At 39.2% G+C, this 56916-nt stretch overlaps 2 protein-coding genes across 2 annotated transcripts in view; both read right to left on the bottom strand.

Annotated features, from left to right (window-relative positions):
• Positions 1-2974: 2974 nt before the first annotated feature.
• On the bottom strand, positions 2975-36740 carry LOC120528675 (CD209 antigen-like protein C). Its single transcript, XM_039752837.1, has 6 exons — positions 36638-36740; positions 28949-29056; positions 28097-28300; positions 7186-7337; positions 4399-4523; positions 2975-3736 (listed from the first exon to the last, which is right to left on the bottom strand). Exons 1-6 carry the CDS (start codon positions 36738-36740, stop codon positions 3568-3570), a joined length of 861 nt encoding a protein of 286 aa, XP_039608771.1. The 3' UTR covers positions 2975-3567.
• Positions 36741-52280: 15540 nt separating this feature from the next.
• Positions 52281-56916, bottom strand: part of LOC120528674 (C-type lectin domain family 4 member E-like) — a 22034-nt gene continuing 17398 nt past the window's right edge. The window contains exons 5-6 of the mRNA XM_039752836.1: positions 54033-54157; positions 52281-53373 (exon numbers count right to left, since the gene is read on the bottom strand). Of these exons, the coding sequence (XP_039608770.1) occupies positions 53205-53373; positions 54033-54157 (294 nt within the window). The 3' untranslated portion in view covers positions 52281-53204. The remainder of the gene's footprint in view (positions 53374-54032; positions 54158-56916) is intronic.

Raw genomic sequence — 56916 nt, 5'->3', positions numbered from 1 at the left:
TCACATATATTTGTTGCTTTCTTTTTTTATGAACATCTCATGAGTAGGGCCAAGCCTCAAAACAATTGATTTCCAGCTTGTGCAGTAATACACATGAAAATTAAAAACAGAAGTTCTTGTTTGTTTAAGGTTAGTGAAATGAATGAAAAGAACTTCTTTAGCTTGATGGATTAAGAAGATTTATTTTTGCTTTCCATTTTGTAGTCAGAAAGCAGAAGAGTAGTAACAAGGAACACCCTCTGAATTACCAGATTAAGCAATAATATGTTCTTTGATGGCGCTCATTGTCTATCATTGTCCTGAAGGGGACAGAGATGATTACATAAGGCATCAGAGGTAACTGGTTGCTAAAGTTAGAAAAAAAGAGCTTTTTATAGTAATTTTTCTATTAATCTTCATGTGAAATGTCCTTGCAAGTTGTAGAAGGCATTTATTCCCCATCATGGAGTGTCAGTCTACCCACCCTGTAAAGAAACTTCATGTCTGGCACTTGTATTCACAATCTGATTCATTTAGCCATTACCCACAGCTCATGTTTATTGGTGAGGAAAGGAATGTAAATTCACCAATAAACCAAAAGTTTTGTCTTTAGACTCAGCTCCAGCTTCACCACCATGAAGCAGCACAATGCTCTCAGAGCAGCTGAGACCACTAAAATGCAGTTGTCAGTGTCACATTCTTATTTTCCATCACTTGTCAACAGGATCCCAACATACCTACCTTTTCCACCAAGGGCTATTGATCTCCCCTCAAAAGGAGAGAGAAATCATCTTAATTCAGATTAAAACCCTGACCTGAGATTTAGAGGCGCTGATCTTCATCCTAGCCACTTCACACTGGGAGACAAATTGTTCAAGTTTGTATGAAAGATCTCAGAGAGGACAACATCTTCTACATAAAGCAATGATGTCACTTCTGTCGTCGCTAACTGTATATCCTCTCATCCTTGGCTACTTTTTGGTATCCTGCCAATGAAAACCACAAATAGGGGTGTTGATAAGACAGAGTCTTGATGGAGGCCAACACCCACAATGAATGGATTTGACTTCACTAAGTATGATTTGGACACAGTTCTCATTGAATTTATTTATGGAATGAACCGAATGTAAGAGCTGCCCAGTTTCTCAATATTCCTGCAGTACCTCCCACAACAAGATAGAATAGGAACGGTAAGATTTATAGGGGCTGAATTGCCTGCTCATGTCTAAATTTTCTAATGTTCTAACACATGCCAAGTCTAAAAATAACACAAGGTTATCACACTTCCACGCACCCTAAAGCAACTACACTAGACAGAAGAGCTGGTCTAACATGCCATTGCCAGGATGGGATCCACATTGTTCTTTCTGTGTATTTAGCACAATCATCAGATGGAATCTTCCCTTTAGCACTGTTTGTGTATGCCTGATGTGATGGGATAAGGCATGTGATCACTCTGTACTTGGAACACACTTTCTGATCAGTCTTCTTAAATATGGGAACTGACAAACCAGTCATTCCAAGGGTGCCTTACTAAACTTTTATGAGACATTGAATAGACATGTTAACCATGCTAACTCTACAATGTTCAGGGCTTTCACCATCTCTGGTCAGATTTCATCCACCCCAGCAGCCTTTTCACCATGGAAACCTTGGACCACCATAGTGAATTCAGCAACAGTGATGGGATGCCCCGATTGGCCATGTCCAATGCTGCCTCCTGGTAGGACAGCACGTCTACCAAGTCAAGGAGTTTTATCCAGCATTCCTTCTAGGACTCCACAATTTCCCCAGAAGAGGTCAGCACCTTTCTATCCCTACTTAACACAGTCTGGGCAAGGGCACCCCTTTCCCTTCTTAGGATTTGCATAATTGCCAAAAAAGTCTGAAAGCCATCTGATAGTCTTTCGCAGTGGCCTCCTCAAGCATTTGCTTCCACTGCCACTTTTGTAGCAGCCCTCTCAGCCTGTCAGTACATCTCAACCAAGTCAGGAGATCCCACAGAGAGAATTTCCCTGAAGGCCACCTTCTTTAGTCTAACAACAAGAAATGTTGAGTTTACTTAAATAATTCACTTTCGTTGGTTAAGTAGGTGGTAATATTATTTTCTTTCGTTATTACATACTTCAATACAAGACTCTCATATTCACAACTCATGTCACCAGCATATCACAAGTCGTTGATATGCCACACTGCACAGTGATAGTTTATGAGTGGCCTTTGTTAAAGTCTTATTACATGACAGTATGTGACAAACAGATGCATTAAAGGCAGTGCCCAATCTAAAGTATTACCAACATTATGTTTATTATACTGTAGATTACCAACATTATGTTTATTAAATGCCTTATTTGTAAAAATATAGAATCGTAAAAAAATGGGGATATAAGGTGAATAGATTGTAGTAATTTTATATTGCTAACATCAACTTAATCCATGTTGTCTTTTTGACAGAAATCTCCATGTAGGTTTTGCCCTCGCACACACAGCCCCAACAAGTTTCACTTCAATGTCATCAGTCTGCTCACAAAGAATTGCTCTTTCAACAAATGCCCTCTGCGTTTAATGGCTCCTAGGCTTTGGCATTCCTTGTATGCACTCTGAATCATTTTATTGCTACTAACAATATTGTTATTTATACATTTTTATTGCTTTTCTATCAATGCCATTTTCTGTTCTACTTTCTGAACCATCAAATTATATTATGATTTGCTAAGGTGACATCCTAGCTTTGGATTAAAGATATTTTTGCAAACTAAGCTCAAGTTGAGCAGTTGAAAGACAAAGTCAGAGAGGTGAGATTGAGTTGGTTTGGACATGTGCAGAGGAGGGATGATGACTATATTGGGAGAAGGATGCTAAGGATAGAGCTGCCAGGGAAGAGGAAAAGAGGAAGGCCTAAGAGGAGGTTTATTGATGTGGTGAGAGAGGACATGCAGGTGATGGGGTTAACAGAATCAAGATACAGAGGACAGAAGGATATGGAAAAAGATGATCTGCTCTGGCGATCCTTAACGGGAGCAGCCAAAAGAAGAATTTTTACTTTGTTTTCCTGTAAGTCAGGGAAAGGCCATTAGACTAGAGATAAGATTTTTTGACTTTTGATTTTTGAATTGCAGTTTTGTACTTGACTTAAGTTTTATTTTCTCTTCTCCTGCTACTTCAAACCTTTGGTAATTTCCTGCATGCTTACCTCCATTATATGTCCCGAACAATGTTTTTCTGACCTCCACTAACATTTTTTGCCGCTTATGACCGTACATTTGATTACGCAGTACTGAGAATTATTGTCTAAAATGAATTTAACCTTTGAACATGCATTTTTCTTCACATATCATTGAAATGTCAAGTATGTTAAAAGTGTCATTCAAAAGACTCAAAGAAATGAGATAAGGGTGACTTTGTGACCAGGTGACAATGAGAGCAGGTGCACTTTATAAAATATCTCAGTGACCTGGGTGTGCAGATATCTGAGAACTCGGAGAAACTGCAAAATAAATCAGTGCCTCTGAGTGAGTGCTCTCCTTTACGGCCAATCTAGAGTTTCCCACTGATGCCTTATATTCTGTGTCATTTATCACTTAAAGGTCACAGTGCAATTCCTTCTGCTGCTTTTTCACAGATAACGTTGTTTGTCTGTGAACAGCAGGCATCATACCAGCCACTAGCAGTAGCGTTTTTCTGTATTTGCACACAGTCTTCTTGATTTCTCCAGTTATCTGGCTCCATGAATCCATCCCAATTCACACCCCAGAAGCTGAAAGAAAAGACAAGCCATCAGAACGTCTGTTGACTACCAAACCTACCAAATACACATCCAAAATAAACTAAACACAAAAAGGAGATTTTGTTTTTTTTTTTGAGGGCACAAAGGAATCATGGAGGTAAATAAGGAAAGTAAACCAGGAAGAATGTGGGAGTTTTATGAGTAGATAATAAGAAAGCAGAAAATGATGAGGAAAAAAAATTAAAGAAGTGAAAAGAATAAAATTCATAGCAAGTTGGGAAAATGCACGAGAATTAGAAGGATCAAAAGTGAAAACATGGCAAAGTGGGGTGATTAAGACTTGTGATCTACAAGTGACCCAAAGCAAAAGCAAACAGCCACATTCTTCTGTTCCTCAGTCCTTGAAAAGACAAGACCAGAACATTGGATTTGGAAAATAAGGACAGCACTTTGTTGAGACCACGGTTTCCACTCAACTTTACTTTCTCTTTGTCTTTTACTATTGATTATTAAATTTGAACCAGATGTCTGCTTAAAAAGAACGAAGTTATAGTAGTAGCTTTATTTTACTTCTGTTTTTTGTGCTGTTTTGATTGTGGCCACAATTTAATTGAATGTCATCTGATTTGTCCCACCACATAGACTACATCTTTAAAACTTACACATACAGAGAGTTTGCTTTATGCCTGTACCTTTTGCTTCGGTCCAGACGTTTGTTATCCACCCAGAAAAATTGTCCTTCAGTAACGATGTCATTCAGTCCAATCCAGTAGGGCTTCTGGGAACTTTGTTTGCTCATCTCATTTAATAAAAATGTCTAAAAAAAAACATATGTTTGAATAAGCAGACCTTTCGGAATGAAATGACACATACAGAAAAGATGGTCTGGATTTATTTTTATTGTCATTTTATTTATCATGTAAGTTTCATGGAAACCAAGTAACACTTTTTATATATTCCTATGGGTAATCTGTAATGCTGCTGTTTTTCAAATGAAGGGACTTGACAGGCGTTTCTGTTTAAATTCTTTAATTTAGCTCCATCACTTTCCATGATGGCATGTCCATCTTATCTCATGCTCACCCATCTTGGTTTTTTGTTTGGCATCAGTGTCTTCTTCAATGAGCCCGCTTCTCTCATGACGTGTGTGAATTAATTTCTGCACTACTGGGCATATACAATAATGTTTGATCTGACAGAATGCTGATATTTTTTCCAGCTTTCAGCCTACCTATGCGCAGTTTTCTCTGCTGATAACACAGCTTTATATTTTAATGTCTTTGTTGCTTGACTTTGTGCAGCCTTTTCAAAAAGTGTAATTATTAATAATCAGTATAAGCAATGATTTATATAAACAGTAATAATAAAGTCATATATTTAAAATGGATAAAAAAATTTGTAAAACAACTCCATCGATTGTCCAACCCGCTATATCCTAAGACAGGGTCATGGGGGTCTGCTGGAGCCAATCCCAGCCAACACAGGACGCAAGGCAGGAACAAATCCCTGGGCAGGGCACCAGCCCACCGCAGGGCTATAAAATCCCTGTATATTCAAATAAATCTACATAAATTGAGTTCAATAATCAAAATCCAATGAAGTAAACATATGTGAACTTAGTAAATGAAGAATAATAAACATGGACAAAAGTAACAATGGGAGTGTAGTACATTTTATAACATTTACTGTCTCTAGAGGGTTTGTTCCTCAGAGTGATAGGCACTATACAGTTATTACAATTTCAGAATTAGAGAGTCACACAGTTAAAGTGAACTTCACAATGAAACTGCTGTGCACAGAAATCCTACCTTGTCAGGGACACACAGGAGCTCTCACTGGCCCGGGACTACAGGGACCAAAGTTGTGGCCACAGGTTTTTGTTTAAACTCAGTTTCATATTTAGATACCAATTGTTCTTGCTGAAATAACTTTATGTATGCTTCATTTTATTTAACTCTCCTGTTCAATGCTTAATTTCTTCTTTTAGTCTTAAATAGCTACATTCTGTTTTTAAGTGCTTCTTATTTTCTTATTCAGCTGCCAAGCAACAATGAAATGCAAATTACAAATGAACCAGCAGCACGCCATCTCATCTGATCCAATTTAGGCCTGTGTGCTAATTGAGAAGTATTAATTAATGGACAGATGTTGTTGCTATCCATTTGTGTTAATCAGTTCACACTTTGCTTTCTGTGTGTTTTAACAAATCTGTATCTTTATATGTACTAATTCTTTAGTTATTAATATAATCTATACTTGTACCTTAGAATTTGTTCACTGTGCTCTGCCCATGCACTCGGCAAAGAGGTCTATACAAAAATAAGTTGTATTGTGTTGTAATAAAACATTTGGAATAAAATGGAAGACAAAAAGAGAAAGAATGAGAATTACTAATATGTCATAAATCATTCAGAAGATATTCTCTAAAAATGAAAATCTGTAATAACTTTAGATGACAGAATAAAAAGACATTTTTTAACCTTTGAACCCCTTGATAGATAGATAGATAGATAGATAGATAGATAGATAGATAGATAGATAGATAGATAGATAGATAGATAGATAGATAGATAGTGTGAACTTGGACCCGGACACAGACAGACAGACAGACATCATATTGTCACCACACACTGTTTATTTACAACTATTATGTACAAGATTTACGTGCACTACAAACCCCAGTGCCTCTTGCACCGATTCCCCCAATGTCCAGGCCACCCAGTCCTGTGCCTCTTTTCCTCCTGGCCGCCTCCAGTCCTCACTCCAGCTCCGTCCTCTTCCACCCGACTTCCACTGCTGACTGGAGGGAGGCGGCCCCTTTTATAGGAACCCGGATGGGCTCAGGCTGCTTCCCGGCAATCTCCCGCGGACACACCCCCGTGTGGCGGAAGTGCCGGCTGCGCACCCGGAAGCCGTCTGGGTGTCCCCAGTCATCTTCCCCCCAGCACTTCCTGGTGTGGCGGAAGTGCTGGGCTCCCGGGATAATAAGGCACTGGGGCGCCGCCTGGCGGTGGCCACGGGCCCCTACAGGGCTGGGCTTCCAAGCCCTCTACCCGAGGCCTCCAGCATAACCAGGACGGACGCCTCCTCTCGGTCTGGAGGAGGCACAAGCCCTCCTCTGGTCCTCCTGGGCGTCCCGACCGGGCTCCAGCCCCGGCCGGGGACCACACGGGATATACGGGCATCGGGGCACCGCCTGGCGGTGGCCACGGGTCCCTACAGGGCTGGGCTTCCAAGCCCTTTACCCGAGGCCCCCAGCATAACCAGGACAGATGCACAAGCCCTCCTCTCGTCCTCCTGGGCGTCCCGGCCGGGGACCACAATAGATAGATAGATAGATCTTTATTTTGCTTAATGCTTGTGCTTTAACCTGTCCTTCTTTATCACTGAATCCAGACTTCTTTTGCCCATTGCAAACATTTAAGTACTGCATTTTGCTAACCACACTGTGTGAATCCAAGTAGACACAAAGGGCATACCTGCTCCTCCTCACTCTCTATGATCACCAGGTGTGCCCCCTCTGCTTTACAGCCATCAAGGCCATCTGTCCAGGTTAGCTTATTACTGGAGAACAAGTAACACTTTGAGTTGAATAACATCCAGTTCTGTGGACAAACATAACAAGTCCTGCCTGTGAAAAAAGAACAAATGAAGAGAGAAGCTGAAGAGAAGATATCACATTAAGAGCTGGGTCACTGAGAGCCACATTTTATCTCGTAGACATGTAATTTAAAGCACAAGTCAGTCTCTCCATCTGTCTATTCATCCATGTTCCTGAACCTGTATTTTCCAATTCATGGTTAAAGGGAGTGGGAGTCTATCCCTGCAGCCTGAGGAGCAAAGGGAAGATGTCAGCTCATCACAGACAGTCTCACAGAGACCCTCATACAAACTCAAACTGACCAGGTCTGGTTCATCATTTAAACAAATTTTCAGGAAATAATATTGATCAGTCTTGAAGACTCAGACAGCATTTCTGTAATATATAAAAACATTTTAAAGTCCCTCCCTTTCAAAGATTCCAGAGTACAGTGGGAAAAGGATATTTTACTCAACATTTCAGAAAAGGAGTGGAAGGCAGCAATGTACAGAATTCACTGAAGCTCCACATGCACAAAGCATACAATTATTCAACTTAAAATTATATATCAAGCATATCTGCTTCGTTTAAAATTGTCCAAAATGTTTCCAGGGCAAGATCCAACCTGCGAACGCAGCAATCAAGTCCCAGCCTCAATGGGACACATGTTTTGGGCCTGCACCAAATTAACATCATTTTGGAACAAAATCTTTAAATGCCTTTTAGACAGCCTTGGTGTCACAATCTCTCCAAATCCACTAACAGCTGTGTTTGGTGGGCTCACAGAGGGGCTTAAAGTGGAGAAGGACAAACAAACTGTAATTGCCTTTACTTCACTATTAGCATGTAGACTTGTCTTGCTCAACTGGAAGAAACATAACTCACCTCTTTTAAGTCAGTGGGTAACTAATGTTATTACTATTTGAAATTGGAAAAAACTAATTCTCACTTAGAATATCTGTGCAAAACTTTGCAGGATCTAATCAAGAACATTTTTGAATAAGCATTTAAATTGAGGAAGCAGATTCTCTCCCCTCTTTCTGATTCTATTAATTTTTATTCATTTATTAATTTATCTATTTACTTATTTTTACTAGTTTAAGGTTTTACTCTGCTGGCCTTGCTCTCATTCACATGGGTTCGGGTTGATTTGTTATTGTTAAACTTGACTTGCTTGTATGGAATGTTATTTCATTTTAATAAAATCAATAAAATGCAAAAAAAAAAAAAGCAATTTTGGGTTGTCTTTCGCCATATCTGCTTTATTCCGCTACAACTGTCATTTAGCCTCCCTTAATTGTTTGCCCTCATGTTCTCATACGCCCTACAATTCACTTTGGAGTTATTAGTCTCATGTGCCTTGTTACATATGTGCACATGGGAGGCAGCTAAAGTTCTCAAAAGAGGGTATTTCCATGCCGGACCCACGGGAAATTCCTCCAAGGCCCGATGATGTCACTTCTGCTTCCGGACATGAGGATGACACCTCCATTTCTGGACCCAGATGACGCCATTTCCTCTATCTGGCTTTAAAATTGCAATGTTTTATCTGTTACCTCAGTTCTTTTTTGGACTCAAGTCTGTAAAGACCTATTTCTCACATTTTACCTTTTTTTCTCACACCAACTTTCAAGTATATGGGGTGGCTGCCCCAAAGCTTTTTATGGTGTTTTTTTGAAATCATTTCACAGTGGTGAAGTTGACAGGATAATTGACTCCATGAGGAACCGGTAGCATGACCTGAAAAACTCCTTGATCTCCTGTTCATCTAAACTATAGCCCTTATGGGTTCAGGTGGAAGATTACCATAGAGTGGCCGAGTATAGGGTGTGTGTTGCAGGTCAGGAGGACAATGCGCAAGCTGCACCCCAAAGTTTGGTACAAAATAGAGTCTGACGGGACTGTACTGGGTGGTCTAACAGAACTGGGCCATACTTGAAGGCAGAAATGCACAGGACTAATTATGGTCTCATGGTGGAGAAGGCCATCCACCAGAACCCCACAAAGGAAGAGTCCTTTGAAAAAGGTGGGGGAACCCCTGGCCAACAGGTGAGGAAACATTTCTAATGGAAATTTGACTAGAGTGGCAGGAGAGGAAGGGTATTGTGCTCTGGTTAATCCACTATTGTTCTCTTGTACAGGAGCGGTAATCTTAAATGGGCATCAGGTATCAGCCCTAATGGATTCTGGCAGCAATATCTCCATTATTGCTTGCTGCTTCGTGTTGCCACGACAATGGCTAAAAGTTAAGACCAGTCTGACCTGTGTTCACAGAGACACCCACCAGTACAGGACTGCCTCATGCTTCATCAGTTTTGAAAGATTTTTGAAAATATTAACTGTAGTGGTCCTTCAAAACCCTTCATTTCCAGTGATACTGGGATAAGATTAGTCTAATAATAAAAGTGGTTTAGCACTAATCACTCATAAACGAAAATTGGGCCTATTGATGGACAGAAAGATGTGTCCCAAGCTTCATCAATGCCATGAGACGGGAGATGTGGCCAGTCAGAGTGATGTGGAGATTCTCAGGACGTCACATAATGAAATGTCATCATCAGACGGTGCGGTAGCCCGGAATGAAACCACGCCCATTGAGGTCGGTGCAGACACTCTCTTGCAGCTGTTCTTCCAATGTAAGCAAACTCTGGCTTCTTTTAAATGGGAACAATGGAATAACGATTCTCTTAGATCTGCAAAAAATGCAGTCGTTCTGTTAATGTCCACCACACTCAACATCCTATGCCACAGCATCCTCACTTTGTCTTAAATAATAACCTTCTGTATTGGTTATAGGAGAACAAGGGTGATATATGGCCGCTGTTGTCAGTCCCACTGTCCTATCCGTGGCAGGTCTGTGAACTAGCATACACCCACCTCCTGGGAGGTCACCTAGGCACCGAAAAAACCCTTGAGCATATTAAGCTACGATTCTATAGACTGGGAATCAATGAGGAGGTTGACTGCTTTTGCATGTCCTGCCTGGAGTGTAAATTGCGTCAAATTCCCAGGAAGGACTGTGCTGCTGTATTTCCCATTATCCTTATTGATGGGTTCGACTTAGTGGGTCCCCTAGAACCCTCAGCTAGGGGACACAAATACATACTAGTCCTAATTGATTATGCTACCCTATATCTCAAAGCTGTCTTTCTATGCACAGCTACCTCCAAAGCTATTGCACGGGAATTAGTAGGGGTCTTTGCATGAGTCAACATCACAAAGGAAGTCCTGACAGACCAGGGGATGCCATTACCTTGGAGACATTCAGTGAAATGGCCAAGTTACTTATGATAATGCATTTAAAGACCTTGGTATATCATAACGCAAACCAGACCATTGAACAGAAGTCACGCAAGGTTGTCAGCAAGAATGGAAGGAACTGGGATCAGCTCCTCCCCTTCATCCTATTGGAATATCAGGAGATTTCACAAGTCTCTATGGGGTTTTCATCGTATGAATTATTATATGGACGGCAACCTCGGGGTATACTGGATATCCTAAAGAAAGGTTCGGAAGTGGAGGCCCTTCCCTCCACAAATATGCTGGAATATATCACGCAGTTAAGCAATAGATTTTTGAAAATTCAACCCTTCTAAAAGTTCATATGGAAAAGGCAAAGCAGCAAGCGTCCACTATTATGACAGTGGCACATTTCTGCGGGAACTGCAGGAGATTGTGTCATGGTCCTTGTTCCTACCTCCCATTCCAAATTATTAACATGGCCCTTACAAAGTTAAGGAGAGAAAGGGGCTCGTCAATTATTTGGTGAAACAACCTAATCGTTGACCGAGCAAACGGGTATATCGTGTGAACCTGCTGAGTGAGCGAGAAACCCAGATGGACTACTCTGATTGCACATAACATAATGACAGAGCCCAGGGTGATTGTTTGAGAACACCTGTATCGACTTCCCGAGGCAAAAAGAGCAGAAGTAGAACTGGAGATCAAGTGCATGCTAGAACTAGGTGTGATAGAGGAAAGTCATAGTCCCTGGCCTAGTCCTATTGTCTTGGTCCCTAATCCTGACGGAAGTTGGAGGTTTAGCAAAGACTTCTGGTGGCTTAATCTAGTCTTCCAATTCGACTCCTATCTGATGCCATGAGTGGACAACCTCCTTGATCAGCTAGGACAGGCTGAGTTCTTGACCACACTTGACATAATGAAAGGATACTGTTAGGTTCTTTTAATGGACTACCCAAAGGCTAAGCCTGCATTTAGTTCCCCTAGCGGTGACTGGCAGTATTGTGCATGTCCTTCCATCAGGGTTACATTGGGCACCTACCACCTTCCAGCGTCTGGTGGATAAAGTGCTCTGTCCTCATAACTCCTATAGTGGTGCCTTCCTGGATAATGTGGCGATCTATTCCAGCACATGGAAGGAACACCTAGAGCAGGTCCAAGCAATGTCAAATATTTAGGCTACCTGGTGGGTCGGGGTACTGTGAGGCCACAGTGTTCCAAAGTAGATGCCATATTGAAATGGCCCTGTCCAAACATCAAGAGGCAAGTCCAACTCTTTCTCGGCTTAATGGCCTTATTTTCCGAGAGAGGGGCACCCTTGAATAACCTAACAAAGAAGAGGGCCCCGCACAATTTTGTGTGGGATATCAACGCAGAAAATGCATTTAGTGACTTAAAATATACCCTTACATGGGCACCATTCTTGAAAGCTCCTAACTTCTTTTTGCCTTTCATCCTTCAGATGGACGCTTCTAACACAGGTCTTAGTGCCGTGCTGAGCCTTGACGGTGTCGAGCACCCTGTTATATTCCTGGAAACTGTTGGAACGGGAAATCAGGTATGCAGTAGTGGAAATGGGAAGCCTTGGCAATCAAATGGATGATTACACAGCTGAGGTATTATCTCTTAGGTTGTGTGTTCACTTTGGTTACAGATCATGCACCTTTACAGTGGATGGCCTTACACAAGTAATCAACAAGCGTGTTACAAGGTGGTTTATAGGCCTATAGTCTTACAAGTTTTCACTCATTCATGAGCTCGGACATGAATGCCTGATCCAAAGGGACTGGGGTGAGGGGAGGGCTGTGTTATACACAGTTGCATTGGAGGAATCTAAGGGTTCAAAAGAAGGAAATTCCATGCTGAAACCAGGGAGTGGCAAGGCAACAATAAATTCTTTCCTTTTTTCATCTGCAGACCAACCATTGGAAATTCTGCCTGGGCCCGATGACATCACTTCTGGTTCTTGGCCCAAGAACATCACTTCCGGTTCATGTCCAGCTTTAAAACCACCATGTTTTGCCGGTTACCTCAGTTCTGTTTTGGACACAGGTCTGTAAAGACCTTTTCTTGCATTTTGCCTTATTTTCTTAAACTAACTGTCAAGTGTATGAGGTGGCTGCCTCAGACCTTTTTGTGGTGTCTTTTTGCATCATTTCACAGCCTTTTTACAAATACTTTTTTAACTCTTTATTTACCCACTGCGGAGTTTGTTTTTAATTTATTATTAACTAGCAAATTACCCGCGCTTCGCAGCGGAGGAGTAGTGTGTTAAAGAAGTTATGAAAAAGAAAAGCAAACATTTTAAAAATAACGTAAGATGATTGTTAATGTAATTGTTTTGTCATTGATATTGAGTGTTGTTGTCATATCTATCTATTTATATATATATATATATATATATATATATATATCTGTATATATTTATATATATCTATATATATATATATATATATATATATATATATATAGCAAAATACCTGTGATTGGCAGCGGAGAAATAAAAAGAAAAGGAAACATTTTAATAATAACGTAACATGATTGACAATGTAATTGTTTTGTCATTGTCATGAGTGTTGCTATATATATATATATATATATATATATATACACACACAGACACATATACAAACATATATATATAAATACTGTATATATACACACACACATATATATACATACTGTATATACACACATATACATATCTACATATATACTGTATATACACATTTATATATACAAATCTACATATATATATATCCACATATATATATATATATTAGGGGTGGGACTCGATTAAAAAAATTAATCCAATTAATTAGAGGCTGTGTAAGAATTAATCTTGATTAATCGTATGTAATCGCACACGTAAATTTGCCCCAAATCGCAAATGTTTTTTTTTTTAATTTAAAAGTGTTTTAGTGGGCGACAGAATCAAATAATAGACATGGACATGAATATTGTAAACTGAAGCTGTTTTAATTTCTGAAAAAAAAGCCTTTAAACTGCATTTGAATTCAAAACAGAAACAAAAATATCATCCCTGGTTAAAATTGGGCAGACTTAAAAATAAAGTGGTAGTTTAAGTACTTTAAGTACATTTTCAGAATAGTATTGTCTTTAAATAATAATAACCAAAATTTCAACATAAAGTGCAGTTTTTCTTCTTAAAAAAATAAGTCAGAAACATAAAAGGTAATTTGACCAACTTAATCTTTAAACTCTGAGTAACATTAGCCAAAATTATTTTGTACATTAGGCTAAAACAGTGTGATCATTGAACATTTTGTAATTAGATGTAATCAGAATTACTAACGGTCACGGAAGTCCAATGATCCCCAGTAAGAGCCACAAAGTCCGCTTTCTGTAATGCATCTAATTTTGCTTGCTTTTCAGTGTGCACAAAACCATGCTTTTATCAAGGCTTCGCTCGGGTAGTCGAAATGATCAGTCGTAGGAACGCGCTTTATTCCGACTCTAACATTTTTGTAGCTGTGATGTGTGCATCAGTGTAATGGATGTACCAGGAAATCATGCATTGACAAAAGTTCCGTTTGCTTGGAATTGAAAGTGTGATTAAATGCGTTATTTTTAACGCGTTATGGAGACATGCATCAAGCTTCTCAGCTGTGCTTGTGCTAATAAAGGGAAACATTTTAAAAATAGCGTAACATGATTCTGCGTTAACCGAATATTTTTCATACGTCCCAAACCAAGGAGATGCAAGGTAAAATGAATCGGGTAGCGTACATACTCAGTGCATCCCTCTCGGGAATCGAACCTCGAATGTCGGCATTAGAGGCGAAGACTCTACAATTGCGCCACAGCGTGTGGCTTGTCCATGCGATGAGTATGTACTGTAGATCAGGGTATATATATACATTTAAATATATACCCCGTATCGCAGTGGAGAAGTAGAAGTTATGAAAAAGAAAAGGGAACATTTTAAAAATAACGTAACATGACTGTCAATATACAGTATTTTTTTGAGTGTGAGTGTTGCTGTCATCAAGGATTTGATTATCATTATTTCTTTCAATCAGGTTCGTATTTGTAGGATGTGTTGTGTTCAAGTTACATTCCGTGTTTGTCAATCGTTGTAAAGATGACAGGTTTCATTCATCGATTAGTTTCTTACTGCATCAATAAACAGCTCGTCTTCTTCTTTATCTGAGACCTGACACACTGCATGCACGGGTTTTTTTTTTACACTGTCTTCCTTTAGCGGGACATTGACTTTTCCACCGTGTGCTTTGTTTCCGCAGTAGCTGCATTTATGAATATGCTTATCAGGCGCTTCATATTTTTGCTGCCTTTTCAATTGTGTAATTCGGTTTTTGTTCAGCGCTCTTTGGAACTGGTGCTTTTTATCTGTGCACTGCGTCAGTTCACGTGAGCGCTTCGGTGTACATGCAGCGAAGTTCCCCAGTTGTGCTGGTGCCATCTCGTGCTATGTCCATGGCTGTATTTAATGTTACCTTAGTCCTGGCACTTAAAACTTTCTCTCGCAGTTTCGCTGAGTTTGTGTCAAACACCACCCTGACCATCTCATCTTCCTCTCCATAAGCACAGTCCTTCACCCGTGAATATTTACCCGTGGCAGTTTGCTATTGGATTGCCGCTGACGGACGGCCTTATATGGGCAGGCACTAAATTACAAACGCCAGCGCAGCCTGTCTATGAACTTAATTTAAAGTGTAGGTTTACATCGTGCTTTGTTTCCGAAGTAGCAGAACTCATGAATATGGTTGTATATGTCACTCGCTCGCTTCTTATTGTTTCGCTGCCTTCTCAATTATATAATGAATGTTTTCTTCAGCGCTTTTTGGAGGTCTTCCTGATTTTCTATGTACTGCGTGATTACGTGGGAGGCGTGATGATGTCACACGAAACTCCGCCCCCACGGCGTTCAAGCTCATCTCCATTACAGTAAATGGAGAAAACAGCTTCCAGTTATGACCATTACGCGTAGAATTTCGATATAAAACCTGCCCAACTTTTGTAAGGAAGCTGTAAGGAATGAACCTGCCAAATTTCAGCCTTCCACCCACACGGGAAGTTGGAGAATTAGTGAGTGAGTGAGTGAGTGAGTGAGTGAGTGAGGGCTTTGCCTTTTATTAGTATAGATTCCAAATTTAGGTATGTACTTGTCCTGCATTACATGTAAAACATTTTTAAACCTGTTCCATTGCTCCTTGACTGTCTCCATGCTTAAAAGCTTATCCCACTCTATCCTTTTTAGACTTTGCTGCATCTGCTCAAAATTTGCCCTACCAGGGTTACACTTAACAATTTTAGTCTTGGCATCCACACTATTACAAAACACTGAAAGTTGTATTATATTATGGTCACTTTACCCTAATGAATAAATCACCTCTACACCCACAATTCTATCCTGATTATTACAAAATACTAAATCCAGACAAGCTTCACCCAGCGTTGGTGTTTTAGCATACTATGTTAAAAAACAGTCACTGATTACTTCTAAAAACTGCAAGGTTAATATTTGGATAGTTAAAGACCCCATGATTATAATATCCCCCTGTAAAGTTACCTTTTCAATATTACTAATAAGATGTGTGTTGAAATTACTGCATTGGGTGGTCTATAACATAACCTAAAATATGGCCTCTTTCCTTAACACTAGAATTACCACAGCCTACGAGAAAACTCATAAATCCGGCCCACCTTAAATCCATTCGCACCTCTCTGCCAGTGTCTTTTGTCCTGTAAATGTGCCAATTAAGACAAGCAGCAAGCACCCTGCTATTCTATCCCCCAACGTCGCAGAACGTTCACTAAGTTCTCACAGCTCATGCCTTGTTTGATTATCTGGGAATGAACTGCTGGAGTTTTAGAGTAGAAATAATGGATTGTTATTTGGAACACATGTATTTCATGTGTGTTCCGTTTCTACAGTAATCTATGTAAACACATTGTTAAAACAGAAATGTTTTCATATTTTAGTAATAAATGTTACAAAATGTAGGCATAAACTATAGAATGTGTAAAGCCTGAAGTCCAAAGATCAAATAAACACTTTCACAAAAGGTTCAAGGACAACACAACAGCTTCTGTGGCGTAGTAGTAAAATTTGCCAACTTAATATCAAGAGTCCCTGGTTCGATCCCGACTGCCTGCTATATTTACTGTTTTCAATAGTGAGCTGCTCTTATTGTTAATATTATACAATACACACATACATTTGGTTTGCATCTGTAACATACTGTGTACATTTATAGTACTGTACTTGTAAAAGTTACCTTTTTTTCACTTTTATTCTCTCACTCACAATCACGATACATACTACCACCCTAGGTTTCTGACGCTGTTAGTTTTTATTTGAAACCGTGATTAACTGTAGATGTGAGTAGTGTTTTGAGGCAATGGAACTGGATATTCTCTCATTTGGAGGGATAAAAACTGACACACAAACGCTGGTAAATCTGCCTTCTTCGTATCACACTGTCACTTTATTTTTTATATATATTTATATCTGGAATTATTAATTTTATGAGGTCAGTTCAGTGCTATATACAATCATCAAATTTAAATTTTAAACAGTTCACACACACGCAACCTACATTTCCTACATTTACGACATGTGTACCTGTTGCAATGTGCACACTTCTCTCTATGCTGTGGTTTCTATTACACACCTGAAAGAAAGAGACAATATACAGTATGTGACATTTTGAAGAAATCATTTTATGACCTGAATAGTACCAATCAGAAAACATCATCGCACCAATGCAATATTATTTGAAAACGAACAGCGTCAGATCGGGTGTGAATTTATGCTGGCACTGCTACTTAGAGTCAGATCAGGAGAGGCGGGTTGTTAGAGCGTGATTGTGATTGAGAGAATATAACTGAAAAAAGCTAACTTTTACAAGTACCATAAATTTATACCCAATGTCCCATATATTTGTCTCTTTCTTTTTTTTCTCCATGCTGCAAGAACCATCTTTCCTACATTTACGACGTGTGTACCTGTTGCAATGCGCACACTTCTCTCTATGCTGTGGTTTCTATTACATTGAAAAGGCACCTGACACTGACTCAGTTTACTTTCCTGGGGAAGCGGCTGTCTTGGAACAGAAGCTTGTCGAAGTTGCATTCTCCTTTTCTTTTCCCATTGCCTTTTCTAGTAAGATGCAATGATGAAGTTCCTCTGCAATATGAGCTATGAACACTCTTCTTTTCACAATGGCCCCCGTGCATGCCTTGCACAGAGCATGTGTGTTGATCCTGCTGCATTGAATAAGCTCACACCTTCTGGTGCACGATGTTGACGCAGTACGGAGAAAAAAAAAGAAAGAGACTTTTTTTGGGGGCACATACACCGTCCAGATCTAAACACTAGCATGGAGAGTCGCTTGCATACTGAAGAGTCTATAGCTGCAGGTGAAAGCTGCCATCGTTATACTTTGTATATAAGAGCCAGATCGGATGTTATTTACTTATTTACCTTGGTTTATTTACTTACTTCCTACAGCGTAAATTCACAAGTAGACTGTAGAGCTATAGCGCATATTTATATGAAAACAGCAGTGTCAGATGGGGAGGGGGGATAGAATCGTGAACGCGACTGAGAGAATAAAACTGAATAAAAAAAAAACAAAACAAAGCTAACCTTTACAAGTATACATTTACACAGGCTGTTACAGACTGAAATGAAACGTATGTTTTTATTCTAAAATAGTAAGAATAAGAGCAGCTCATTTCTCAAAACGGACTTGTCTGGGATCAAACCCATGAAGCTTTGATTACTAGTCAACAGTTGATGCCGTTACACCACCAAAGCAGTCGTAGTAAATGTGTGTCAATGTCGCACCCTAACGAGGGTTTTTTTTCTGCAGTTATATTCTTGAGTAGAAGCACACTTGTTCTGTTATATTTGTACCTTTTGTGAAAGTGTTTATTTGATATTTGGAATTCAAGCTTAACACATTATACACTTCATGTCTACATTTTGTCAATTATTACTAAAACAAGAAACATGTTTCTGTTTTAACGATGTGTTTACTGTACATAGATTATTGTAGACACGGAACACACATAAAACGCATGTGTTCCAAATAACGATATAGTATTTATAAAAGGTGTGATTTTGTTTGACTTCTCACTCTATACAACTCCAAGCAACTGACATGCAGGTAAACAGACTTGAGCTGAGAAAACTGTGCGGTGGTGGGGGATGTGATAGCAGGCTGCTTGCTGTTTATCAACACATTTACAGGACAAAAGACGCTGATGGAGAGATGCAAAGTGATTTAAGGTGGGACGGATCTACAAGTTTTTTCGTAAGCTATGGTAATTCTAGTGTTAATGCTTTCCAGATGAAGCCACATGTCCTCAGTAAGATGGGGCTCATCATTCAAGTGAGGAGAACTTGCATTTAAATTCTTTTTGACATAAACAGCAACCCCACCTCCTCTTCTGTTTTGTCCATCCTAAAAAACATGTTTCCCTCTATGTTATACACTTCTTTGTTAATTATCCAGGTTTCAGAAATTTCTATATCATAATTATGCTCTGCTACATGCAATTCCATATCACTTGCTCTATTTTTGATACTTCTAGCATTAACACTAGAACTACCAAAGCCGACAAAAAAACTTGTAATCCTGGCCCACCTTAAATCCTTTTCCACCTCTCCATCAGTGTCTTTTGTGTTGTAAATGTGTTGATAAACACAAGCTAGCAAGCAGCCTGCTATCCCATTCCCTCACCAACACAAAAAGGGCAGAAAGTTCTCTCAGCTCAAGTCTGTTTACCGGTGTGTCAGTTGCCAGGAGCTGTAGAGAGTAAATAATATATTATTATTTGGAATACATGTATTTCATGTGTGTTCTACAACAATCTATGTAAACACATTGTTAAAACAGAAACGTTTTTCAGGTTTTAGTAATAATTGACAAAATGTAGACATGAAGTGTATAATGTGTGAAGCCTAAAGTCCAAATATCAAATAAACGCTTTCATAAAAGGTACAAGTATAACAAAGCAAGTGCACTTTTATTCAAGAATATAACTGCAGAAAAAGAACTTGCGTTGGGGTGCGACATTGACAAGACTTTAATATGACTACTTTGGTGGTTGAGCGGTAAGAACTGCTGACTCATACTCAAGACATTCATGGTTTGATCCCAGATGCCTCTGTTTTGAATAGTAAGCTCCTCTTATTGTTACTATTATAGAATAAAAACCTAAATTTGATTTAAGTCTGTAACAGCTGGTGTAAATTTATGGTACTTGTAAAGGTTAGCGTTTTTTTTTATTCAGTTTTATTCTCTCAGTGGCGTTCACACTAGCCCTGGTCTGACACAGCTGTTTTCAAATAAAGACGTGCTAAGGCAGAGGTGATCTCAGATAAGGACAAGGGTTCTACATTGGAGAAAGAGAACAGAAGCCCTCCCCGCAAGAAACATCCACTTACACATTAGAACAATGCAGCTGCAGCAGGCGTAAAGGTGAAAAATGGCAGTGTTTGGATACAGCAACAGGTTGGCTTCATCCAGCCAGTTAGTCTGCCCCACACCTGTCCTTCCAAGAAAAAGCATGGCTTACAGAGCTTGCCAAGGTATCGTGTAAAGTCTTGTTCATGATTATGTTTTGTGATGGTCTTTAAACAAAAAAACATGTATATGTTACTTATATAAAAACCAGATCGAATTTTATTTTATTTTCAGTATGAAGTTTCTTTGCAGTTTTCCTGATGTGTTGTTCTTCTTTTTATTTTGTAATCAGTCTAAATAACTTCTAACATCATTAATCTGTGTTTCTAGTCAGTATTCCTAGGCAGGTTTCCTGGTTTGACGTGATATTGAGGTGTTTTGCCCATCTCATGTTTTTATTCCAATGTAGGTGATGGTGGTGGCCACAGAGAATAATTTGGTGTATATGCATCTGTTGGTGTTTTAAGCATATTTTTATTAATTATTTTTCCTATTAGTGACTGTTTGTGCTCAGTGGTGGACCCGTGTATTGTATGAGCATTCTTTTAATGTCCTCTGTCAGTTTGTGTAATAGCATGTAATCCTTAAAGGTTAGTGTCTTGGTGGATTCATTGATAACATTAGTTGTGGTGTTGTGCATTGTTCAATGTGTTATCTGCCTCTGCGTCACATGTGATTGTGTTGTTGTTGGTATTTCCTGTTTGTTTCTGTAGGTTAGCAGCAACTTCCTGTTGCATTTGTTCAAGTATTGTTTGTAGAATGAGGTTATGTGTGAGCATAGTTTTTCCATGATCTAAAATTCTTTGTTCTGTGATTTGTTTGGTTCGGGTACTTCTGTGTACAGGCTATGGGTAATTTGTGCCTGTAATGTGTTGTGTCTGATTTTATTTCTTTAGTTGTATAATGTATACATATGATGAACTCGTTAACAATTTTGTCCATTTCATTCGCTGGTGAATCTTATCTGCATTGGTGGTAAGGGAATTTGGGGTCATCAAAACAGCTATAACAGTTTGGGTGTGGTGGTCTCATCCACCACTCTGTGAAATGGGCAATGCAGTGGCCATACTTGGGCTGGTGCTACTTTCACCACCAATAGCCATAGATAATTGTAGCTCATTTTTCAAACATTGGGCTCTACCTAACTCACGAGCATAGTTCTGACAACTGTGCCAGTACAAATTCCATTTACTTTTATAACCATTATTCATTGAATATTTAATATTTCTGACAAAGTGGGTATGGTCTTCCTTTAGTCTGGCTCCTTCCCCTCAACCTTACCAGCCTTCTAGGAGTTTAAATTTCTGGCTAGCATTTCTCTAAGTATCATAAAAAATTTGCAAGCCCCTGTGCCACAACAAAATGGTGGACCTCGGGTGGGATGGGTGTGTGTGAATATTATTATTATTATAATTATAGTTGGATTTGTTTATGTTATAGAGTAAAGTTGTATTATGTTGTATTGTATTTTACACTGTACTCTTGTCACCTGCCCCCATGTTTGGCAAGTTGGCACCCATGAAAGAGAAATTTGAAGTGTTTAAAAAAAGAGGTTTAACATGGGAGTGAAAAGTTTGACAACAGTGACAAATTGCCTGCACAAAATACAATTTCAAAATACAATAAGTTCAAAATTATTAGTTGTTATTAATAATCACATTCTGCTACTTAGTGTGGAAAGCATTGTTATACTTCAGTTTCTTTAAATTTATTTGACTTTGGCATTATCGATTTAGATTCTAATAAATACAGTTTCATTTTATGTCCACAGATCATGTTATTTACTATTTTGTTTTAAAAAATGCTTATTTGTTTATTATTTTGACAAAAAATGCACTGTATAATGTAAATGTAATGTACTGTATAGTGTAATGTAATGTAAAATGTAATGTATGTATTAAGAGAAATACAGTCTCCTCAAGCTGAAGTTTGACGTATTACCACATCCTCCAGTGATTTCTATCTTTTTGGACTGCTGAAAAAATATCTGGGTGGTCGTCAATTCAAAACAGATGTAAAGAAAGCAGTGCACGAGTGGTTGTGAGGACGAGACAAAACCTTTTATTCTATTGGCATCCAGGCCCTTCCAAGCTGGTGGCGCAAGTGCATTGAGAAGGGTGGAGACTCCATTGAGAAATGACCATATTAGTCCTGTTAAGGTTCGTTCCATTTTCTAATAAATCCCTTTTTCTAATTTTAGCTTGACTCCCCCTCGTGTATATATATATATATATATATATATATATATATATATACATATATATAACTGCTCACAAAAATTAAAGGAACACTTATTTTATTGGGCCTGGCATGAAATCAATTAAACCTGTCTGATAATTTTCTGGTTGGTTAAGCAGCTGAGGTCATTGTTAATCACTTTCAGCTGTATTGGTGTTCATGGACTTGACAGGTGCACTAAAGTGGCAACAATTAGAAAACCCTCAAAACAGGACTGGTTTTACATGTGGAGGTCATTTCAAGTTTCTCCCTCTTGATCTTTTTTGGCTGGTTTTCCACTCGTGCTAGTTTTGGCTTGAGTAATTATCTCTACTGGCAGTATGAGGTGATTCCTTAACCCTACAGAAGTTTCAAAGGTTGTCCAACTTCTCCAGGATGGCACACCCACACGTGCTGCAGCAAGAAGGTTTAATGTGGCTCCCAGCACAATCTCCAGAACATGGAGGAGATTTCAGGAGACTGGCTGTTATTCTCGGAGAGCTGGACAGGGCCGTAGAAGGTCCTCAACCCATCAGCAGGACCAATACCTGCTCCTTTGTGCAAGGCGGAACAGGCTGAGCACTGCTCGTGCCCTACAGAATGACCTCCAGAGGGCCACTGGTGTGAATGTCTCTACCCAAACAATCAAGAACAGACTTCATGAAGATGGCCCGAGGGCCTGACGTCCTGTAGTGGGCCCTGTGCTCACTGCCCAGCACCGTGGACCTCGACTGGCATTTGCTCAAGAACACCAGGCAAGGCACGAGTACTTTTTACAGACGAGAGCAGGTTCACCCTGAGCAGCTGTGATAGACGTGAAAGAGTCTGGAGAAGACAAGGAGAATGATATGCTGCCTGCAACGTCGTTCAACATGACAGGTTTGGTGGTGGGTCAGTGATGGTCTGGGGAGGCATATCCATGGAGGGACGCACAGACATCTACTGCGTAGGAAATGGTGCTCTGACTGCCATAAGGTATCGAGATGAAATCCTTGAACCCATTGTCAGACCCTACGCTGGTGCAGTAGGTCCTGGTTTCCTCCTAATGCACGACAATGCCCGGCCTCATGTGGCAAGAGTATGTAGGCAGTATCTGGAGGATGAAGGAATTGAAACAATTGAATGGCCTTCACGATCCCCTGACTTAAACCCAATAGAACATCTGTGGGACATTATGTTTCGGTCCATTAGGCGCCGCCAGGTTGCTCCTCAGACTGTACAACAGCTCAGGGATGCCCTCATACAGATCTGGGAGGAAATGCCACAAGACACCATCCGTCGTCTCATTAGGAGCATGCCCGACGTTGTCAAGCATGCATACAAGCTCGTGGGGCCACACAAGATACTGAAAAGCATTTTGAGTAGCAGAAATTAAGTTTTTGAAAAAATGGACTAGCCTGCCACATCTTCATTTCACTCTGATTTTAGGGTGTCTACACAATTGAGCCCTCTGTAGGCAGAAAACTTTTATTTCCATTAAAAGACCTGGCATCCTTTTGTTCCTAAGACATTGCCCTGTCGTTATTTGTATAGATATCCAACTTCATATTGAGATCTGATGTATCTAATGTGTTTCTTTAAAGCGTTCCTTTAATTTTTGTGAGCAGTTGTGTGTGTGTGTATATATATATATATATATATATATATATATATATATATATATATATATATATATATAAACTGCTCAAAAAATTAAAGGAACACATCAGATCTCAATGGGAAAAAAATCATGCTGGATATCTCTACTGATATGATACTGGGTAATGTGTTAGGAATGAGAGGATGCCATATCGTTTGATGGAAATGGAACTTGTCAACCTACAGAGGGCTGAATTCAAAGACACCCTGAAAATCAAAGTGAAAAAATGATGCGGCAGGCGAGTCTATTTTGCCGAAATTTCATTGCAGCAACTCAAAATCGTACTCAGTAGTTTGTATGGCCCCCACATGCTTGTATGCATGCCTGACAACGTCACTTCTAATGAGACGACAGATGGTGTCCTGGGGGATCTCCTCCCAGATCTGGACCAGAGCATCACTGAGCTCCTGGACAGTCTGAGGTGCAACCTGGCGGGGTCGACTGGACCAAAAACAATGTCCCAGTGTCAATTGGATTTAGGTCAGGCGAGCATGGGGGCCAGTCAATGGTATCAATTCCTTCAGCCTCCAGGAACTGCCTGCATACTCTCGCCACATGAGGCCGGGCATTGTCATGTACCAGGAGGAACCCAGGACCCACTGCACCAGCATAGGGTCTGACAATGGGTCCCATGATTTCATTCCAATACCTAATGGCAGCCAAGGTGTCTAGCCTGTAGAGATCTGTGTCTCCCTCCATGGATATGCCTCCCCAGACCATCACTGACCCACCACAAAACCGGTCATGCTGAACGATGTTACAGGCAGTATAACATTCTCCATGGCTTTTCCAGACCCTTTCATGTCTGGCACATGTGCTCAGGTTGAACCTGCTTTAATCTGTGAAAAACACAGGGCGCCAGTGGTGGACCTGTCAATTCTGATATTCTATGGCAAATGCCAATCAAGCCCCACGGTTACAGACAGTTAGCACAGGGCCCACTAGATGACGTCGGGCCCTCAGGCCACCCTCATGAAGTCTGTTTCTGAATGTTTGGTCAGAGACATTCACACCAGTGGCCTGCTGGAGGTAATTCTGTAGGGCTCTTGCAATGCTCATCTTGTTCCTCCTTGCCCAAAGTAGCAGGTACCGGTCCTGCTGATGGATCATGGACCTTCTATAGCTTTGTCCAACTCAACTAGAGTAACTGCCTGTCTCCTGGAATCTCCTCCATGCCCTTAAGATTGTACTGAGCGACACAGCAAACCTTCTGGCAATTGCACGTATTGATGTGCTATCCTGGAGAAGTTGGACTGCCTGTGCAACGTCTGTAGGGTCCAGGTATCTCCTCATGCTACCAGTAGTGACACTGACTGTAGCCATATGCAAAACTAGTGAAAAAACAGTCAGAACAGATGAAGAGGGAAAAATGTCAGTGGCCTCCACCTGTTAAACCATTCCTGTTTTGAGGGTTGTCTCATTGTTGCCCCTCTAGTGCACCTATTGTTAATTTCATTAACACCAAAGCAGCTGAAACTGATTAACAACACTCTCTGTTACTTAACTGACCAGATCAATAGCCCAGAAGTTTCATTGACTTGATGCTATATTCTAATTAAAAAGTGTTCCTTTCATTTTTTTGAGCAGTATATATATATATATATATATATATATATATATATATACGATACTGAGATCGTTATAGATCAACATTGCTTCGGATTGGCAATTCCACGTTATATTTTCTATTAAAATGTATGATATAACCTTATACCCATCCATTATCCAACCTGCTATATCCTAACTACAGTGTCATGGGAGTCTGCCAGAGCCAATCCCAGCCAACACAGGGAGCAAGGCAGGAACAAACCCTGGGCAGGGCGCCAGCCCACCGCAGTATAACCTTAATAAGATATGTAAACTCAAGATAATCAGAACATACGTTTCAAATGTTTCCAAACTACGTAGCTGTCAAATTCCCTATTAAATAGGTGTATTTTTTTTAATTTTAGCTTTAGCTCCTATGTGAAACTGTGGGCAGAGATTGACTTGCCGATTTTTCATGGCTGCATCCAGGAAGCTGCTGAGCTAGTGCAAAGTGTCCCTAAAATATCACTTTTATGTGCATGCTGTCCATATCACTGGACAAGTTGTAAAGTCTGGACCCTCTAAGCCAGGGGTCTCCAACTCCAGTCCTGGAGAGGTACTGTGGCTGCAGGTTTTCATTTTAACCCTTTCCTTAATTAGTGAGCAGATTTTGCTGTTAATTAACTCTTTCCCTTAATTTTAATTGATGTACAACTTAAGACTCAGGTCACTTTATTATTTATTTTTTTCTTAATTAGCAACCAAACAATATTAAGACACAAAATGAACTAATACACAAACAACAACCTGCATCCATCACACAATAACTGAAAATAAAGAAAGGTGAAGGCCTCAGTAATGTTGATCTGCTCAGGTCCACAAAACATTTTGACAGGGCTCTTAAAAAAGAAAATCAACAATTTTGGAAATATCTGCCATGGCAGAATGAGCACCATGGAATTAAATAATAGGTTTAATTAGCAACGACAACTGGCTTCAGTTTAAGAAACTGAATAAAGTGAAGTTGGGTGGAATTTGAGGCTCCAAATTAGTTGCTCATTTGTTGGCTCACTTCACATCAAATTTATGTTTAGGTGCCGTTTAAGGAAAAAGAATCAATTCAGCACTCAGAATCTCAAGAAAATTCAGTTAAAATATAGGGAAATAGTTAATTAGCTACAAAAATTGGTCACTAATTAAGAAAAGAGTTAGAATGAAAACTTGCAGCCACAGTTGCTCTCCATGGGCCTCATGTATAACACCGTGCATAGAATTCACACTATAACTTGGCATAAGCACAAAAGCCGAAATGTGCTTGCACACAGAAAAATCCAGATGCAGGAATCTGTGCGTACTCCAACTTCCACGTTCTTCCGCTACATAAATCCCGGTCAGCGTGAAAAGAATTACGCCTCTTTGAATATGCAAATCAATATAAATCGCCCTTAAGCTCAGCCTTCTGTGAAAAGACAATGGGAAAAGCACGGGGGAAAATATAAGAATGTCAGAGAATACCAAGTGGAGGCAAAGGAAAAACATACCATTTGTTTAATTAAACCGTGGTATAATCAACAAAAGGAAGTTGATCGAGTGACATAGCGTGTTGGAGAAGCTTGAAAGCTCAGATATCAAAGTCGCCAAGAAAAGGCGAGTCGTAGCCCACCGTCTGAGTGTCATATGAAAGCCTATTAGGGTACAGAGGAAAAAAAAGGCACACAGTGGGGAAAAAAGCACGAAATGTCAACTTCAATCTCGACATTTCCACTTTAATCATGTAGTTTATTTTGTCATTAAAGTAGAACATCATAAACGTCATCTTAAAAACGTTTAATTAACCAGTTTCTCAAATCACATCATAATAAAAGTAGCACGTTAAATGTAATTGTACTTATAAGTGCAAACAGTTCTACAAGGAGCAATGATTGAGTGCGTTTATAGTTCTTGGGATGAAACTTGTTTCTGAAATGCGAGGTCTGTACAGGAAAGGCTTTGAAACGTTTTGCTGTGGCTGAGGTAGTGTGTGCTTGAAGCTGTATACCGATAATTCTCTTTCCGATCAGCTGCTGCTGTGATTCACACTCATATACAGTGATATAAAAACTCCGAGTGGTGCAGAGAGAGTAATATGGAAAAAGATGATCCGCTGTGGCAACTCCTAATGGGAGCACCTGAAAGAAGAATAAGGTGCAGTTAGAGTAACAATGCTAAAGCAGTTATGGTATTTGGAATACTATGGCTATTCCCTGGACCATTATATTGTTACAAGTTAATTACAATCAGATGCATTACACTAATAAACAATATCCGGTTAGTTTCAGTGTAGTTATAAAGCTGCATCAGGAAAATAAGGAGTAACCACACAGGAATAGTAGCACTGCTTTGATGCTGGGTGCCGCCAGTCTGCAAAACCGAGCGTAGAACTTGCGTATGACAAGGTATGAGGTACCGTGGAATAGTGCGTGGCTTTACGCCAAGTGTAAGTTTTAAACATCGCGATTTGAACGTGGAAAAGTTCTTACGCAACTTTTCTGTGCATACGCACCGTTTATACATGAGGCCCCAGGACTGTAGATAATTACCCCTGCTCCAAGCCATCTTGAGAAGTGACATTTCAGGTGACTGCTACTCAAGTATCTATTAAGAAACTGCTGTTTATAATTAGATATAAATATGGACCATAGGTAATTTCTTGACTACATAGAGATAAGGAACTGGAATTCACCTACTTTGAGAAGATAGAATTGTTATTGGACATCGTTTGTTCAGCTTTTCAATTACTGCAGAAAGCTCAGCATTCACATGTTCTAGTGCTGAACATTTGGACTGCAGGCTGGTGAGATTTGAATTCAGGTTGGAAAAACAAGACTGATGGCAGGTAAGGTTCATGTGCAGAGCCTTGTGGTTCTCTGACGGGATGCTGGCAGTGGAATCTGAGAGAAATGAGACAGTGCAAACTCATCATGCCCTCTTATCATCTGAGCTACCATTTAAAAACATTGAACAGACAATATATTGACTCATTTCACTTTGTAAGATACTTTGTAATGGTGCATGCTCTTAAAGATGCTATAAAAGTAAAGAATGATTGATGACAGAGCAGATAAGACAAATTTGTTATAGTCTGCGAAAGTGTGTAAGGTATTACTTCTAAGTAAAATCCTCACAAATGATTCAACTACTGTGAAAATAATGTGGTTTGTATTAGTTTTTAAAAAGCTGTTTTGAATAAAGAAAAAAAAAAAAAACAATACATAATCAGGAAACAGCCTTCAGACATGTACTGTACAAGAAGATAGTTGATACTCATGGATGATTCCAGCCTTCTCTAAAAGAACTTTGGGACCTACAACAAAATCTCCAAGATCACCTTGATTGTCATGAAAGCATGACATGTATGACACTTAAGTGACCCTGCTACCTCAGTGCCTCTATTTAGTACACTGTTTCAGTCTGATTTTGAGCTTTGTGAAAAGTAGACAGTCCTTGTCATGAGCCATTTTTAACCTATACTTTTGAAAACTACACTATGCGCACATATTTGAAATGTGTGCTGTCAAGTCAAAGTTAAAGATGCTTACAGTAAACAGCCAATAAGATGGTGGTGGTCAGTAGTGAACCACACAGGAACAACAGAATCTTCAGCAGGCAGGCTTTCCTTCTTCTGCTTGAATTAGGCGTTGGTGCTCCTGAAAGATGAACATAAAAAAACAGATGCCAGTAAGAGATTGTACTTAGTGGAGTGGCATCAGGACATTTTATCTCAAAGATCTCACCTTGCTGGACCAGTGTCTGTTGCTCATTCTTAGCTTAAAATGCTGTAGGGATTCATTGCTGTTCCAACATTAATGGTCTGGCAGTCACATGGTTTATTGAGTAAAGGGAGCTGCTCAGTATTGGTGGTAATTGTAGTAGTGTAGTGACAGTGGAAGTGGAAGTTTAGTAGTAGTAGTAATAGTCATAGTGGTAGTAATAGTAGTGGGGGTGGCATCAATACTATTATTAGTAAATATAACAGCAGTTGTTGAAATTTTGTTACTTGTGGTAGTGGTCGCCACATTGGTAATTGGTGTGTTGGTAATAGTTTTTGAGGTGATAGTTATAGTGGTAGTATCAGTAGTAGTGGTAGTAGTGCGAATAGCAGGAATGGAAGGAGTAGCACCAGTAGTACAGTAGTAGTAGTGGTGATGGCAGCAGTAGTAGTAGTGGTAGTAATAGTAATATTAGTAATAGTAGCATCACAAATGTTGATTGCGGTTATAGTATAATTATTACATTGGTAGTAGTTGCTGTAATATTTTCAGTGGTAAAAGTACTGGCAGAAGTAGTGAACGTGGTATTGGTAGTACTAGTGTCAGTAATAGTGGTAGTAGTAACTGTAGAATTGTGTAGTAGTTCAAGAGAACTCATCATAACTGTTACCTCTTCATACAGCACTGGCCTCATCAGGCAGGAGCACATTGTTGGCTGTCAGATAATCGATCGAGCATAACTAAACTAGAATGTCGGGAGGCAGTCAATAAATGTGACCTGGGCAGCAGTTTTCAGACATTTAAATTGACATAGTCTAGCAACGAGATCAGCAACTGCAGCAGACCTCACTACTAGATGTCATGCAACGTGGCATCGCCTGAAGCTAAGATTGCTGTTCCATCAACTGTCCAGACACACACACACTAACACACCCATACACACACACACACTCTCAGAGCTGGTTCATCTAGTGGCCAAATATGCAGAGAATGAATAATGAGGAACACTGTTATAACATTCACCGTGAGCATTAAATATACACATTTTAACTCTTAAACCATTGACAGCAGATAAAAAGAAACAGCACTATGTACATACATCAATCCATTAGTAAAGTAATTGAATGGCTTTTTATTTTTTTGCAATAATAATTATTAAAGTTTACTTATCAGTTCAAATTTCATTTTGGTACATGTAAAGTTCTTTTCTTTTTCTTTATAGAATTTAATTCAGTTTGAGCAGTTTGGTGGTGTTGTGCTTTGCATAGGTTAGGTAGCTACAGAGACCTAAGTTCATTACCTAGCCCTGTGATGGTCTTGCTCTCTTTCTATCCCTGTGAGTTTTCTTTGATGTTCAGGTTTCCTCCCAAATCCCAAAGACATACTTCTTGAGTTAATTGATGTGTCTGAGGTGGCCTGCTTGGGTCAGGGTGTTGTTTTATTAGTTTCTGCCCTGAACCAGATACTGTCAAGGGCAGGCCCAGATCTCCTACACATACTGTTCAAGTTGTGGCAGTTTACTAGTGTTTCACCTACACTCTGTTCTTTTTAAGATAATTTCTGTATAGATATTAAATTTTATGAGATGCCATGGCATAGAAGGGAGTAATATTTTGCAACTAGGGACGCACACTGGAATGCTGTTGCATCTTGAGACATTTAGCATAACAAATGTATAAGTTAAGAAAAATCCTGGACTTGTTTCGGTAGAAATGGGACAATTCTTTTTATACATTTACTGACAATCTATTCAAAACATGAAAAAGAAATTTGATATCGATCCAGCCAGAATCAAATGGTGCATTAGATGCTGCAATAAGATGCTGCGGATGTTCTATCAGACGGTTGTGGCGAGCGCCCTCTTCTACGCGGTGGTGTGCTGGGGAGGCAGCATAAAGAAGAGGGATGCCTCAAGCCTGGACAACTGGTAAGGAAGGCAGGCTCTATTGTAGGCGCGGAGATGGACAGTTTGACATCTGTGGCAGAGCGATGGGTGCTGAGCAGACTCCTGTCAGTCATGAAGAATCCACTGCATCCACTGAACAGGATCATCTCCAGGCAGAGGAGCAGCGTCAGCGACAGACTGCTGTCACCATCCTGCTCCACTGGCAGACTGAGGAGATCGTTCCTCCCCCACACTATACGACTCTTCAATTCCAACCCGGGGATGGGGGTAAACGTTAAAATTATACAAAGTTATTGTCTGTTATACCTGCATTTTCATCACTCTTTAATTTAATATTGTTTTTTATCAGTATGCTGCTGCTGGAGTATGTGAATTTTCCCTTGGGATTAATAAGATATCTATCTATCTATCTATCTATCTATCTATCTATCTATCTATCTATCTATCTATCTATCTATCTATCTATCTATATTCTGGGTCGGATTTGAGTGATGCAGGCATCACTAATTTGAATCTGCTTATATAGATATAGCTGTGTTTACCAGCCATGCCCTAGTATTTTTTCAAATTCCTTTTACAAATTTAAAGAGGGGAAAAAAGGTACAGCTTCACATATGATTGAGAAATGGAGTCAGGTTTATGCTTGAGATTATGCTTGTCATGCCAGATTATGAAAAATATCTCAAGAAACCACATAGCTACACCAGAGGTGTATTGGAGATGTGACAAAAATAGGGAAATGCTTGAGTAAAGAATTATTTTAATGTAATAGGCAGAATCCTGATTTCTATGTTGAAAAACAAGTGCATATTTCTCATTATCACATCAAAATCCCATCTTCAGGGATGTCATGTCCTTGTTGATATATCCCACTGTATTATTGCTTTCCACTCACTTCACCTAAGCCGCATTGCCGCAAACCCCAGAGCCAGGACTGAGAGTTGTATATTAGATGGTGAAGTACCCATGTAGTAAATTTCAAATCTGTGGCTTGAAAAACAAAGAAACAAGTATTGTGCAGTTTATATATAGAGATTTTTGCATTTTCATATCATGTGTCTCTGTAGATTTTTAAGAATTATGTTTAATGCATTTCTTTGCTTTATACAATATTTAGAATTTTTCATAGTGTAGTGAGCATATGAATGGGAAATTCATTGAAAGAGAATAAACTGAAGTGACTGAGTTAAACTGAAATTTGATGAATCTCACCTCAAATGATGGCTAACAAATGAAGTAATTTGCTTTTTCATTATTCATGCAATAGAATGTCATACAACATGTACCTGATTGAGCCAAAACTGAATCAAAATGATGCACAAAAATATCTGTACCTCCTTGCTTGTTGACTCACTGAGATTGTAACCAAAAAGTGGAGGGGCACTATCTGAATTGTATTGCTTTTTTGTGCCTATTTCAGCCCACATATGTTCTACAAGTGTAATTCAGCACACTAAATAAAATGAAGATAAGAATTAAATACAACATGATTAAAGCCCCATTTTCATATCATTTACTTGAGTTGTTCGCAAAGTTCTGATTTGCCCATCCACTTGTTAATTTCAGGATGGTTACCAAAAGATCAATTTCAGGGTATACAAAATCTATCCCAGAAATATCCCCAGAAGCAAGAAACAAACAGAAATCCATGATTTCTTTCTATAACCTTTGGAAATCCACAAAGGCAAGCAAATTTCTTAAGGAAATACTAAGGTGTTCTACTGTGTTAGCCAGTATAGACGTAATGTAAAGTCAAGCGAAATGAGTCCTTTTATTGGCTAAGTAAAAAGACTACAATATTTAAGCTTTCAAGGCAACTAAGGCCCCTTCTTCAGGCAAGATGTAATCACAATGTAGTACTCAGAAATTCTACGCTTGTACGGTGCTTCTTTAGTAGAGTAAAATATTTCTAAAGGCTAAAACATAAGCTTTAACACTAGAATTACCAGAGCCTACGAAAAAACTTGTAATTCCATCCCACCTTAAATTGCTTCTTAAATCCCTTCACACCTCTCCGCCAGCGTCCTTTGTCCTTTAAATGTGCTGATAAAGAGAAGCTAGGAGCAGTCGGCTATTCCATCCCCCCACCAATTTAGAACGTGCGCGAACTTCTCTCAGCTCATGCCTTGATTGAGTATCTGGGAGTGAAGTGGAGTTTTAGAGTGCAAATAATAGATCGTTATTTGGAACACACGCATTTCATGTCTTTTCCACTTCTACAGTAATCTGTGTAAACACATTGTTAAAACAGAAACGTTTGTTATATTCTAGTAGTAGATGACAAAATGTAAACATAAACTATATAATGAAGCCTGAAGTCCAAATATCAAAGAAGCATTTTCACAAAAGGTACAAATATAACACAATAACTGCTCTTTTATTCAAAAATATAACTGCAGAAACAAAAAGCCGCCTTAACATGCGACATTGACACCTGTTTAATGTAACTGCCTCCTTGGCGCAATAGACTCAGTTCCCGCCTGGGAATCAAAAGGTCGTGAGTTCGACCCTGCACCCCTCTGTTTTGAGAAGTAAACTGCTTTTAGTCTTACTATTTTAGAATAAAAGCATACATTTGATTTCAGTCTGTAACAGCCGGTGCAATTTATGATCCTTGTAAAGGTTAGCTTTGTTTTTTTTTTTTAAATTCACTTTTTATTCTCTCAGTCGCGTTCAGAATCAATCCATACAACCCCATCTGACACGTTTAGAGAACAAAGGACACTGGCGGAGAGGTGTGAAGGGATTTAAGAGCTATTTAAGGTGGGTCAGAATTCCGAGTTTTTTCGTATTCTCTGGTAATTCTAGTGTTAATGTCTGAATTTAAAGTTCTTGTGATTTAGTGAGACCAGAATGACCAGAATGAAGAGATTCCTGAACATTATCTAATTCTCCTTCTAAGTGTGATAAGCTTTAGGAACAAATGTGCTTTGAAGCTCTGGTTCTGAAGTGGTGTGATATTTTGTGAAGGCTTCATTTTATTCAGTAGTATGGATGGTTTTCCAGTATCTAATGAGGCTATAAACTTTTCTGAAGGACTAATAGTCTCAAGCTTTCAATCCCCATGGACAAGGGCAATGACGTGCTTCCGGGGTGAAGAAAAGGACTTTTTTTCTGACCCGGAAATGATAAGAGATCACATGGACTGGGGATTGGAACACTTCCGGGTCAAGGACTATAAAAGGATTGTGGGAAAGCCCAGACGTTGAGCTGAGCTGGGTGGAAGGGTGGCAACACGTCTGGGAGTGCAGGATTGTATTATTGTAGTGTATTGTATTATTGAATGAGTACTGTGGAAAGAAGGGTGCTTTGTGCACGTTGTATTAATAAAAAGTCAACTATTTGGACTTTTATCTAGATAGATAGATAGATAGATAGATAGATAGATAGATAGATAGATAGATAGATAGATAGATAGATAGATAGATACTTTCTGGTGTCTGGCGTACTGTCACACTGTATGCTTGAGGATGGGTGCTGTGGTAAAGGTTTAGGGTCACAAACGCTTCAAGGGAAGCCACTGGAATTTTTGTGTGGTTTCCTTCATAGTTCTTTGATTGGTGCTTTGCTTGAAGTGAAATTCGTAATAATAAAAGATTGATTAAAGCTTGCAGGGCCAGTTATAGCATATTTGCTTCCTTAAGCAAAGCTTTAAATGGTGGTCTAGGTCTGGCACACTCAAAACCACAAAATATTTAGTCAAGTTTCTGTAAGTCAACGACTTATTTCTGTTGTCCATGCCATCCATGACAGGCACCTCAAAGACGAGTTTAGAGATGGAAATGGGCAGCATTGGAAGGCATTGTGGTATAGTTTTAAAAATATGGACCTCAAACCATGATAATGAATGTCCAAGTCTTTAGTGTCCTGGTGCTTCCTGTCTTGGTATATGGTTGGGAGACATGGATGCTATCCAGTGACCTGAGACAAAGACTGGTCTCCTTTTATACTGTGTCTGTTCTGATAATCCTTGGGTACCGCTGGTTTGACTTTGTGTCGAATGAGTGGTTGCTCATGGAGTCACGAAGGAGGCAAATTACCTACATTGTAAGGGAGCATCACTTACAGTACTACGGCCATGTAGTTTGATTCACCAAAGGTTATACGGCTTGCAGGATCCTCATTGTTGAGGACCCGAGTGGCTAGATCAGGCCAAGGGATTGCCAATGTAACACCTGGCTGTGGCAGATAGCTGGTCATTTCTGGAGGGTAGGACTGGACCATGTGTCTGCCTGGGGTTTTGCCAACCAGGATCCCAAGCTGTTTCGACATGTGGTGCGTGCATGCTCTCCAACCTGACCTGACCTGCTTCCTGCAGATATTTCTTTGTCCTGTTGCTTCATCTTCCAAACCAACTACAAGGTCCCTACAATATTATCAAACATTGCATTGCAAGAAAAATGGGATTTATAAATATTCCTTATATACTGTACTTTTCTTATTTCTGTTTTACATGCCATCTAAAATGTTACTGTTTGTAGCCATACAGAGTCGCTTGGGTTCATCTCAATGCCGGACAGCACTGGATGTTTTGTGACAACTCTGTGGCTGTACATTGCATGTCAGCCAAACAAAGAGCACAATAGAGCTGCAGACATTCGCTATGAAGCACAGCCTTAGTTCAAGTGACAGTTGTGATCATTATGATGAAAGAAGGCAGTCCAATTCATGCTATTGTGAGGGCTATTATCATTGAGTGTCACTCTCTCTATTTAGTGTTGCAATATTAATGAGGCAGTTAACTGTAGCCCTGTGTGATGCCCCATGCCCTGACATTATCCTTTGGTGGAACATCTAGTAGTTTGTTGACCAAGGATGGACCAGTAGCAAGTGAGGAAATAGACAAGATTTAAAGTGAAAAAAGTTTTTATACAATAAAGAATTAAAGTGCCCACAGTGCAGCGGAAAAATCAGTGTCATGGATAAATAAATAAAAGTTAACACTATTTCATTAAAAGCACAAGAGTCACATAAAATAAATACCTTTATAAAGATCAGAAGGATTCATCCTGGTAAAAATAAATTGAAAGAAACATTGAGTCCCTTTGAAGCCATCAATACTGATCCAGAGTGTCACACACAGTTCAGCCCATCCTAGGTGTTCAGGTCAAACTCCTACAAACTTGCCATGGCCACTTTTGCCCCAAGCACTGCACACAAACAGCAGCTTTGCTCATTTCCCTCTGCACCATTACTTGAATCCTGCCATCCATCTTCTGCCTTTACTGCCACTGGGTAAATAATAGCAGATAGGGACCTCTCCTCTCAGCTGGACTGCACACTGCCTTCTTTCTCACCCCAAATCCAAATCATATTATGTGATATCATCTACTGTTAAATTCTGCTCCATACTTCTAAAATTTTTATTATTATATTGTATTGAGGATTTGTTCTGTTATGTGTATTGTATTGTATTGACCCCCTTCCTTTTGACACCCACTGCACACCCAACCTACCTGGAAAGTGGTCTCTTTCTTTGAACTGCCTTTCCCAAGGTTTCTTCCATTTTTTCCACACAAGGGGTTTTTTTGGGAGCAATACCCTGAACATTATTTACTCTTGCCCCCTACAAATTCCCTTTTTACAGGCTAAACAAGTTTCAGAACTCTTACCTATTGGCCCTCCAGATGCTCCTCTGTCCTGGAGTTGCACTGCGGTTGTGTAGATGTCTTCTGTTGGCTTTCTCAGTGAACTGTAAGTGTTTTCAGTCTCCATTGCTTGATGCAGTCTAAAAAAGAGTGAGTTACTATATGAAGGGAGTATTGCTTAAGTGTAAAGGACAGGAAATATTTAGCAATAACCACAAGGACCAGTTTAATGTTACTTTATGGGAACATCCTGTAAAAGCTAGAATATATATAACTAAATTCAAAAAAGTATGAAACAATTTAAACTGAATAAAGAAGCATCAGTCCATAAAAAAGAAAAGAATACATTTATACACTGCTCAAAAGAATTAAAGGAACACTTTTTAATCAGAGTATAGCATAAAGTCAATGAAACTTATGGGATATTAATCTGGTCAGTTAAGTAGCAGAGGGGGTTGTTAATCAGTTTCAGCTGCTCTGGTGTTAATGAAATTAACAACAGATGCACTAGAGGGGCAACAATGAGATGACCCCAAAACAGGAATGGTTTAACAGGTGGAGGCTACTGACATTTTTCCCTCCTCAACTTTTCTGACTGTTTCTTCACTAGTTTTGCATATGGTGTAATGGATGGCTGGCCATTTATCCCGGCCAATACCCCCAAGCCGCCAGGTGGAGCCCTCCTTGCAGCGAGGAGGTCCCCAGAAGACCAGCAGGGCATCATGGACATTGGAGTTTTTATGCAAAGCCCTGCTGGATGCCGTGGGGGCCACAGGAGGGAGCTGCAGGGAGGACCGAGGGCTTCTTCGTGCCCTGTGACCCGGAGGTTCATCACAGGAAGAGCGACGGACTTCCGGGTTGACGAAAGGGACGATTTACCCTGACCCGGAAGGGAAAAGGACTTGTGGACTATTGGGCAGAAACACTTCCGGGTCAGGGATTATTAAAGGACTATGGGAACTCCCAGACAACGAGCTGAGCTGGGTGGTAGGAGGGCAACGCGTCTGGGAGTGGAGGATTGGTTTATTTGTTTATTATTGTGAGTTTTATGAGTATTGTGGAGGAGAGTGTGCTTTGTGCACTGTGGCAAGAAAATAAAGTCAACTTGAGGACTTTTACCTGGTGTCTGGAGTCGTGGACAGGGGTTCAAGGGAGCGAGAGCGCCCCCTATCGTTCACAATGGCTACAGTCAGTGTCACTACTGGTAGCATGAGGTGATACTTGGACCCTACAGAGGTTGCACAGGTAGTCCAACTTCTCCAGGATGGCACATCAATACGTGTCATTGCCAGAAGGTTTGCTGTGTCTTCCTGCACAGTCTCAAGGGCATGGAGGAGATTCTAGGAGACAAGCAGTTACTCCAGGAGAGCTGGAGAGGGCCATAGAAGGTCCATAACCCATCAGCAGGACCAGTATCTGCTCCTTTGTGCAAGGAGGAACAGGATGAGCACTGCCAGAGCCCTACAAAATGACCTCCAGCAGGGCACTGGTGTAAATGTCTCTGACCAAACAACCAGAAAGACTTCATGAGGGTGACCCAATGGCCCCATGTCCTCTAATGGGCCCTGAGCTCACTGCCCAGCAGCATTCAGCTCGATTGGCATTCGCAATAGAATACCAGAATTGGCAGATGCACCACTGGTGCCCTGTGCTTTTTACAGATGAGAGCAGGTTCACCCTGAGCACGTGACAGAAGTGAAAGGGTCTGGAGAAGCCATGGAGAACATTATGCTGCCTGTAACATCATTCAGCATGAGCAGTTTGGTGGTGGGTTAATGATTGTCTGGGGAGGCATATCCATGGAGGGTCACACAGACCGCTACTGGCTTGACAAAGGCACCTTGGCTGCCATTAGGTATCAGGATGAAATCCTTGGACCCATTGTCAGACCCTATGCTGGTACAGTGGCTCCTGGTGCACGACAATTCCTGGCCTCATGTGGTGAGAGTATGCAGGCAGTTCCTGGAGAATGAAGGAATTGATACCATTGACTGGCCACCACACTTTCCTGACCTAAATCCAATAGAACACCTCTGGGACATTATGTTTTGGTCCATCCAATACCACCAGGTTGCACCTCAGACTGTCCAGGAGCTCAGTGATGCCCTGGTCCAGATATGGGAGGAGATCCCCCACAACACCATCTGTCATCTCATTAGAAGCATGCACCGATGTTGTCAGGCATGTATACAAGAACACAGGGGCCATACAAAGTGCTGCGTACAATTTGGAGTTGCTGCAATTTAATTTTGGCAAAATGGACTAGCCTGCCACATAATTTTTTCACTCTGATTTTTGGGGCGTCTTTGAATTCAGGGCTCTGTAGGTTGATCATTTTCATTTCCATCAAACGATGTGGCATCCTTTCGTTCCTAACACATTACCCAGTCTATATCAGTATAGATATCCAGGAGGATTTCTTTTTCCCATTGAGATCTGATGTGTTTTCAAAGTGTTCCTTTAATTTTTTTGAGCAGTTATTAGTTAATTAACAATGACTATCCTTAATAAGAGTGTTGGCTCTGAAGTTTGTTGTTTCATTATTAATTTTGCGTTTGTGGATCCAAAGTTCCATATACAGTATGTGCTGCTCTAAGATCTGATAATGGCAGTATAAATGTTTAGATCAAACTTGGCTTATAGAAAGGTTTCCGTGACTGTTGCTTCCCTAGAATGATGTGCCGCCTATCCTCAGTGTTGCAATAAGCTTTAAATGTGACTCCACATTGTTGCTGCTGCTGTTTTACACCATCACTCAAATTTCTACAGGATTGAGATTTCTGTTTTCTTACACACATGCACTGTCTTCATTCCTTCCTCTGAAGTCACCAAGGTGAAGGGTGGACTTGTCCTCACCTTCTGTAATTTGCAAAGTCTAGGCAGGTCTAGTTGTTTGCATTACTCGAGGATAAAACAGGAAGTTCTATGAAAAAAATATAAAAAAACAAAAAACCTTTCTGAAAACAAAAGGAAAATGGAAAGAGAAATAGAGGCTGGTGTGAAAACCTCACAGACACAGGATTTAGTCACTGAATCTTTTACTGCATCACACAAAACTTTGCATTCTACCTTAGAGCAAAAGAGCTATCAGATACTAGAAATCAAATATTATGGACTTTGGGAATCGATTAAAACTGAGTTCTTCCATAAAGAAGAAAATTGGTTTATGCGTTTACTGTGGTATATGATATTAGCTCACTCCTGGTACATGTTTTCCAACCAGAAATACCACCTGATTAGTTTATATGTTTGAGAAACACCAGGAAGACCAAGCATACTGTGACTGAAGAGTAAGTGTAACTTAACTTGAACTGGAATTAAATTTTTACTCTTTGGTCAGAGTGTAGAGAGTTTAATGACATTAAGCTTGATGTGAATTTAATCTTTTTGCTGTTTTTTAGTCCACTAAATTTAATTATCTAAAGAAAAGGATGCTCAGCTCCCTCCAACCAATGGTGCCACTATTCTAATTTATTCACTAAATATTCAGTAGATGTAACCCACCACAATGGGCTAAATATGAACTGGAGCACCACCAATGTGTTGAGGAGGCATATGAAAATTGTTTAAATTAGGGAGTGGGAGGACAGGATGTTTAAGACAGGACAGGCTAACAATTGTGCATGGAAAAACAACAATAGTGTAGAAATAATAATGCAGAGTAATGTAAATTCTAATATAACATTTAAGCACAAAAGTAAACTGGGTAACAGCTTGCCTTAATGCTAAAAGTATGAAAAACAAAACAAGTGAATTTTATGTAGCGGAACATAATTATAATATTTGCAGCTGCATGTGGTCTTCAGGACAAAAAACAACCTGAAGATTCCTTAGCAGTTTTACTATATTGGGGAACTTGTAGAGGCGTCAGCTAAGTGGGCCGGGACAGGACATGTCTTGTCCGAGTCGAGTGCAGCTGCGGCACAAACTGAGCAGGACGTGCTGAAATCTGTTTCAGGAAAACGTACAGTACGGTAGCTCATTGTGTGAACGTGCATTGTGCATGTACCACAAGTGAGGTGCATGGAAGAACCACAAAAATTTTAAAGTGCACGCATGTACCATCTCACCAAGTGCAAGTCACACTTGTATAAGCTCCTACATGTTCCGTAGAATTCACAACAGTTCACATGGCTGTGATCGAGCGTGAGTCCAGCAGACTGCTGCATACACACCCATACACAGAGGTGTTTTGTTTATATCTCTCTATTATATAAAAATTCTAGGGTCGAGATGTTCATGTCAAACAGAATTAAACTCAAGTACTCTTCAGTTCAGGTCAGATGAATCCCATTTTAGTGACAACATCTGGTTTCACCTGGAAAGCATAAGGGAAAGAGGTCTTACTTTAAGAATGTGTTTTAAACTGCCCAATGCAGAGAGACAATAATTTCAATGTGTATCTTTCTAATAATATTAAAAGGGCAAGTTTACAGTTTATATAGTCATGAGTACTATAGCTATAACTGGGATAACATTGCAAAGAGTGGAGTACAAGAGCAGAAGTTTACAGACAAAATCATTGACTGTTTCTTAACATATTATGATATTATGTTAAGACAGCAACGTGGGGTGAATCCTGATTAAATTTAATATTATCTACTAATTAGGATAGAATTGAGGGTGTAGATGTGATTGAACTACTCTGGGTCAAGTGATTATAGTATTATAGAGTTCTCAATGTTTTGGAAGAGTGCGGGTGCAGAGAATAAAACTAGGTTTAAATTTGGTAGGATAGATTTAGAGCAGATTTGGAAAAGTCAGTCTACGAGGAATACACTTGGATAATAGTCGAGGAGATTTGAATACACATTTAAAAACATTTTACATACAATGCAGGATAGGTACATAACTACATCTGGAATTAATAGGAAATTTAAAAAAACTCTTCAGTGGGTTAATTAAGAGTTGAAAAAGAACATGTAAAGGAAAAAAACAACTGTATAAGGTGTAAAAGACTAGCAACTCCAGTGGAATCATGGGGCGTATGAAAACATGGGGGCCAACATTAAGAAGGCAGTTAAGGGAATCTAAAAGACAGTTAAAGAGGAATATACCAGATAAGGCTAAAGATAACCTAAATAGATTCTTTCAGCAACTTAGTAATAACAGAACAATCAACCAAGGGGCAAAGTACAAGGAATAGTACAGGAGAATATACAGACAGTGTAATAACAGATGCTCTGAGCTCCCATTTTTCTGAGGTCTTTATATGTGAGGAAGTGGATAACCTCAGAGAGCGGTAAAGTTGTAGAGGGAGAAGTACTGCTATTATTAAATAGGCTGAAATCAAACAAGTCACCAGGACCAGATAGTATTTACCTTCAAGTTCTTAACGAGGGTAGCAAGAACAGATATAAACCTTGATGCATATTTTTAGGAAGTCACTGAGGACTGGGTAAACTCTGAAGAACTGGAAAATGGCAACTATTATCCCGTTATGTAAAAAGGTTTACCAGGCAGATCCAAGCAAATACTACAACTAGGCCTATAAGCTTAACATGAATCACAGGTAAATTAATGGAAGGAATTATTAAGGATAAGATTCAGCAGCACATGACAAGTACATGAGTTTAACTAAACAGTCAACATGGGTTTAGAAGAGGGAGGTCATGTTTTACTAACATGCTGGAATTCAATAAGGAGGCAACAAAAGGAGTATGATCAAAGTGGATCATATGGTATTATTTATCTTCACTTTCAGAAAGCATTTGATAAGGTGCCATATGAGAAACTTGGAAGTTTAGGGTGTTGCTTGTAGATGAGTAAAAGATTGGCTCAGACACAGGAAGCAGACTGTAATGTTGCAAGGAACCTTATCAGAATTGGCTGATCTTAAGAGTGGTGTCCTACAATTAATATATATATAAATTATTGGGGCAGTAATATAAGTAACAAGCTGGTTATGTCTGCAGAAGATGCCAAGATAGGTGGATTAGCAGGTAATCTGGAATCTGCTAAATCATTACAGAGGTACTTGAAGAGCATTCAGTCTTGGACAAATTTGTGGCAGATCAAATTTAATCTAAATAAATGTAAAGTATTATATGTAGGAAATAAAAATATTAGGTTTGAATATGCAATGGGATGTCTGGAAATCGAAAGTATTCCTTATGAGAAGGACTTAGAAGTCATAGTGAATGCAACACTATCAAGTACCAGACAGCATTCAAAAGCCATTAAGAAGGCTAACAGAATGTAAGGTTATATAGCATAATGTGTAGAGTACAAGTTTGCACAGAGGGGACTGGGCGGTCTCGTGATCTGGAACCCCTACAGATTTTATTTTTTTTTCTCCAGCTTTTGGAGGTTTTTTTTTTTTTCTGTCCACCCTGGCCATCGGACCTTACTTATTCTATGTTAATTAATGTTGACTTATGTTTATTTTTTATCGTGTCTTTTATTTTTCTATTCATTTTGTAAAGCACTTTGAGCTACATTTTTTTGTATGAAAATGTGCTATATAAATAAATGTTGATTGATTGATTGATTGAAGTCCAAGGAGGTTATGCTCAAACTTTATAAGGCACTGGTGATAGTGAGGCTTCATCTGAAGTACTGTGCTCAATTTTGGTGGAAATACCAGTACTGGAAAAAGTCCAGTGCTACAGAGGATGAGTTATGAGGGAATATTTAATGAACTGAGCCTTTTCAGTTTATGCAAAACAGTATGAAGAGGAGATATGATTGAAGTGTTTAAAATTATAAAGGGAGTTATTACAATGGATTGAGACTGTTACCTTGAAATTAGTTCATCAAGAGCATGGGAACACAGTTACAAAATTGTGAAGGGTAAATTTCACACAAACGTTATAAAGTTTTTCTTTACACAGAGAACCACAGGCATATGGAATTAGTCACCAAGTAGTGTGGTAGACAGTAGGACTTTGAAAACCAGACTTGATGTTTTTTAAAAATAATTAATTGGATAGGAATGGTGAATATTTCATTGTTCTAATGTTTTAATATCCTAATTTGTTAAAATTGTGATGTTAGCACTTTAATTCTTATAATTTCTGACTTTTTATTCATACTTTCCATTGAATGATAAAATGTGGTAGAATTTTTGTTAATGTCAACACTTTTGAACACTTCAGGTTGCCTCACTGGTTGGTCATTTATGAATTTGGTTTATTGTGTTTTATATGATCTTGATTTGAAGGTAAATTTAAATGAAATAAAAAGACCAAGTGCTCTAAGTACTTGTGATACATTTCTCTGCTGATGATCCCCTGTGTAATTGTCCATGTCTATCAATTTGTACATTTTGGCATTATGCTGCTATTTTCCTTTTAAAAAATTTCCTTCCATCCTTCATTTCTGTTCATGGCCACATTTTATTTCTAAATAAAAGAAAATCATAAGATTGTTCCCTAACCCCTCCTCATAAACATAGAGGAATAATAATTTAGCCTTAAAAATAAAGTCATGTATATTTCATCCTATTCTACTAGGTGCTGTATAAGGCAGAGGGCAATGACAACGTAAGCTGTACAGTCTCCAAACATGAGACTCAGTTTCACAAATAAAGTGGTTACTGATGAAAAGACCAGGGACAATTTCCAGCACTAACATTTTAAAATGTGTTGGAAAACATTTGGATAAAATATATCATATATTATGTATATCCAAAGCTTTAAAAACATCAGATTAAGAACTTGGGGAGCGAGGTAAATGGGACGAGCTGTGATCTGTATACATAACGATAATGATCCTACAAAGCTATATACCCTTAATAATTTTATTATGCTTCTTACACCTACATAATTATTGGTGTGTTTGTTGTCCTTGATCACTTACAGCATGTAACTTGTATCTCTCCACTTCACTGCCACTCATTCAGATGTCATCAATTTAACTGCAAACAAATGTACTTTATAAAAATGTTGTGTATATTTATGTTAACTGGCATCCTGCATCTTTTTGATTGAAACAGGAAGATTGTTAAATATGCGACTATTAGGGGGTGCCCCAGAGTCACAAACACCTGACACGGCTTGACCAAACATGGTCCCACGTTCAAAAAGATGGTGTTTTTTTATTAACAGTACCTTCACAGGTGGTCAATGGCCAAAATAATACAAGCAACAATTCTAAAAGGTCCTGTCCTTACACTTCTATTTTTGACCTCTGACTCTTCTCTGTTAGGCAGAGTGGCTGCTTTTTTATATAAGGCAGAAGTTCCCCAAAGTAGAGAAACCCTCTTTTGGCAGCTCCCCTCTGATAGCACCCAGGGACTTTAACAGGGTTACCATTCCAGACTACAGGTCCAATGAAACCCTGCAAGTGTCCAAACTGTGACCTTACCAGAGGAGCACTTCCACTTCCTGTGATGTGGGATAATCTGTTGCAGTCCATCCATAATGGCCCAAGTGCCCCGACTAGGATGGAAAGCGCTAGCCATTCTGGTTAGGCTGTTTCTCCCATTACATTGTCCATCCATTATGGCCTCCCAGTTGGTTAAGTCAACAAATCTATCCACTTACAATTCCTTGTGGACGTAAACTGTATAATGTGTGAAGGCTGAAGGCCAAATATCAAATAAACACTTTCACAAAAGGTACAAGGTTAATACACTGCTTCTGTCGTGCAGTGGTAAGAACTGGTAACTTGTAATCAAGAGTAAAAGTTAGCTTTTTTTCAGTTGTTAGTTAGGGTCTAATAAGGAGGGGTGGGAAAGAGAGTGAACGTGACTTAGAGAATAAAACTGAAAAAAAGCTAACTTTAACAAGTACCATAAATTTACACATGATCTGATGCAGTTCATTTTCAAATAATATTGCATTAGTGCGATGATGTTTTCTGATTGGTACTATTCAGGTCATAAAATGATTTCTTCAAAATGACACATATATTTGTGTCTTTCTTTTGTTTCCGGGTGCTGCATTAACATCATGCGCCAGAAGGCTTGAGCTTATTCAGTGCTAACAGGAACACGCAGGTTGCCTGTTACTTTGTGCTACAACATGCTGACGGCGATCAACACACATGTACTGTGCAAGGTATGCACGGTGTCCACTGAGAAATGAAGGGTGTTCTTGGCTCACCTTGCAGAGGAACTTCATCGTTGCTTCTTACAAGAAAAGGCGATAGAAAAAGAAAAAGTGGATGCAACATCAACAAGCTTCTGTTTCAAGACCGCTGATCCCCTAGGAAAGCAAACTGAGTCAGTGTCAGGTGCCCCTTCAGTGTAATAGGAACCACAGCACAGAGAGAAACGCGTACATTGCAACAGGTGCACATGTCGTAAATGTAGGAAGGACGGTCCTTGGGTGTGTGGGAACTGTTAACATTTGAATTTGATGATTGTAAATAGCACGGAACTGACCTCTCTGTATTATTCTTTCCTCTGCATGTCTTGGAGTTCAAAAGAAACACCACCACGCACCAAAATGCAGAGACTGGGAAAGATCAGAGATAAAAAAACACGGTCACTGATTACAACTTTCCTTGGGAAAACCCATATAAACATAATGAGAACATGCAAAATTAATGTGGGGCAAAATATACATGTCAGTTAAATTCTGGGAGACATCAATGTTACTCCATGTGCCTTAATGAAGAATGTTGTATGTTTGAAAAAAAAAAAACATTTCAACAGTTGCAAAAAAATGGTTTTCAGAAACAAATGCACCATGGACTCTACCATGCTATGAGGAAATAATTTAGGCAGCTAAATCGCCATATGGGGTGGCTGAAAACACCAGTAAGATGAGTCTAACGGAACCACAATGTCAATTTGTCTAATGTGTTAATGTAACTTTAATAAGGTATCTGCCACATGTTGTCCTCAATCATTTACGTAGCATGCTGAACCATGCAGTGACTTTATTGTTTGCTATTTTCCCATCAATCATATATTACATATTGTGCAGTTTGGAGAAACATTTGTAGAGCTTAGGCATCTGAAACATGGACAGTCAGTAAGAGCTGTGATTGCCCAACCCGATTGGGTAATTTCTGCCATGATTTTGTGGGAGCTAAGGCCTGTCCACTTTAGGGTTTAGGGGGTATCAAAAACTGTGTAGGGCCAAGCATCAAAACAATTAATTTCCAGCTTGTGCAGTAATTCACATGAAAATTAAAAAGAGAAGTTCTTGTTTGTTTTAGGTTAGTGAAATAAATGAAAAGAACTTCTTTAACTTGATGGATTATGAAGATTTATTTTTGCTTTCCATATTGTAGTCAGAAAGCACAAGAGTAGTAATAAGGAAAACCCTCTGAATTGAAGCTATAGTATGTTCTTTGATGGTGCTCATTGTCTATCATTGTCCTGAAGGGGACAGATATGATTACATAAGGCATCAGAGGTAACTGGTTGCTACAGATAGAAACAAAGAGCTTTTTATAGTAATTTTTATATTAATCTTTATGTGAAATGTCCTTGCAATTCGTAGAAGACATTTCTTTGAAATCAAACTAATTTTCACCTTTTTCCCTAATTTCAGTGTGTAGCAAAAAAAAAAAAAGCTGCGGTAATGGTCAGTGTGCAGGTCAGTGCAACTTTTCTTAAGGAATTATCAAGCATTCCTAAGCCTTCAGCATTTTCTGGGTCTGCCACAGGGTCTCCAACCCAGTGGGACATGCCTGGCGGAACTCTATCAAGGGATGCCTGAGGGGCAACCTTACGACAAGCTTAAACTACCTCAAGTGGTCAAATGTACTCTGAAGCTCTCCCAAATCCCTGAGGTTCTCACCCCATCATGGAGTGTCAGCCCACTCACCCTGTAAAGAAACTTAATGTCTGCCACTTGTACTCACAATGTCAATCATTTAGCCATTACCCAGAGCTCATGTTTATAGGTGAGGACAGGAATGTAAATTGAACAATAAACCAAAAGTTTTGTCTTTAGACTCAGCTCCAGCTTCACCACCGTGGAGCAGCACATTGTTCTCAGAACAGCTGAGACCACTACAATGCAGTTGTCAGTGTCACATTCCTATTTTCCATCACTTATGAACAGGATCCCAAGATACCTAACTCTTCCACTAAGGGCTATTGTTCCCCCCTGAAATGGAGAGAGAAATCAATTTATTTCAGTGTTAAAACCCTGACCTGAGACTTAGAAGTGCTGATCTTCATCCAAGCCACTTCACACTGGGAGACGAATTGTTCAAGTTTGTTTTAAAGATCACTGATAGGACAACATCTTCTACATCAAGCAATGATGTCACTCCTATCGTTGCTAACTGTATACTCTCTCATCCTTGGCTAATTTTTGATATCCTGTCCATTAAAACCACTAATAGGAGTAGTAACAAGACAGAGTCTTGATGAAGGCCAACACCCACAATGAATGGATTTGGCTTAACACTAAGTACGATTTGGACACAGTTCTCACTGCATTTATATATGGAATGAACAGAATGCAAGAGCTGCCCAGTTTCTCAATATTCCTGCAGCACCTCCCACAACAAGACAGGATAGGAATGGCAAGATTTATTGGGCTGAATGGCCTGCTCATGTCTAAATTTTCTAATGTTCTAACACATGCCAAGGAACACGGTCATATGATTTTTCCAAGCCTAAAAAAAGCACAAGATTATCACACTTCCATGCACCCTAAAGCAACTACACCAGACAGAAGAGCTGGTCTAACGTCCCATTGCCAGGATGGAATCCACATTGTTCTTTCTGTGAATTTGGCACAATCATCAGATGGAATCTTCCCTTTAGCACTGTTGTATATGCCTGACGTGAGGGGCTAAGGAATGTGATCTCTCTGTACTTGGAGCACACCCTTTGGTCAGTCTTCTTAAATATGGGGACTGTCACACCAGTCATTCCAAGGGTGCCTTACCAAATGTTTATGAGACATTGAATAAACATGTTAACCATGCTAACTCTACAATGTCCAAGGCTTTCAACATTTCATCTACCCCACCAGCATTTTCACCATGGAGAACTTGGACCACCTTAGTGAAGTCAGCAAAAGTGATGGGATGCCCCCATTGGCCATGTCCAATGCTGCCTCCTGGTAGGACAGCATGTCTACCAAATCGAGGAGTTCTATCCAGCATTCCTTCTATGACTTCACAATTTCCCCAGAAGAAGTCAGCACCTTTCTATCCCTACTTAACACAGTCTGGGCAAGGACACCCCTTTCCCTTCTGAGGATGTGAACAGTTGCCAAAATAGTCTCAAGGCCATCTGATAGTCTTTCGCAGTGGCTTCCTCAAGTCTTTGCTTCCACTACTACTTTTGCAGCAGCCCTCTTAGCCTGTCAGTACATCTCAACCATTTCAGGAGATCCCACATAGAAAATCTCCCTGAAGTACATGTTCTTTAGTCTGACAACAGGAAATGTATTTACTAAAATAATTAACTTTCGTGGGTTAAGTAGGTGGTAATATTAATTCTATTCTATAAAACTTCAGTACAAGGCTCTCATATTCACAAGTCAAATCACCAGCATATCACAAGTCGTTGATATTCCACACTGCACAGTGATAGTTTATGAGTGGCCTTTGTTAAAGTCTTATTACATGACAGTATGTGAAAAACAGATGCATTAACATTAGAATTACCAGAGTCTACGAAAAACTTGTAGATCTGGTCCACCTTAAAACCATTCTCACCTCTCCGCCACCGTCTTTTGTCTTCTAAATGTGACGATTAAGACGAGCAGCAAGCAGCCGGCTATTCCATTCCCCACCGTCGCAGAACGTTCACTAAGTTTTCCCAGCTCATGCCTTGTTTGGTTATCTGGGAGTGAAGTGGAGTTTTAGAGTGGAAATAATAGATCGTTATTTGGAACACATGCCTTTCATGTGTGTTCCGTTTCTACAGTAATCTGTGTAAACACATTGTTAAATCAGGAACTTTGTCATATTTTAGTAATAAATGTTAGAAAATGTAGGCATAAACTATAGAATGTGTGATTTCCAAAGATCAAATCAACACTTTCACAAAAGCTTCAAAAGAAACACAACAGCTTCTATAGCATAGTGCTAAGATTTGCATCTCAGAGCGCAGTATATTTATCGTTACTCAGAGACCCAAGATCGATTCTCTGCTGGGGAGAAAGTGTTTCTTTTTTTAACCATGGCCGCGCTGCCTGCCTGCACGCGTCTGCTTTCTGCGTCCTGAGGTGTTTTTTTTTTTTTCTTAAGTTAATCATTAAGTTTAAAATGTTGATCGTGGTTATTTCTGTTGATTAACACTAGAATTACCAGAGCCAAAGAAAAAACTCGTAAATCCATCCCACCTTAAATCGCTCCTTAAAACCGTTCTCACCTCTTCGCCAGCGTCTTTTGTTAATCTAAATGTGCTGATAAAAGAAAAGCTGCAAGTAGTCGGCTATTCCATCCCCCCACGACTTAGAATGTGCACAAACTTCTCCCAGCTCATGCCTTGATTGATTATCTGGCAGTGAAGTAGAGTTTTAGAGTGGAAATAATAGATCATTGTTTGGAACACACACATTTCATTTCTGCTCCGTTTCTACAGTAATCTGTGTAAACACATTGTTAAAACAGAAACGTTTTTTATATTATAGTAGTAGATGACAAAATGTAGGCATAAACTATATAATGTATGAAGCCTGAAGTCCAAATATCAAAGAAATTTTTTCACAGAAGGTACAAATCTAACACAACAATTGCGCTTTTATTCAAAAATATAACTGCAGAAACAAGAAGCCGCCTTAACATGCGACATTGACACTTGTTTATTATTACTGTCTCCGTGGCACAATAGACTCAGCTCCCGACTGGGGATCAAAAGGTCACAAGTTTGATCCTGCACCTCTCCAAACAAAGAGACAGTATATGTGAAAAAATCTTCGCACAAATGCAATATTATTTGAAAACGAACAGCGTCCGATCAGCTGTAAAAGTATGGCATTTCTAAATGTTTGCTTTTTTTCAGTCTGATTCTCTCAGTCAGACTGTATATTTGTCTCTTATTCAGTGCACGCAAGAACATGCAGGTAGCCAGATGCTACAACATGCTGGCGGTGATCAGCGCACATTTTAAAAAAAGAAACAGACAAATATATGTGACGTTTTGAAGAAATCATTTTATGACACGATTTACCTTTATTTCTTTACTTACTTCCTAAAGCCTAAAGTCACAAGTAGTGTGCAGAGGGCATGCGTTAAACTGTGTGTAATGCCACAGAAAGTGCCTGCTGACACTTTAGTATGCAAGCAATGGTATGTGCATTCTTGCTCCGATGTAGAAAGGAGCTGAGTTTACCTCTGTTACAGCGCGTCTATGTGAAAACAGCAGTATCAGAAGTGGGGGTGGGGTGTGTTTAGGCTCGTGAACGCGGCCAAGATAATAAAACTGACTAAAAAAAAAAACCAAAGCTAACCTTTACAAGTATCATAAATTACACTGGCTGTTACAGACTGAAATCAAATGTATGTTTTTATTCTAAAATAGTAAGACCAAAACGGAGAGATGCAGGATCGAACTCACGACCTTTTGATTGGCAGTCGGTAGCTGAGTCAATTGCACCACGGAGGAAGTCGTAATACACAAGTGTCAATGTCGCATGTTAAGGCGACTTTTGTTTCTGCAGTTATATTTTTGAATAAAAGCGCAATTGTTGTGTTATATTTGTACCTTCTGTGAAAATATTTCTTTGCTATTTGGACTTCAGGCTTCATACATTATATTGTTTATGCCTACATTTTGTCATCTACTACTAGAATATAAAAAACGTTTCTGTTTTAACAATGTGTTTACACAGATTACTGTTGATATGGAACAGACATAAAATGTGTGTGTTCCAAACAACGATTTATTATTTCCACTTTAAAACTCCACTTCACTGCCAGATAATCAATCAAGGCATGAGCTGGGAGAAGTTTGTGCACATTCTAAGTCGGTGGGGGGATGGAATAGCCGGCTGCTTGCAGATTTTCTTTTATCAGCTCATTTAGATTAACAAAAGACGCTGGCGGAGAGGTGAGAACGGTTTTAAGGAGCGATTTAAGGTGGGACGGATTTATGAGTTTTTTCGTAGGGTCTGGTAATTCTAGTGTTAATTCATGCTTTCATTCATTTTAGCTAATACGGTTATCAAGTGGTCGCTATTTTTGCCTGTTGTATACAATCTATCTATCTAGCATCTTTATCTCCACTCTCACTGCCTGCTTGCCTGCATGCAGCGTGTGTCGATTCATATATGATTTAATGTATTTTCTTTTTAACCTCAAATGGACATAAAATTTACAAACTGGTATGCACTGTCAGTTAATGAGATTATTATATTTTCATGTGGGATGCTCCTTTTAAAATATTTTTAAAAATTGAGACTGCAATTAACATGAATAAGTGTCCTTATAACTGTTATTTTTATGATCCACAACACACAGACAGAGAGCACTGCGTAATAGAGAGACAGACAGACAGGCAGAGAAGTCACGAGATATATAAATAAACAGGGAAGGCACATGGAAAGAAAAGAAAGATCAACATGTGACATGGTCCTGCTTCACTGAATAAGCTCACACACTCTAACCGCTCCCCCCATTTGACTCTAAGCAACAGCGCAACTACAGACGTAAACTAAGTGTATGTGTGTACTGTATAATATTAACAAAGAGAGCAGTACCCAATCTAAAGAATTACCAATGTTATGTTTATTATATATTACCAACATTATGTTTATTAAATACCTTATTTGTAAAAATATAGAATTTAAAGAAAAGAGGATATAAGGTGAACAGATTAAATTGTAATAATTTCACAATGTTATGATTAACTTAATCCATGTTGTCTTTTTGCCAGAAATCTCCATGTAGCTTTTGACCCTCGCACACACAGCCTTCATGACTCCCCAACAAGTTTCACTTTATCATCATCAATCTGCTCACAAAGAAATGCTCTTTCTACAAATGTCCTTCACATTTAATGGTTTCTGGGCTTTGGCATCCTTGTGTTTACTCTGAATCATTTTATTACTACTTCCATTCGTTTTTGTGGTTATTTACACATTTTTCATTGATATTCTATCAATGCCATTTTCTGTTCTTCTTTCTGAACCATCAAGTTATATCATGATTTGCTAAGATGATATCCTAGCTTTGGATTTAAGACATTTTTACAAAATAAATTTTACTTTGTTTTCCTGTAAGTCAGGGAAAGGCCATTTGACTAGAGATAATTTTGATTTTTGAATTGCAGTTTTGTTTTTGATTTAAGTTTTATTTTCTCTTCTCCTGCAACTTCAAACTTTGGTCATTTCCTGCATGCTTACCTCCATTATATGTCCTGAACAATGTTTTTCTGACCTCCATTAACATTTTTTGCTGCCCATGACAATACATTTGATCACACAGTACTGAAAATTATTGTTTAAAGTGAATTTTACCTTTGAACATGCATTTTTCTTCACATATCATTGAAATGTCAAGTATGTTAAAAATGTCATTCAAAAGACTCAAGGAAATGAGATAAGGGTGACTTTGTGACCAGGTGACAATGACAGCAGGTGCACTTTTAATATCTCAGTGACCTGGGTGTGCAGATATCTGAGAACTCAGAGAAACTGCAAAATAAATCAGTGTCTCTGAGTTACGGCCAATCTAGAGTTTTTCCGGTGATGCTATAGATTCTGTGTGATTTATCACTTAAAGGTCACAGTGCAATTCCTTCTGCTTCTCTTTCACAGATAACATTGTTTATGTCTGAACAGCGGACATCATACCAGCCACTACAAGTAGTGGTTTTCTGTATTTGCACACAGTCTTCTTGATTTCTCCAGTTATCTGGCTCCTTTGATCCATCCCAATTCACACCCCAGAAGCTGAAAGAAAAGACAAGCCATTAGAACTTCTGTTGACCTCCAAATCTACCAGGTACACATCCAAAATGAACTAAATACATAAAGGAGATTTTGGGTTTTTTTTTTAGGACTCAAAGGAATCATGGAGGTAAATAAGGAAAGTAAACCAGAAAGAATGTGTGAGTTTTATGAGTACATAAAAAAAAAAGAAGAAAAAGATGAGATAAAAGAATAAAAGAAGTGAAAAGAACAAAATTCATAGCAAAGAGAAAAAGGTATGAGAATTAGAAGGAGCAAAAGTGAAAACAAGGCAAAGTGGGGCGATTAAGACATGTGATCTACAAATGACCCAAAGCAAACGCAAACAGCCATGTTCTTCTGTTTCTCAGTCCTTGAAAAAGACACAACCAGAACATTGGATTTGGAAAACAAGGACAGAACTGGGTTGAGGCAATGATTTCCACTCACCTTTACTTTCTCTTTATCTTTTACCATTGATTATTAAATTTAAGCCAGATGTCTGCTTAAATAGAGTGAAGTTACAGTTGCTGTTTTTTACTTCAGTTTTTGTGGTGTTTTTATTATGGCCACAATTTAATTGAATGTCATTTGATTTGTGCCACCAGGTAGACTACATCTTTAAAACTTACACTTACAGATAGTTTGCTTATTGCCTGTACCTTTTGCTTGGGTCCAGACGTTTGTTATCCACCCAGAAAAATTGTCCTTCAGTAGCAATGTCATTCAGTCCAATCCAGTAAGGCTTCTGGGGACTTTGTTTGCTCAACTCATTTAATAAAAATGCCTAAAAAAAAAATATATGTTTGAATAAGCAGACCTTGTGGAATGAAATGACACATACAGAAAAGATGGTCTGGATTTATTTTTATTGTCATTTTATTATCATGTAAGTTTCATGGAAGCCAAATAACACTTTTCATATATTCCTATAGATAATTTGTAACGTTGCTATTTCCATAGAAGGGACTTGACAGGTGTTTCTGTTTAAATTCTTTAATTTAGCTCCATCACTTTCCATGATGGCATGTCCATCTTATCTCATGCTCACCCATCTTGGCTTTTTGTTTGGCATCAGTGTCTTCTTCAATGAGCCCGCTTCTCTCATGACGTGTGTGAATTAATTTCTGCACTACTGGGCATATACAATAATGTTTGATCTGATAGAATGCTGATATTTTTTCCAGCTTTCAGCCTATGCACAGTTTTCTCTGCTGATAACACAGCTTTATATTTTGATGTCTTTGTTGCTTGACATTTGTGTGGCCTTTTCAGAAAGTCTAATTAATAATAATTAGTGTAAGCAAGGATTTAATATAAACAATAATAATAAAGTCATATACTTAATGCAGATAATAAAATCGTAAAACACCTATATATTCAAATTAATGTATATAAATTGAGTTCAATAATCAAAATCCAATAAAGTAAACATACAGTATATGAACTTAGCAAATGAAGAACAGTAAACACAGACAAAAGTAACAATGGGAGTGCATTACATTTTAAACATTTATGAAGAGAGTTTGTTCCTCAGAGTAATAGGCACTATGCAGTTATTATAATTTCAGAATTAGACAGTCACACAGTTAAGGTGAACTTCAGAATGAAACTGCTGTGCACAGAAATCCTTCCTTGTCAGAGATACACAGGAGCTCTCACTGGCCCGGTACTAAAGAGACCAAAGTTGTGGCCGCAGGTTTTTTTTAAACCCAGTTTCATATTTAGGTACTAATGGTTCTTACTGAAGTAACATTTTGTATGCTTCATTTTATTTAACTCACTTGTTCAGATTCCCATTGCTTAATTTCTTCTTTTGGTCTTAAATAGCTACATTCTGTGCTTTAATTGCTTCTTATTTTAATAATACATTTTATTTTTATAGCGCCTTTCCCATGCTCAAGGCACTTACAGAATATAAGAATGGCAGGGTATACAGAGTAGAGCATTGTATAAACCACATAAATAAATAAAGAAGATTAAGACAGTAAATTCAGAGAAAAGCCTAACAGACAACATAACTGATGGTCTCGCACACACACACACAGGTTATAAGAGCATCTTGACAGAGAGGTAAACTGAGAGAAGGGTAATAAAGTCAAGTAGTGCTAAAAGCCTTCCTGAACAGATGAGTTTTAACACTAGAATTACCAGAGCCTACGAAAAAACTCGTAATTCCGTCCCACCTTAAATCGCTTCTTAAATCCCTTCACACCTCTCCGCCAGCGTCCTTTGTCCTCTAAATGTGCTGATAAAGACAAGCTACAAGCAGCCGGCTATGCCATTCCCCCACCAATTTAGAACGTGCACAAACTTCTCTCAGCTCATGCCTTGATTGAGTATCTGGGAGTGAAGTGGAGTTTTAGAGTGGAAATAATAGATTGTTATTTGGAACACACGCATACAGCATGCTGTTTCTGTTGTACTCCAGGACATGCAGAGGAAAGAATGGTAAAGACCAGTAACTTCGGCGCTATATGCAATCATCAGACACTCCCCATCTGCCCGTGTCGTTCAAACACAGGAACATATATTGGTGTAAAAGTATAACAAAAGTGCACTTTTATTCAAGTGCACTTTTTCCATCGCCTTTTCCTGTAAGAAGCAATGTCTCTCTATGCTGTGGTTTCTATTACACACCTGAAAGAAAGAGACAATACATGTGAAAATATCCAGCATACAGCAACATGCGGGGACTGGCACGAACACTCAATAAAACTGAATAAAAAGAAAATCAAGTGACGGTGAGATATGAAGAAGGCAGCTTCGCCAGCGTCTGTGTGTCAGAACTGGGTGGGGGGGCGTTAGTATGCATCGTGGTACAACGCAGAGCTTTAGCGCGTCTGTATTCTGTTTCTTTTGTACTCCAGGGCATGCAGAGGAGAGAATAGTAAAGAGCAGTAAGTTCGGCGCTATATGCAATCATCAGACACTCCCCATCTGCCCGTTGTTTTGTTATACTTTTCAATACGTTTTATACTGCTCAAACGGGCATGCTCAAAAAATACACGTGTAATGCCACGGAAAAGTGCACGCAGACACTTAATTTTGCAAACAAAACAAGTGCACTTTTATTCAAAACTACCTGTATAACCGAAGAAAAAAGAAAGCAAGTTACAGTAGGCGATTGATACGACAGCTTGCATGGTGCAATGCTAAGAAGTGCAGATTTTCATTCCGTGCTATATAAAATCATCACATTCAAATATTAACAGTTCCCACACACCCAAGGACCGTCCTTCCTACATTTACGACACGTGTACTTGTTGCAGTGTACACAACTCTCTGTGCTATGGTTCCTATTACACTGAATGAGAACCTGAAACTGTAATTTATTCCCTGGGGGAAGGTCCCGCATCAGAGAATTTCCAGTTCCTGCATAAATTCACACCCGAGCTGACGCTGTTTGTTTTCAAATAATATTGCATTAGTGCGATTATATTTTCACATATATTGTCTCTTTCTTTCAGGTGTGTAATAGAAACCACAGCATAGAGAGAAGTGTGTACATTGCTTCTTACAGGAAAAGGCGATGGAAAAAGTGCA

The sequence above is a fragment of the Polypterus senegalus genome, chromosome 4 (assembly GCF_016835505.1).
Source record: "Polypterus senegalus isolate Bchr_013 chromosome 4, ASM1683550v1, whole genome shotgun sequence".
In the NCBI taxonomy this organism is placed as follows: Eukaryota; Metazoa; Chordata; class Cladistia; order Polypteriformes; family Polypteridae; genus Polypterus; species Polypterus senegalus.
This window is presented reverse-complemented; position numbering and strand designations above follow the sequence as displayed.

What these genes read in the sequence shown, in the direction of transcription:
- LOC120528675 (XM_039752837.1), bottom strand. Translation starts at nt 36,740, where the DNA reads ATGGAGACTGAAAACACTTACAGTTCACTGAGAAAGCCAACAGAAGAC. An exon ending in CATCTTATTGGCTGTTTACT is followed by an intron (nt 28,301 to 28,948) that starts GTAAGCATCTTT and finishes CATTTCTCTCAG; the next exon opens with ATTCCACTGCCAGCATCCCG. An exon ending in AACAATTCTATCTTCTCAAA is followed by an intron (nt 7,338 to 28,096) that starts GTAGGTGAATTC and finishes CTTTTTTCACAG; the next exon opens with GCAGGACTTGTTATGTTTGT.